General features: G+C 36.1%; 3 protein-coding genes across 5 annotated transcripts; all 3 read right to left on the bottom strand.

The window, feature by feature from the left end:
- Positions 1-5,805: 5,805 nt before the first annotated feature.
- LOC106137805 (agrin) lies at positions 5,806-15,741 on the bottom strand. The gene is made up of 16 exons (XM_060948793.1): positions 15,729-15,741; positions 15,165-15,401; positions 14,532-14,747; positions 13,959-14,294; positions 13,419-13,631; positions 11,363-11,463; positions 11,073-11,187; positions 10,549-10,788; positions 10,228-10,384; positions 9,885-10,056; positions 9,510-9,651; positions 8,934-9,194; positions 8,043-8,189; positions 7,664-7,927; positions 6,779-7,346; positions 5,806-6,583 (listed from the first exon to the last, which is right to left on the bottom strand). Exons 1-16 carry the CDS (start codon positions 15,739-15,741, stop codon positions 6,427-6,429), a joined length of 3,339 nt encoding a protein of 1,112 aa, XP_060804776.1. The 3' UTR covers positions 5,806-6,426.
- Positions 15,742-22,963: 7,222 nt separating this feature from the next.
- LOC106137819 (chromodomain-helicase-DNA-binding protein 1) lies at positions 22,964-37,580 on the bottom strand. 3 transcript variants are annotated; one of them, XM_013338733.2, is made up of 24 exons: positions 37,160-37,580; positions 36,194-36,282; positions 35,775-36,110; positions 35,313-35,489; positions 34,279-34,460; positions 33,796-34,125; positions 33,430-33,680; positions 32,340-32,453; positions 31,881-32,045; positions 31,491-31,771; positions 31,025-31,382; positions 30,566-30,940; positions 30,232-30,480; positions 29,854-30,021; positions 29,438-29,558; positions 28,480-28,658; positions 27,458-27,629; positions 26,971-27,133; positions 26,352-26,718; positions 26,026-26,241; positions 25,437-25,742; positions 25,107-25,330; positions 24,589-24,927; positions 22,964-23,933 (listed from the first exon to the last, which is right to left on the bottom strand). In XM_013338733.2, the coding sequence occupies exons 1-24, from the start codon at positions 37,166-37,168 to the stop codon at positions 23,726-23,728; spliced, it is 5,379 nt and encodes a 1,792-aa protein (XP_013194187.2). In that variant the 5' UTR covers positions 37,169-37,580; the 3' UTR covers positions 22,964-23,725. The 3 variants fall into 3 exon arrangements, with proteins under 3 accessions (XP_013194187.2, XP_060804786.1, XP_013194188.2); XM_060948803.1 differs by having other exon boundaries at positions 22,965-23,933; positions 24,589-24,858; XM_013338734.2 differs by lacking the exons at positions 35,313-35,489; positions 35,775-36,110; positions 36,194-36,282; positions 37,160-37,580 and having other exon boundaries at positions 22,965-23,933; positions 33,796-34,150; positions 34,279-34,415.
- Positions 37,581-40,023: 2,443 nt separating this feature from the next.
- On the bottom strand, positions 40,024-44,780 carry LOC106137795 (major facilitator superfamily domain-containing protein 12). The gene is made up of 10 exons (XM_013338704.2): positions 44,581-44,780; positions 43,812-43,969; positions 43,342-43,425; positions 42,696-42,915; positions 42,393-42,504; positions 42,071-42,291; positions 41,332-41,518; positions 40,790-40,901; positions 40,443-40,593; positions 40,024-40,153 (listed from the first exon to the last, which is right to left on the bottom strand). The coding sequence occupies exons 1-10, from the start codon at positions 44,661-44,663 to the stop codon at positions 40,024-40,026; spliced, it is 1,458 nt and encodes a 485-aa protein (XP_013194158.2). The 5' UTR covers positions 44,664-44,780.
- Positions 44,781-72,089: the final 27,309 nt, after the last annotated feature.

Raw genomic sequence — 72,089 nt, 5'->3', positions numbered from 1 at the left:
CTAGATAGCCTCACATATGACAAAATTACTGTTGACCACATAGCCATGTCCATCTATAATGTATTACAACCGTCATCAAATTGAAATCCATGATTGCGCGGCGGTAAATATGCGTGCTGCAGAAGCACAAAGAGATGATAAACTATCATTAAACTATCAGCTAACGGAGAACTTAATTCGCCAATCACGAATATATAGACCAAAATAATGAATAACTCAGTAAACGTTCCTTTTTCAGAGCGTTCAAAGTTTATCGATAAACAAAGTTTTTGTCACTCGACCAGACGTAGTGCTGGAATGATTATAGCAAAGCGAGACGTCATCAAAAATCAATTTGTTTCTTGCTCCTCGTGGCGAATATCTCCGGGAATATAATTTGTAAAAGTCAATTACGGGCGATTTGCGTAACTAGGCCGTCGGAATCTGCTATCAATCAGTTTCGAGATTTCAGAGCTCTTGCCGGGAAGCCCCGGATCAGACACATTAATGAGGGAACTAATTCTAAGCTACTTAGAGTTGGGCCGTTGTAATCGGTCTTTTTGTTTTGTTTTTGCTAGCGAGTAATTGCAAGAAATAAATGTTCTTGCTTGGATAAGCAATTATAAGTAGGTATTAGATAACTACTGCATGAATACTATGTGAAGAATTTTTTACAAACGGAATTAATGGAATTAGGTACCTACTACTAAGATATCTCTTACTGTTGTTGAACGAGTCAGAGTTACACACTTATATTGTTCATACTCAACGTTGTCAATATTGTGATAATTAACTTTACTTAAGGGCTATAGTGCAATTCAACCTAAGTGATAGTTTCACAAAAATGTGCCATAAAGTGTTACATAAATATTACTTACCTATAAGCAAACACATAAAAAAATTACACAAAATTAATTCGGTGCAAACTCAGGGGTCACAAAATTAAAATTCATGCCTACAAAGGCGCTCTAGTGGAGTTGCAATTAATATGAAAATCTCTGGACAATATTTATGACACTGACACAGGCGAAATTATTGCAGAGCTTAATATTTACTGACGGCCCGTATTTTACACGTCGAGGGGATTACGCGCAAAATATAAACGTAAGCTGCGTTATCCCAGTTTAATGGCCGCTATTTTGACACCTGATCGTTGCGGAATGGTCATATCGGAAATGCAGCAATAGTTACGATAATAATTCCGGGTCATATTTTACCCACGATATTACAGATATTTGCTGGGAAATAAATTAGAAGAGAATATGTCAGCGATAAAACCGCGTCATAATCATCGCTCGGGTCGGTTAATCCCGGTATAACGCATTCTGTCAGTGCATCGCAAACGAGGCCGTGCAGTGTGGAGTACGCCTAAGCGTGGATAATTTCCAGCTTGCACGCAGCATTACTTTCACAAACTGCCAACTGCGGCGGTTGCGTGAAATATGAGAGCACCTATGTACGTTTACGTTTTCAAATAATCCTCTCTGGCTGGGAATTATAACCCGTGAATAAACATAAAAGGCTGCGGCACCACACGCCGTAATTCGCAATGGGAATGTCGTAAATAATTGTCGTGGCTTTCGTACTAATTCCACGCTAAGAGTGAAATCTATGGAGACCGCGTTTCGTGTCGCTATGAAAAATTGCTCACGACCTCAAATGTACCTGTTGCGTTCTTTTAATGTTCTGAATTTTTAGGCAAGTTAGAAACTTTTTACATCTTTTTTGAGTTTCATATATAATCATAAACTTATATCATTCCCCGAAGTATTTAAAATACATAGGTGGATCTACTTTATACGCTAACATTTTTTGTTGTTCCTATTTACAGTCATATAAACAAAACAATACTTGTTTAATAATTTGAAAATTTTATTACATTCGTACTAAGGAGATTCACACACATTACGCAAAATACGTCATACGAGTAATATGTTCGTTTAGCTGTAGAGAGAACGTATGCGCCAACATTTCCTCGCAGGACGTCATAGCGGTAATATAATTAAACATTCCTTTCCTCAGCTCTTGACATTAACCTGTTTGAAAATTCTAACAATGTCGTACACTAGGCACTTCCTATGAAAATGTTAACGCGCATACCAGCCGGCCGGATATTTTAAACGCCTCGTTGAATACTTCAGCACTAAACGCCTACAGGTAGAAAGTTCAGATTTATCTCACTCCAGATTTTGAATAAAAATTAGAAATAGCGATGTTAACAAGATCCAACATCGATATGACCTCGATTAATCAACTTAAAATAATTATAACTTAACTGCAAGATGAATTATCTTGCAGTGCATTACAAAAAAGTGTAATGCAGTTCGAGAAAATGACTCAAATCTAGGCAACTTCTGCAACCAGCTACAACTACATCTTTTTATAACTACGTATGGTTGGAATTTCCTAAAATCACGAATAGCAGTGCCCACGGCGTCTTAGCAAACTGTTATTTATACGAATGCGAAATTCTTTATTTAAAATATCTAGGACATTACAAAATTCTTTTGACAGAAGAAAGATTTCGATAGAAAAAAAAGAGGTTCGATAGAAATCATATTTTACTGGACGTTTAGCGAGCCCTCACACCCTCGAGTGTAGGTATAAAGCGCGCTTCTATCATATAGCTGTAAGGACTTGTACTGATAAATCCAGTTACAGGATACCTATTCCGTAACTACCTCTTCCCGCAGGATTTGAGATGACATGACAATGGCAATGTAGGCAAACACAGGGAAAAAAGAAAGTTGATAATAAACATGTCATAAAAAGTCCAATATAATTATTGGTTATCAGAGAATGCCTCTGATAACCGAAAGTTAGGCAAAAAATAGATTAAATATAAAATTATTATAAGTTAGATACCTACTCAAACAGTTCAGCTTTTATCTAAATTAAATCGAGTTAATAATGTTTTATCTTGATTAGTCACGGAACACCATAAAACAAAATACCTGATGAAATGTTTTTTGCCTTCAACGTAGTAAGTGTTTCCTTCCCCTTTTGTTTTCGGCACGTAAATATATATAACATAATATAGTCTGAACTGTTTTTAATTACCGACATGATTTTGAATGTTTTATGTAGTACAGCTGTTTCCTACAGCTATCGATAATACTAACCATATTACCTATAAATAACTCAATGGTAGACTGTTAGATAATGCTATTAGCATAAAGTAGATAGATAAAATAAGAATAAATCAATAAAATAACAAATGTATATTTGTTGTTTATTTTTTTACTTATTTTTTTTTAATTCTCACGAATGTAAAAATATATATTATATTGATAAAAGCGAAAACCCTCATTCACTTACTGATCACGAAATCGAAGACTAAAGGAGGATTTTTGTAAATTCCCGCAAACGGAAGTTAACGGATTTTTTGTTTTATGGACGCTTTCTATTAAATTATTACAGTTAATAATCAATTTACTACTCTGCCTACCCCTCCGGGAAAGAGGCGTGATTTTATTATGTATGTACATATGTAATAATCAATTTGAGTTTACCACTCGGAAACTTTCATTACATTTTCCAAGTAGGTAGTCATGCAAATGCGACTATATTTGTAACTCTCAATGTATTTAAGTAACTCTAAAGCCCATAGCACACGGCGTATTTTAAACGCGCAGGCGACGCGCGTATTACGAACGCGCGTTTTCGGCACCGTATACCTACGCCGATTGTTGCGTTTGCATCGATGATACAAACGCGCATATGAAGCGCGTTTACGCGCGTTTGAAGCGTTTCAAACGAGGCGCGTATAAAGGAGCGGAGTGAGGCAGAGGGGGAAGGGGGTACGCGTATACGTGCAGTAGAGACGCGTTTCACGATCGCCCCGTGTGCTTAGGTTCTAAAGTTGCGTTCGAATCGCGTTTGAAGTGCTTATACGCGCGTCTCCTGCGCGTCTTCTGTGCGTTTAAAATACGCCGTGTGCTATGGGCCTAAGGGTCCCTTGGAGTCACATCAATACGACATAAGGGTAGAAGGGGCAATGAATAGAGGCTTTTAGCTATATTACTGCGAGCAGGCGGTTAGGAAAACAGCTGTTATGATGATATTAATGGCTCCCTCCTAAGTGAGTGCTCATGTGGTTCACCTCGATTACCGCGAAAAACAGACGCAAATTCACGCCTTAAAAATTTATCAACATTCCCCTCTTGAGACAGATGAATATGTATTTTTTAAATTCTTTTTCAGTTATGTTGTGGCCTACTGAAATGTTTCTTTTCTTTTTCTTTATACTTTAAATACCGTACTTAATAAAACTTCTAAGATACTTCGCTATTCTATGATTCTTAAATTTTTGCTTCTTACAACATTATACAAGATGAATAAAGTTCACTGCCATGGAAATAATTTTAATCCTAATTCTATTTCTTTGGTTCCTGTCATATTGAATGTCTTACTTACTTTATATTTTCATCTGCACATGACCTACGAATGTACTTGTACACAAGTTTGTGGAAGCTAATATTTTAACACGAAATAGTTAATTAATTGCCAAGCAAAACATAAACTAAAACCAACATTAATTGTGACCGATGATTTGAACGCGATCTGATACGCTGGTGCTACTCCATTATTGATAAGAACGACTTATAAAAAAACTTTTTACGACTTGCTTTCAGTTGTTCGTGGAATAATGGCTTAAAATTTTGAAGTCTCTGCTTTTATGAAGTCGACAGCGATAAGAGGGATTATAAAAGGAAAGAGGGGCCAAAAGATAAGAAAATAATGGAGCGGCGATGAAAACTGAGAGAAATGGCTAAAATTTATCCAGTCTATTGTAACGTATCAACACGGATTCTACGGCGAAATTCAAATTAGTTGAGGGCCGTAAGTAGTATAATTTAATGCTTTTGTCTGTTGTCAATCTCAGTACCTCCTGGAAAGGATCACTAAGCTTACTATTAACTGTTTTGGCGTAAGCACTAAACTTACTTTTCGTTAATTCCTGAAACCACACCGATTTCTTCCATTATTTCGTAAAACCTGTTAAATTTGTGTAAAACTCAAGGTCCTATTCCATAAGTAGGTACCTACCTTTACCGTACCTATTTTTTTATTATTTCGCTTATTTTTGTCAATATAATTTTTTACTTACTTTAATGTCATCTTATGTTTTTTCTAAATTTCATAATTATTGTTCTAAACACCATATTAAACTATTTAAATTATGACAACGGTTTAAACACGCGATGAGAAAATTCGCTGCATACACTACCTATTTTGCGCCTTTTTTGAAGACATCATTTTACCTATTATTGTATTGTTTTGTAGAGATGCTGCCCCCAAGAACTTCTAATACATACATACATATAGTCACGACTATATTGCGGAGTACACAGAGCCCGCAGTCTCGAACAGACTTAAAGATCACATTGAGCTTTATGGCTTTATAATGGAATTGAGATTCCATTAGAAACAGGTTGTAAGCCCATCATCTACAAAAGGAATACCAAGACTATCCCTTAGATGCTTTTTATGAAATCCAAGGGAAAGATATGGAATGGAGTGATTCTATACTAAAGTGCTGGAAACCATACGTTATAATTACTAATTCTTAGGTTTATTACCAAGTCCTCCTAAGCGCTAACAATGAACTACAAAACAAAAGGTACGGATTTCTTCTATAATGACAACTATAGGAATGACGTTTAAAGGTATTTGTTGCGCTGATAGATTGTCTAAGGTTTTTTCATAAAAAGCCAGAATCTGTCGATAATATTAATATATTATTTTTTTTCGTTCTAATTTGGATACAAATACCAGAAATCGATATGTTAAAGTTAAATAGGATACAATAAGTAAGTCTCATGAAGTAATATCACAATGCAATAGCTCAGTACAGAATTTTGATACAGCTATAATATTATTGCTATTATGAATCATAGGGTAATAAAAAATAAATATCACACCATTAGAAAGTTTAACATTTTCAAGTATTACCTACATAGTTTATATTAGTAGAAACTACTTAGATAGTATTAAACAGGTAATATTTTAGTAAAAACAAGCATTAAGTACATGTAAATACATCGTACTAATATCTATCACTTCTCAACAATATTCAATTTCAAGAAACGATTGAAATATAAATTTTATAATTAAAAAACAAAATGCCTATAACTGATCATTTCAATTCCTCATTACATAAATTGGTCTCATATTCTGTCTCTCTATAGGTACTTATAGTTAATTTAAGGTATGGTGAAAAATATGATATGAATCTAATTTCGCGCGAAAAGCAAGTTTTGAATAAGAAATTTCATTTACTTTTCAAATGCTCTCTTTAAAATAACTAATAAAAAAGTCGATTTCTGTTACATGAACGATACATAAGGAAATGCTCAATTATATAAGTCTTAAATAATATTCTGGTTTTTCATCTTATAAGTAAGAATGTTGTCTGTTTCTTAACAAAAAGTTAAACATAGTTGTTCAAGGGCACTCAAGTTGGGCAAGGTTCTGTGGAGTGCATGGTCGGAGTCCCTGAGCAATGACATGGAGCCCCCGGGCCGGCGGGATGACGTCACGGCCGCTTACTCGGAGGCGGTGCACGCATCCCACGAACCCAGCAAGGGAGGAGTTTATCAACCTAGTAAACGATAACATGGCGATAAAAGATTATCAGTACTATAAAATTCTAAATGATATAATAATTACTACAGAAGTACTTATGAATGTCTATAATCTATTTCGACTTTACTTATATACTCAGTCTGAAATGGTTTCCATTTTTCTAAAGATTCCTACTAGATATGTACATCACCGAAAAAACTGTAATACTCACTTGGTCACATTTTCAGGGGGATTGCCGACGTAAATGAGCGAAGCGACGTCGAGCGAGGTCATATGCCCGTGCGCCGATCCTCGCGTTGTAGTCGACCCAACTCTCAGCATTGCATCCTTCTTGTACCTTCTTGCTGATATCTTCGATCGTCCATCTGTCTTAACTTTCCCGGAACGCAGTTCCACAGGCCCACTCCCCGCATTCCATCGTAAGATAGCCTTTTCTTCAACTAAACCCAGCCATAAATGATCCTTCGAACCTGATGCGCTCATTATTGTTCCTTTGCCACATACAGCGGATACTTCAGCCCAGATATCAAAGCGTTTAGCTGGCATCCTAACCCTTGCTGACATAGTTGCCTTACCGTCAAACAAAGGTGCTTTATAAATCTCATCAACTTCTTCATATTCTTCGTATTGTGAATAATTTTCGTCAACTTCATTTGATTCAATCGGTTTGATTTCTATATCCTCATGATCGTAATAGATTTCTTTCGTCGGTTTCACAACACAATTTGCTTGTTCGTCAATTTTGTCATCTAAACTATTACCATCTATGTAGACATATTCTGTGGATTAATTTTATTTTAGAACAAAAAATTAATTTACTGTCCAAGAATTTATATAAATAGAATTGTCTACTCTATAAATACAATATACGAAGTCTACAGGACTAGCTTACTAGCTTAAATTTAGCGGTAACCAACAGGAGGAAGAATATCAACACACGTTAGTTCAGGATCTGGGCTGTCTGGTTTGCCGCTATCGCTGGTGTCTACTGAAGCGTCAGTGTATTGAATGGAGTTTGTAGCAAATTTTACGTGATTCGATTCTAGCGTTTCGGAGTTACGCGTGTGCTGTTTCCGAGAATCTGTGGACCGGCTACCTCGCCTGACGTGGGGTGTTTCGTTGGCGCAAGGGCCAAAGGCTTGGGCTACGATATCGGATTGAGTTCTGCAAGCGTGGGCTCTCAGATGACAAGAAGAGAGGTAAGTGCGAGAATCACTGCCGCATACAGGCGGGCCTTCAGTGGCGGCGCACTCAGTAGCTGTGCACTCGCACGTCGCTAACCCACTACGCACTAAACAGTACGCTCCGAAATAACATGTCATGTGATCGCAGTTTGTTGCTGGGAGTTGCGTTGATTCGGCTGGGGACAAAGTTTCAATAACCTTACATTAAATTCTACTAACACATAGTACCTAAGTACTCATTGTTTACTGACATTGTGCAAATTTTTTTTCGATGAAAATTTTTGTACTTACGATCAAAACAACCCTTAGGTCCAAGAGTGTGTTCATGATTGGAGCAAACAGTACACTTCTGTCCCTGTATGCCTGGTTTGCACACACATCTTCCTGTCATTTGTTCGCAATCCTCGCGTACCGATCCAAAAGCTGAGCATCCACAAGCTGCAAAACATAAATTCAGTTACTTTAGTAGATACTAAAATAATATGACAACTGCAGTTAACTTGCTTTTCTAAGTTCATCATCGTCATCTATGCATTTGTCCCGCTTAAGAGCAAGCTTTTTGTTCCCTAAGAGGAACTTGAGAAACCTAACCTAGCTATTTTTTAGTTTATGTATGCTAATTATCGACATTTATGAGTAAGAGAGAAACCACATGGGTGGTCGAAATTACGCAGTACCTACTACTGTCCTTTCTTGTCGCACTGTGACTAAACCGCCCGCGATCACAACGAACTTAGTTTTTACGAAATAATTTCGTTCTCATCGTGCTGCTCCGGTACCCAGCGCAGCTCGCACCGAGTAGTAACTATGCCATTAGTCTTGACAAGCTTTAGCCTCCATCATATTTGTTTTTTTTTTTTTTTTTGTTAAACAAATATACTGGGTACCACTTGGAACATAGCTTATTTGCACTGTAAGAAACTCATCACTCGGGAATACATACAGCATGTCCAATTCCAATCCTCGGCAACTCCCAGTATCTGGGCTCGCAGTGGTCACACTAATTGCGGCCAACGCGGGGCCGGCACGCGCACTAGCCATTTTCGTCGCACTGCTCCGACACAGTCCCGAGGCGGTGTCAGCCGCATTATGACAAAACTTATCATCAAGATATGGTTCTCGGCAGCCCTTAGTCATGATTGAAATTACAATGCACTGTAACAAACACTTCCTCTCACTTACGTATACATCCAGCATGTCCAGTGCCTATCCTAGGTAGCCCCCAGTATCCGGGCTCGCAGCGGTCGCACTTGGTGCCGCCGACGCCGGGCCGGCACGCGCACTGGCCGTCCTCGGCGCACTGCTCCGACACGGAGCCGAGCCGGTGGCAGCCGCATTGTGACGGACAGCCGGCGCCGCCCGGACCGCGCGCCGCTGTGACGCCGTCCGCACAGCAACCGTGCCAGGACTCTTGGCAGCTTTTGGTCTCGATCATACCTTTCTCTGTTTAAAACAAATAGAATGTCACAAAAAAAATACTATCAGGTACATACTGGATTTCTTCTTCCTACCCCCAGTACTAGATTCGAGGATAATTTAATGACCGATTGAAATTATCAAGGTGTGAACTCACAAAAGATGTGACTTTTGATTTATAAATGATATCAATTAAATTATCATACTAACGTTTTACGTACCTATCACATCCTCTTTAGGAACACCCAGAGTTTACCTATCATACTGGCCAGAAATAAATAAGAAGTAAGTAAGAAGCTCAAGTCATTTAATTACACCATTTCAATTGTAAGTAAGAATTACCCTTCCTACAGCATCGAGCTGCTTTAGCGGTGTGATGACAGTAGCTGCCAGCGGGGCAGTCCTTGCGGTGAGGGCCTCCGCCGCAGTCCATTGGACGGCCCTCTGCGTCCGTTAGCGGTTCATCGTCCCCACACGGCCTGAACTGTAACATATGGAAACACTCATGTTCTTAGGTAGTTATTGAACTCATATTTAGTTCTTTCAATACAGTTCATAACTAAGTCTACTTAACCATTAGACCTCCTGCAAGCAAAATTTTATATAACATGTACATGATCGTTTACTGGTGAATACACTATTGTGTACATGTTTATATATTACGTTGTACCTACTTGACAATGTCTCTATGACCGATTACATCTAATCCGCTTTTACCTCTAATCCCCGGCATAATGCTAGAGGGCGGAGTCTTAAGTCCTCCTGTCTTCTACAAGCTTCCAGCTTCATGTGACAGAGGGTAGGATACAGTCTCAGGTCAGACGCACAGACTGGGGCAGCTGAGGTTGTCGCTGCTGCTGCTGCCGCGCAGTCGAATAGACAGGCACATCTGCAAGACAAATATGCTAGTTTTAAGCTCAATATAACCCGATTTATATATAGGTACTTCTGAGACCGCTCTGCACGATAAAGCGTAAATATTCATTGAATCCACGACAGAAATTCAAACTTCAGGTTTGTGTTGAGTATTGACCAATTATGATAATGCTTATAAATTTACCTAGGCTGTCCATGGCTATCGACAGCACACGTAGCTTCGTAAGCACATTGCACTCTTGCGCATACTGCTTTACTCGCACCGGGCTCGCTCGAACTCTCCGTCTCATCGGAAGAACGAATCTCATTGCTCAAATCAGTTTTCATAGTCTTATTCACGCCTGAAAATTTTGCATTATTTAATACGGTTTCATTAAATTATTTCATTAATTCAGTAAAAAGTTTGATGATGTAGATAATGGTCCTTCGAGCGGGACTATTATAATTATTTTAAAATATAGAAGTGTCAAAGAAGCAGTCTATCACCTTGACCCTAAATGCTTACCGGCCGTGTTATTATCATCCTGCGAATCAGTGCACTCGCCATAATACGCGACTCTCATTGACTGTTCCCCGCGCATGCGCGCTTCACAAGCCGCCTTTTGCAGTGCGCACTCGTGCGGAAAAGTCCGCCGTGTATCGGAGCACACGGGCTCGCGCGCCGAGTCTGCGCACGGAGTTGCGCACGCGCATGCCCCGCGAGCGCACCAAGTGCCGACTGGGCACTGGACGCCCAAACAGGATTCTACGGGAATATTTTTTTATAAATTAAATGATAGGTTATTTCAGTGGTACCTTTTCATATTATTTAGTATAGTTATACAAAATAACCATTCAAAATTATTTTATAGAATTAAAGGTACCTTTAGGTTGATTTTGTAATAACGGGACTAGACGATGGATTAACTTTGCCAAATCATTTCACAATATGAAGTAACACTATGCATCTAAAGAAGGCCGAGAAGTTAAAGACATTGACAAAATCAAAAGTTTATGGTAATAAATATACATACAATACTTTATACGAACCACAAGAGCCCATATGTTTAATATGAAGCCGGCGCTTCTCACGACAAGCTACGTCCCGCAATGCACAAATACTACTGTAAGTATTGTTATCGTTGCCGCACACTTCTTCAGTCTCCTGAAAAAATGATAGTTCGTTCGAACTCTTATATAATGGCAACCGTAAATGTTTCAAAGTAACGGGAAATAGCAGAGATAAGTTAGAAATGTGTGACCGATTTAAATAAATGCAAGATAATTTAATTTCTTTAAAAGTGAAGAAATGTCTTGCAATGTTGTATTTGATTACTCACGGTTCCTTCTTCGCAATGTTTAGGACAGACACAGCTGGCTTCCGAAATGCCGTCGCTTTCACAGACGGCGTAAAATTCACACTTCTTATTTTCACAGCCGTCTGAAATATGGGGGTAGGTACTGATGTTAATTTACGCCCTTAAATTATAACCATAAACCAGAGAGTACAGAAACAAATCTGAAAAAAGTAAATCAATTTGATTGTCCTAGCTACTGTTAAACTGCTTAGAAAAAATCTATAGTTGATTTAATCTTAAAGGATTTTTTCTACGTACGAGTCAGAGATAAATGGTTCTGTTCGATCTATGCGTGTTCTACTAATAACAGTTTCCTGAGGAAGACGACTAATTCTTCACTTTAATTCAGTTAATTACCTAATCCGTGTTCCTAACCCTATCCGTCCAATTTCTAGAAGAATTACACTAGGTACGATCGCGTTCATATCTGCAGTCATAGTTTTAAAATTCTTACGGGTTAAAATAGCGTGCACTGAGGTTCCACTAGATACACACACACATGCATATTTAAAAAGAATAAATATTCCTTCAAATGAATACGGTCTTTAATACCAATGACTACTAAGGAAAACAGTCTATTATTCTTTGACATATAACATAACAAAACAGAAAGAGACGATAATCAACGATGGCCGAACTGGGCCCGATAATTGTCGATCGAGATATCGTCGTCTCTCATTATTTGCATAAGATTTGCCTATAAAGGGAAGCCTGCGACTGCCAGACTTATGTCATTTCAATAAGGTTGAAAGTTAGTCTGCACACGACCCTAACATAGGTAGTGGTTCCTTTGAAAATTATTGGGTAGCAATTTTATTACTTCGTGTGAGCAAGTGAGATCTAAGATATATTAGATAATCTCGCTTGCTCACACTCGCTTGTTCTAGTTACTAGCGTTACTTGGATTCCGAAGTTATTCAAGGATTTTTTTTTTATTTTTTTACTGACAATTTTTAATGTTTCAAGGTGCCATTTGAACTAAGTAACTGACTGACTAACTAACTAACTGATATCTAAGAATTACAATACCTACCCGTGTCTTCAAACACGGAAATCAGCAAGATATATTAAAGAAGAGGGAGCAAAATAAAACATTCAATAATTAAAATTAGTAAATTTTATTAAAACAGTTTACCTATAGTTTTATTTACATATTGATGATTATATAAAGCTATACATATATAGTGTATTACACTAATTGTATTATCCACTTATCTCCTGTTATTAAGGTTACAGCTTAATTATTCGTTTTCATAAAGAAAAGATATTGAAGCTGTCCTTAAAATACTATCCAAGTAATTATTACTTTTAATATAAATTGGCAGAACCTTTCACGCACTATATGGACTCGATGCACAGGGCAGTTGTCTTGCACAAATGATATTGTTGGCATATCATCAATCGGATAAATACACCGCACAGTTGGTAACATGGTTTCTTGCAGCACTTGCACATAATGAGCAGCTGTAGCGCGTCCTGCTATCCACACCTGTTCCCCAGGTCCAGCAGCACTCATCCAGCCCCACATATTTACAGATATGTGTCCAGACTCCATATTTGGCACTATATTTTTTTCTTCATACAGAGTTGCATTTCTTCGCCATAAATGAAGCATACCGTGTTGTGATGACATAATTTTGCTTTTTTATTTCGGATAAATACGGCTTTCTTGCTGGCTGCCTGTTGTATAGTCCCTCACGATGAAAACTCGACGAACAGTAACCACTAATGTGTCGAACTGTTCCGCAAATATTCTGGTCGGTATGAAACCATTATTTTCGTACTGTTCCACCATGGATCTCCGCTGTGTGGCGAGTCGCTGTGTTGATTATTAGCGGACGACGGTCGCTGCGCGGTCGACTTTTTAGACTACCCTCTTCTTGATGGCGCGTTACCCAACGTTTCACCGCTTGTTGTTTATTGTGTTATTTGTGTGAATGTGTGAGTGATAGCAGTGGTGCAAGCTATAAAGTTTTGCGAACTATGACTGCAATTATGAACGCGACCGTACTTCCTGACAGTTAAATATTTAACTTACTACAAGGGCCGTCGTACAACACCTGCACGTCGCGCCGGTGCCTACAAGCCTCTAGTTGCAGCTTGCAGCGGTTGCCGTACGATATACCATCGGAGCCGCAGACGGGCGCGAACTCGTTGGAGCAGCGCGGACAACGACAGACACCACGCTCACCCGTCGCGACGCATTCCCCGCCGTGGGGGCAAACTCGGCCAGCGCATACGCCGTTTGAACCTAGTAAATTATTGTAGTTTACGCTTATATTTATTAAACTTGTAAGAATGTAATAGAGTGTGCTTTTGATTATACAACTATAGCTATATACCTATACTGGTGTGTAAAATTACTTGTGGCCTTATATACTTAAATAAGTAAAATTCGTTAACAAAACTCAATTTTAAATTAATTTTGTTAATAAGGACGTATATTATCATCCAAAAGCTTAAGAACAGTTTTAATAGCTGTTTATCATCATCATCAAAAGAATCTAAGGTACCCACTTAAGTATAAGTTACGCGAAATCGTAATTACTGATATTATACTTAGTTATTTTGTACTCACCACAAGCGCCAGCGTGCAACACCCTCAGTTCCCTGCCGAGCAAACAAGCCGCCCGTCGCAATTCACACTCGCTGTCATGCGTCCGGGAATCGGAGCCGCACACGGGACGCAACACCGGCTCGCACGGCGGCGGACACGCACACACCGCGCCGCCTCCCTCAACGCGGCATTCCGCGCCGTGGCGACACTCCACTTCAGCGCAAGGATTTACTCCTATAAACGTAAATTTGTAATTTGAAATTATGATCTTCGAACGTTTTACAACCAGTAGGTATAGGAGCGAAATTGGATGTCGTGTACGTTGTAATGCGGATTGCGTTACGCTTTGGAAATGATCTAAAATCGCGATTATTAATTTAATTTCGTTACTAAATTTTTTTTAACTGTCTCTCTTATCTATGCATGTACATAAGCAACGCATGTTTCTAAAAAAAATTGTAATAATTTAAAATAAATTTATCTGCAAATAATAAAAGTTCTAGGTGATTACACTGCATTGTTTCTCATTAACTTCAGTACCTATGCTTCCACTTGCATAAGTTATTTTTATCGTCAAGCTATTACAAAACTTACCCGTGCTGCACTGTCCTTTGAATATGATTTTCAACTGTTTCCTAGCACGACAAGACTCTCGATGCATCTGACATTCGTTGGAATACGTCTTCCCGTCCGAGGCGCATACGGGGGAGAACTCTAAAGGGCAGGGTTCTGCACAGCGACACGACGGAGAACGACGGTCATCCAACTGACAAACTTCGGGATCAGGGCACGTCACGCCGGCGCAAGGGTCTATAAAAAGACGAAGTACAATTTTCAACCAGAAAGGCAGGGCTCGTCATGCCTACCTATATGTAATTCATAAAATGAATATTTTTTGGGTCTATTAGGTAACCTTTATTTACCATTATTTACTTGAACCACTTCTTATAAGTTTTTGTGGAAATTTTACTCACGCTGTCCGTCTGTCTGGTCTAGATTCCACAAGAGTAAAATACCACTACATCTGTTTAGCTATAGGAGGAAACTGAAATACAAAAGCGCTTCTTTATTTAGTGCTTTAAAATTTTTAACGTTAGATTGATGTCAGCGACTAGCAACCTTAAAAATAATTACATCACGCCTTTAGAGAACCTTTAAATTTAGAGCCTACAGCTGATAAATACAATCGAAAAACGTTACAACGAAAATTAAATTTAAAATACTCACCACATTTTCCGTAATACTTGAACGTAATATTCGTATTGGTGTCACATGCAGCGCGTCGCATCTCACAATCGCCAGGGTAGTCTCTTGCGTCGCTGGCGCACAGAGCTCGAGAGCCCTCGTGATCCCCGTAACTGGGGCAGGAAGTGGGGCACTCGCAGTTATAGGAGCGGCCATCAGGCGTGGGCCGGCAAAGTGCTCCGGGACCACATGTGACCCCACGGCACGGGTCTGGCACGTCTGCGATTTAGAAATAAAATCGTTGGTAGTCTTTCCGACTTCGATATTCAACAAGTCGTCGATCCATGTGTCAGAATTCTAAAATAAATTAGCTAAAATGGCTACCCATCGGTAACCGTAGAAATATTCACATTTTATGTCAGCTCTATACCATTCTCAATAATCAGCTTGCCCCAGACTATCTTTAAAAAAGACTTCCAACTATTAAGTTCTACTCACGAAAGAATCCTACGTTCTTCAAATAAATTAACTCTTGCTATCCCTTTTCACCGTACAGGTATTGCATCCAATTCTTCGCCGTTATGGCTATTAGGCTCTGGAATTTACTTCCTGAGTCCATCAGGACATCCCCAAGCCGTTCTAGTTTCAAATCACGGATATACGGTTTTTTTTGAGTCACGAGGATATTTAATACGACGCGGCACCTTTAAGCCTTTTCACTCATTTCGGTAATCGCTGCACCTATATATTTATGTATATTGTATATCTATTGTAATTTTTATGTATATATTTTATAATTATTTTATTTTATATTTTGTTTGGGTATAAATATATGTTTGCGCCAATTAATTATCTGTGCGCAATTTCTATAAAAAAAAAGAAGAAAAATCTTCCCGCCTTTTTTTGAACGTTTTTCCGAATACACATCCTTTTTATCGAGTCCAAAGTTTTATTTCGTCAAGAATTATAAATCAGGACTAGTTGTCCTCATCATGGTCCAAAACCGAAGCCGGATGAATAATTAATGTGGATCAGCGTTAATATGAATAATTTCAGTAAATTTGACGATTATTAATATCACCGGACTCGAGGCGGCATTACTACCTAAAGGAAAATTCTGCAGATGACGGAGTACATTTTATAAGGTGTTAAGTCGTAATATTATATTTAAATAACTAACCCAACACTCGAACAGGTAATGTTAAGTGTGTTAATTAAGGATTTTATAAGGTTAGTACTATTTATTACACTTAATGTTTTTTAATACCTAGCATCTTTCTCCATTGTTTTTTTACGTAATATTTGCTTTAATTATATCCAAATTATACTTAATTAAATAGGTATAGGAAGCATTGTTGTTTCATTATTTGGATATATTATTTGTTATTTTAGCAAATTCTTTTATTATTCACGTAAAATAAAGGTGCATAGGTCAATTTATTGTTACTAAGTTATCATCGCAGGTGTATCATATGAACCTATGTAGGTAGGTCAAATATTGGTTGCCGTCGTGTATGATTGTAATTTGTTATTTCGGTTTAATGAGCCTATTTTATTTATGGTGATGTACTTATGTTCAATGCAAAGTAATTAATTAACTTGACAGTTTATTTTTGCAACAAAAATCACTAAGGCCCTTGTTATCATTTAATAGACAGTAAAGTTTGTTTTAGTTAAATTATCGACACATTCTTTTTCAATTGATGCATTTTGTTAATTTAATTGTCGACAAATTATTGTTAGATGATTAATGCATTAAATTGGTAGGCATAACTGTATCTTTACTTTAAACATCGGTTGTTTATATTTCCATTGTAAACATTTCAGGTTGACCACATCCGTTTCCAAATATGTCTGAAGAGAAGGAACTTGTTAAGAAACGAGGTAGTTTTAAGGGACGTTTGACGCTATTCATCAATTACCTGGATGGGTTGCCAGAATTTGATGAACAGTTGGACAGTTGTACGGTCAGGGAATTGCAATTACGGATGGGGAAGATCGAAAGTATGTATGAACTTTACAATGAGGTACAGTTACGTTTAGAATGTTTAGCTGACGATATCAATTTTCGATTAACCGAACGAGCTGAGTTCGAGTCTTTGTATTACAACTCACTGTCTAGGGCACAGGACTTACTATGTAAGTACAATAATGATAAAGAGTCGGTAAGTAGTGATAAAATTACCCGTATTGGTCAACGTAAGCCTGTTAGGTTGCCCACCATACAGCTCCCAAAGTTCAACGGGACCTATAGCAATTGGTTGGAGTTCCGTGACACTTTTATCAGCCTTATTCATTGTAATGACGAAATTGACCAAATTAATAAATTTCATTACTTGCGAGCGTCTTTGGAGGGATCTGCTGCTGTTGTAATTCATGCCGTTGAGTTTTCAGCCGGAAATTACGACATAGCTTGGAAATTGATATGTGATCGTTTTGACAATAAAAGATTATTGGTGCAGAATCATTTATCCTCCTTATTTAATTTAAACACTATAGTGAAAGAGTCATCTTTTGTGTTAAAAGTTTTAATTGATCAACTTAATAAAAATCTACGTGCATTGGAGTCACTAGGTGAGCCTGTGAAACACTGGGACACTTTATTAATATATATAGTGACTTGTAAATTACCTCAGCAAACATTGCGTGAGTGGGAGGATCATAAGGGTCGCATAGATAAAGATATAGTAATTACATTTAGTACATTCCTACAATTCATTCGCATGCGCTCTGACTTGTTGGAAACCTTAGAGTTAGCGCGAGCTCGCAATAATGCTTCTCCCTCTAAGCATAGTACAGGTAGAATACAATCTATGCTTGTTGTGAATCCCAATAATTATAATTTAAATAATAAGTTGTGTCCGCACTGTAAGTCAGATCACTTGTTAAGTAGTTGTTCACAATTCCTTGCGCTTAGTGTAGACGCCCGTTACAAGTTAATGCCTAACTATAAAGTTTGTTATAATTGTTTTCGTGTTGGTCATTTTGCCAATCGTTGTAAAAGGCCGGGTTGCAAATTGTGTAAACGCCGTCACAATATATTGTTGCATTTGACGGATAATAAGCATGTTTCAAATTCTTGCAATAATAATGCTAATGAAAATACATCACGAGATAGCTCATTTGTTTCCATACCTTCGTTACCGCCCGCTGACGCTGGGACAAGCACTGATGCGAGTGCAAATAATTTAACTTTGTCTGCGGATCTCAGTTCGTCTTGTGGTGGTAACGGTGAACACCGCGGTGGTGTTTTGTTGTCTACCGCTCTCATCAAGTTATGTGATCAGAACGATCGTGAGCACATAGTGCGCGCCCTGCTTGATAGTGGTAGTACTTCATCATTTATGACAGAACGCTTATGTACCTACTCGGCTCAATTTGAATACTAGTCATGTTAATGGTTCAGTCTATGGCATAAATAACGTGAGTTCTCACGTAGGCAAAATATGTCACGTAAAGATGACGTCTTTATACAACTCTTGTACTGCAAAGTTGAGTTGTTTTATTTTGCCATCATTAATGAGTGTTATGCCTTGTCGCGAAATCGACATTTTAGACTTGAATATTCCAGATAACATATTTTTAGCGGACCCCACATTTAATAAGCCGTCAGAAGTAGATATATTAATAGGTGCTGATCTCTTCTGGGACTTGGTCGGGTCACAGAGAATTAGACTAGGTGTAGGTAAGCCGGTACTGTGTGACACGTTACTAGGCTGGATAGTTTCCGGTCCTGTTACTTATAATCCAGGTAAGCGTAGGTCAAATGATATTTCTTGTAATTTTACTCAGACAGATTCCTCTTTTAATAATGATTTTAATAAAATTCACAATGATTTGGTAAAGTTTTGGAATCTGGAAGAGATAAACCCTCCATTCTCTCATTATTCACCTGAAGAAAGGTTATGTGAGGAACATTTTTTGAAAAATACGACACGTTTAGAAGATGGTCATTTTTGTGTTCGTATTCCTATGAAGCAAAGTCCTTCCATGTTAGGAGACTCATTCCAAAGGGCATCTAAATGTTTTTTATTCTCTAGAACGTAGACTGAAATCAAAAACTGACTATGGCACTATGTATCGAGATTTCATGTCTAAATATATACAGTTAGGTCATATGACTGAAAAAACTAATATTTATAAGAGATATTAGTGTTCTGAAATCTTTTGATTTATGGTGGAGCGGTCCCAGCTTTCTAAAGCAACATAGTTCACATTGGCCTTCTCCATGTAAATCATTAGAGTTAAACGATCTGCCTGAAACTCGACCTTCTGTTTCTTTCAGCGCTACTATTCGTAATGATAGTCTATGTTACACTCTTATAGATTTTAGTAGATTTTCAAATTATTTAAGGCTTATCCGCACTGTAGGTACTGTTTTAAAATTTATTAAATTGTGTAGAAAAAAGCCTACAGCTAGTAAATTTCTGTCACTATACAAAGTTATACTATGCACTAAATGTTGTCATTATACAAAGTCAAAAAGAATCATTTCCTGAGTATGAAATGCTTTCTGATAATCGTAAATTGCCAAATAAAAGCGCCCTTATTAAATTTAATGTATTTCTTGATGATAATAAAATAATGCGTGTTGGAGGACGCTTAGTTAATTCCTTGTTTTGTTTTGAGAAAAAGCACCCTATTATTTTACAGTCCACTCATAAATTTACAAAATTACTTTTTGAATTTGAACATATAAGGTTAATGCATGCAGGCCCACAATTGATGTTGGCTTCTATTAGAGATTCGTACTGGCCTATAGACGGACGAAATTTAGCGAGGAGTTGTTATCGTAAGTGTGTACGTTGCTGTCGCATATCAGGTAGAACAGTTAGTCCTATAATGGGCAATTTACCACAGAAGCGTCTCCTTCCAGGCGGTTACCCCTTTCAGTGCACTGGTGTGGACTATGCTGGTCCCATCATGGCTGCTAGTCGGCAAGGTCGCGGATGTAAGCTGATAAAAGTGTACATTGCAATTTTTGTGTGTTGCACTACTAAAGCTATCCATTTGGAGCTGGTGAGTGACTTAACGAGTAATAAGTATTTACTAGCATTATTTCGATTTATTTCGCGACGGGGAAAGCCCGATGATATTTATTGCGATAACGGTACCTCATTCGTAGGGGCCTGCAATGAACTTTCGAAGTTTCTTAAAACTAATTGTGATTCCTTGAGCGAACAATTAGCTAATGATGGTATCAAATTCCATTTTATCCCTGCGTATAGCCCTCATTACGGCGGTCTTTGGGAAGCGGGTGTTAAGTCAACAAAGTTCCACCTTAGGCGAGTGTTGGGAAATTGTAACCTTACGTTTGAAGAACTTTACACCACGTTAGTCCAGATTGAGGCGATATTAAATTCACGTCCACTGACGCCTCTGTCTTCCGATCCAGCAGATTGCACCCCATTGACTCCTGGACATTTTTTGATAGGCCGGCCTCTTACTTCACTTCCACGGCATGATATCAAGGACCATTCCACTGCTTCATTATCACGTTTCCAACGAATAGAGCAGCTACGCCAGCATTTTTGGGCTCGTTGGAGTAAGGAGTTCGTGTCTGAGTTGCAGCACAGAACCAAGTGGCAAAAGGGCAACGATACACTGAAGCTGGGTGCATTGGTCATCGTAAAGGAAGATCATCTACCTCCTCTCAAATGGCGATTGGGAAGAGTCATTGCCGTCCATCCTGGATCAGATGGAATTGTTCGGGTGGCAGACATCACCACATCTGTTGGAGTCATACGAAGAGCTTTCAATAGGATTTGCCCTCTACCCGTCGACGCAGAGTTTGGTTGAAAGAGAGGCTTTCAACGCCCGGGGGCATGTTTGCGCCAATTAATTATCTGTGCGCAATTTCTATAAAAAAAAAGAAGAAAAATCTTCCCGCCTTTTTTTGAACGTTTTTCCGAATACACATCCTTTTATCGAGTCCAGAGTTTTTTATTTCGTCAAAAATTATAAATCAGGACTAGTTGTCCTCATCATATATTTATTTAGTTTGACCCCATATAAAGTTCTCTGTCATACCCAATGGTTGACTGGTAGATAATGCTACTAGCATTAAATCCGCCAACTGTGCTATACATTTATATTTTGTGCAATGAAGTTTAAATAAATAAATAAATTCTACTTTTTTGACTCTGAAACAGGTGAACTTGTTCAAACTGTGGAATTGCTGTAGTGACCTTTGATCCACATTCATAATTCCCTTCATGTTAGCTTTCGGTATTAGGTACTTCGGTACTCATAAAAGAGACCAATTTATTTCCTATTGAAAGAACTGAAAACTAAATAGATTACAGAATGTATACCACTTGGAAATAGGTAGCAGCCGCCGGCAGCCGCCACCAGCACTGTAAGAAGCCCCACGCTCGTGGTCACCATCGTGCGGCCAGCTCGCCGCGCCCGCGCACTGCCACCATCACACATAGTACAGCCCCATTACGTTTTACTGCAATTTTATCAAATGGTGTGTTCCTTATACCGAGGTAAATGTAGTTCGATGAGGACAATTCATAATAGGTACTCTTGAGCTTCATATAACCATGGTTGCTATTAGTATAAAAAAGTTACTGTGAGTGAACATACCTACTTCTTATCATGTACCAACCCTGAAGCTGAGCGTACAAATCGAAACACACAAAGAGAAAGCGTGTGGAACCAAGGCGTCGCAAGGGAAAAATAACAGATGATACGTTTTTTAACAAAAATCGTCCCTTTGCTTACTGATTTAATTCAACATAATAGATAGGTGATTTATGTTATATTATTTATTCCGTTTTCTATGGTTCATATTTCACCCTCCATCCATAATTCAGGTCTCCTCCTCTTTCTTTAACACCTTTCATTTGTAAACTGTGATAACCAACAGGGACCTATGTATAATTTATAAAGTAGGTCGTAATAAGACCTATTAGGTAGAAAAAAATAAGTAGGTATGTACCATTCACAGCTATCACATTACTTTCATCCATAAAATTAACGAAGGGCTGAACGTAAAGTTTGTTTATCTTACTAAAAGTAGGACTGAAAACGTTAGGTAAATCAATAAAAACAAACACTGAAAAGTCTTATTATATTTCACAGTAATGTGATAGTAATAAAATGTTACAATTACCTTGGTACAAATTTATTATTTCGACCCACTAATAAACCGTTCAGATCAATAAGTAGGTACCTACCTGAAATTAGATTATCCGTTAGCAGAGATTAATCGACAACACAAAGAAACCGGATTTATTTGTATTTCGCGGACTTGGCAGCAACATGTCCACCCCGATGTTGGGGGGATACTGAATCGTTGCCGGGTGAATGAAGGCTCGACATGCGCAGTTTGAAGTCTTCCTTGGGATCAGTGAGTGATATTGATGAACATTAGTTACTACGAATCATATTTTTTTAGTTATACCATACCATTAGGAATACTTATCTGGGATGACACAAATATTTGCAATTGTAATTGTGTTTAGTTGTGCTTTTAGGATCAAATAACTGGGATGGTACAAGTAGTTGTCCATATTAGTTGGTCCAAAAGAAAAACGAGGATTTTACCAGTACCGGCGCTCGCCAGTACTGAATATGCATCGTCATCATAATCCCAAAGTACATATATATAGGTCATAAACACTCCGAACCTACAAAAACTTCGCCTCTCCTCTTCTTTCACTCTGAATCTCCGAAGAAATTTGTGAGGATTTGCTGGCAGATTTCAAATGAAACTGAAGAACAGAGTTATCAATGGAACTAGTGGAATCTTAAAAGTGGGATAGACCGAACAAGCTTAATAGCAGCAGGAGCTGCTAAATAAGAAAGAGGAAAAGGGATTTGTAAAAAAAAAAATATTTGTAACTTTAATATGTTTATTATCATGGTATATAACCATTTAAGACATTTCACTCTTATTACATTCGAATTGTATGTAACAGAGAATAAGACTTTACATAATGTATAAAAATAGGACTGTATGAGTCGGTCCGAGACTCAGAAATGCATGTAGAATGAGAAATGAATGCACAATCAACTCTTTCCTGTCCACTGCCAAAATGCAATGACAAATTCTATGTGTCCCTCTCTAAGCTATACACAATTTTATGAAATTGCACATGATTTTAAATTATATGCAAACCTACTAACAATAGCTAAATTTTGTACATTTTCTAAGACCTATGTTTATATCACCTGTGTTTCTGTCAAGTTAATTACATAAATTGTTTAGAGGGTTCAAATAAATAGAAAATCAGATTACAGATAAAAAAAAAATATTATTTAATACCGGTAAAATCGGCAACAAAATCGAAATAATATAAAAAAAATATTGGCATTTGGTCTAAAATCTGTACATCAACCATCGACAGATTCAGCAATAAATAAATTTGCTATACAGTCTCACTTATAAAAACACAGTCACAATAATATTAGTCAACATGTGTCTATTTGAATCGATGCGCTTTGCTTATCACATAGATAAAAACCACAGCACTATTTTGTCACTTACACTTTACAGTTCACGGTCAAACCAGCGTTCATGGAAAGAGATCTACTATCTATTTACAAAGAAATACAATATTTACAAGGAATCACTATATCTACTTTAGGTATTTTTAAGTGGGAGGCGCGCGGCGATCATAGTCCCTTCTATAAACCTCACGCTCATAATCCCGTTCTTCATATGAGTAATCAGCGGGGTAGCCCCGCCAATCATCCTGGTAAGGGCGCACGGGCGGGAAGCCCATAGCGCTAGGCATCGTGGCGCCGTCGTAGTATCCGCCGTAAGGTCCGGCTATGCCGCCAAAGCCGCTGCCGCCGTACCTGCAGACGGTGATGAAAATTTGTAGATAGTCAAATGTGTGTAATGCTTTTAATTATCTATAAATCTATACTTATATTATAAAGCTGAAGATTTTGTTTGTTTGAACGCGCTAAACTTAGGAACTACTATTTTGAATTGAAAAATTCTTTTTGCGTTGAATAGACCATTGATCAGGGAAGACTTTAGGCTGCATCACGCTGCAACTATAAGAATAAAGGAAATAATTGAAAATGTGAAAAAACGGGGAAATTTATTCATCGTTGAGGTCTTCCATGATGCCCAAAATAACTATTCCACGCGGACGAAGTCGCGGGCAAAGCTAGTACAGTAGAAAGCAAAATAAATAACGATTTATTTTTTGTTAGATAAGTATAATGTTTGTTTTAGCTAAGAAGAGCGGTGTCTCCTGGGACAGGATTACAAATTTCTTAAAAGGAGACTCCTCCAAAAAAAAAAACATTTCATTTTTTTCATTTTTAAACTTCTAAAATTGGTTCTGATCTCTCTCTCCTTTGGGTTGCTACGGTCATACGACACGTTACTCTTATTAAAATTCAAATAACCGCTTTGATCATGGGCCCAGAGTTCTGAAACAACACCGCTAAGGATGCAACCGTGAACACACTCTGACGATAAAAGTAAAGGTAAACTCACCGTCTCTTATCGTGCGGCCTAGGGTTGCGGTCGGCGCGGTACCGCGGGTCCTGGCGGGGCCCGGGGTAGGCGGGCGCGGTCCAGGCGGCGTGCGCGGCGTGCTCGGCGTGCGGCGCGTAGGGCGGGCGCGCGCGCGCGGGCCCGCCGCCGCCACTGTCGCGGCGCGTGCGCGAGCGGTCCCGCTCCCGCTCGCGGCCGCGCTCCCGCTCTCGCTCGCGGCCCCGCTCCCGCTCCCGCTCCCGGTCCCGCTCGCGCTCCGGCCGCCGCTCTCTGTACATCAAATCGTCCCGCTTCAGGCTCCTATCTCTATCCTTGCGATCCTTGTGCTTGTGTTTATGTCTGCAGGGATGGAAGAAGCGATATGGCGGTGAGCTAATAGGAGGTTAGCGTACATGATGTTAATTCTATATTTCCAACTAATAAAGCGGGTGAGTGATTACAATGAACGATGAAAACAATGTTAGTGATTACAGTGGAAGATCAATGATGATTGAGAAAAGTTAAGGTTAACTTATTACCTTTCATGTCGTTTGTTCTCATTGGATTCTGGGTCGCATTCTCCTTCTTCTAATTTTCTTTTAACTCCTGACGTGTGTGGTGTTTTATCATTGGATTTATCTAACTTCTCCCTTTTTTCAACTTTTAATCTCTTCTCTTTCTTGTCATTTGCATCATCATTTTTCAAATCCCTTTTATTTGATTTAACATGATTGTTTGAATTGTGATTATTCTTATTATTCGCCTGAAAAAAATATAATGAAAACGTGATTTATGCATATATAAAGAAAAATAATTTCCTTGACCTATTTATATGCACAGATTTCAAGATATCTAAATTAGAAACATACCTTTACATTTTCTTTATGTTTTCCGTCTTTCGGTTTACCCTCAGTTTTTTTAAGGCCATACTTATATAATTTGTACAATTGTTTTGCATCAAAATTTGTAAATTTTGATACAAAATACCAGAGATTACTTCTCCACTCAACTTTCTTCTCTGGATCTGGATAAGCCTCCAGGCATATATCTATTTGGTTTCCAATTTGTGCTAGGCATGTTCGTGTTCTGGTGACTTGTTCTGACTCAGACAATGTTTGATCTGGATTATCGAGAGCTCTTAGAGCTTTCTTCACAGGTCGCATCTTTTCTTTGCACTGAAATTTAATAGATTATTAAGTTTTCTACTAGTTAGTGTTAGTAGTGGGTCATTTTCTGATTTAAATAAATAATTAATTAGCTAATAAACGAATTGTTGATCCATCATTCATTATACTCTATAAAAATTTGAACAGAAACATGCAGTAAGTCAGCAATGAACTGAATTGAAAAATTGAAACTGAAAAATTGAAAATTAACTACACAACATAGACCAATTAGTTCCAGATAAAATATTTTAAAGGATCTACTTCATATCCATTTAAAATAAACGAAACTTACTTCTTCAAACACTGAAGGATGAAGGTCCCCGAGCACCTCCAAGGCCCTCGGCTCGTTATTGGCAGTGAAATGCATAGGCCCCGCAGGTTTCTTCCTCCCCTTCACTTTTTCTACTTTCGGACGATTACCGTCCTTTCTTAGGCGTTTCTTATCTCTGTCTTTCTTATCATTAGAAGTTTCATCATGCGTCGACACTTCTTCCATTTTTAATTTACCCTAAAAACATAATACGACGATGATAAGTTATGTTCACAATTCAGTTTCTGCAATTCACAAAAATACCTAATAAATATATAATCCCTAAAACTCCTTAAAAACAAATATACCTTATCAGATTTATCATTTTTGACAGTCTTTCCTTTTTTCTCGTCTGCTGAACTCCCATCATCTTCCACAATATCTTTTGTGACAGGCTCTTTGAGTCCTCTTTTCATTCGCGGCTTTTTCTGTTTTTGTTTACCATTTTTCTGGTCTAATAATTTCTTTATCACTTTTAATAAATACTCTGCGCGCGACTGTAGATGTTTAGCTTGAGGTTTCTTGTCTTCATTAGTTAATATTTTATCTCCTATTTCAAATGAGGAATCCATTTTTATCGCCTCCCACGAGCCCATCCCATACTGGTATATGCCTGCAAGTAGTTTGGAATCATCCGCAACTCCCCATTCACAATCAAAATTAGCAGGCCTCGTCCTGAAAAAAGTTTAAATTACAAATATATTCACATTACTCTTTAATAAGTACTTTATATTATAACTAAGTCTTATATTATATGTATATCTAAATATTGGTAAATATTGGTATAAAAACCTAGGGGAAAAATTCAAAAATTCTAGTAAGTTGTCTCAGAAGTGCAGAACTAATCTAAGCTAGGAATCCTCTGGCTGGCCTAAATTGCTTTTGCATTCGGCAAATAACTCTTTTAATTCAAGTTAATTTACTTACATAAATTCTAACTGCCATTTTAATCTTTCTTCTTTTGTATCTGGCAAAAATACATCTAAAGGTGCTAATTCTTCTAAACAAGCCGCCATAGTCTTAGCATTTACTGGTACACCACCAAGTTTAAATGTTTTCCTAGCATTTTTCTTGCCTTCTCCTGGTTCATCTGAAACAAAAGTTAATTTTAAGTATACTATAGGATACCTCTGTGATATTACAATCAAACAACAACAAAGTATAGATAGGTTGACAGATTCTCTCTCATCTTTGCATGTTCCAAGTTGCACCCTACGCCGCTATGCTACAGGGATCCGCGTTCCGAAATTTGCTCTTTCTACTTTGTCCAGTCTACATCATTTATTTTCAAGAACACTCACTAAATACTAATGTGTGATAAATAAGTACACAAAAATATTTTATTTTGCAAGAGTCATACATCAAGTACAAAATTTTATCTATAATAAAAATATATATTTTTTGTTGAACTTACTGGCTGGTTCTGACGTATCATTCAGCACCGCTTTACATCTTTCCTCCAGCATCTCCCCCAATTTCTTAAGTTCAGCCAGAGGTTTCTCCTGCAGCTCCGCATCGCAGGCTATGCTGTCCAGATGTTTCGACGGTGCGGAGAATTTCTTATAGCTTTTCACGAACCGCCTTATCTAAAATGACATGCGAAAATAAACATAATTTCATTTTCTTTCTCATATAAAAATTATTGACTTCATGCTTCCCCATGGCGATAGGGGACTACGCCAGCGTCAAAGCAGAATTTTGGAATGTCCTCTTAACGCTCCCCTACGCACTCAAAAATCATAAACATCAACCTCCTGGTGTCAGTCCCAGTTGCATACTAACTACTCTTAAGAGATCTCTACTCTTAGTTACTCTTAAGAGATCTCTACTCTTAGTTACTTTTAAGAGATCTCTACTCTTAGTGATCTGAGCCATGATAGCTGACGTGATCACGATCCTGGAGTGGATAAATCAGCTTGTTTCATATTGTGTCTGACACGAACAATCATCAAATTGCCAAAATGTGCAGGTTTCTAAAAATAATGCTTTTCCCTTAGTGTCAGGAAATGAGTCAGTGAAATCAAAATAAAAAAATAACTCAGGGGCATTGCATCGCCGCAGTAGGATTTAACCACCACATAATCATTTAACATAATCATATAAAAAATATGGTCACACAAAATATCCCACAGACGGCGTACAGAGAAGTTGACAACGCTCCCGCATACTTGTATAGTTAGGTTTTCAAATATGGCCCGCTATTATTGTAAACTGGTTCTGTCCAACCCTACTAAGAAAAAGACATCATAACCCTCGCGGCACGTGCGGCACGTTAGGGCTTATTCATGGAATGTACAATCTTAAGTCCATTTCCTTGTATGTCCATTCCATGTCCGTTTGCCCAAATGTCCCTTTCCAACTTTCCCGGAATGTCTACTTCTAAGAAAGCACATGTGTTTATTTTTTAATTGTAATGTGTTAATGTATATGCCATACCTCTTGATCAGTGAATCCTTTGATCTTCTCCCTGTGCGAGGCGGGCGGGCGGCCGCGCTTCCTGGGCCGCTCGTCGTCGGCGCTCACCTCGTACGAGGCGTCGCTGTCGGCGTCGCCGTCCTCGCCCGCGCCCTCCGCGCCGTCGCCCGAGCTGCGTCCGCGCCGCGATCTACCGCCTTCTGGAACGACATATAAATAAACATCAGATCTACGCAAAAAAAATGGGCTCGAGTTAAGTCTCGAATAAAATTGCCGACTTTGTCCCGTACATATTTATCACTACATATAGAGTCGCTTTCCGCGCCTATGCTTACGTTTAGAATACTACACAACGGATTTGATAGTTTTTTTTTTTATAGATAGTGATTAAATAGGAAGGTTTATATTATGTGTATATGTGTAAATGCTGCCCGTGCGACGCCAGGGCGGGTCGCTAGATCACTACATAGTATAAAACTAAAGTCGCTATTTTAGTCTGTTTGTCTGTATGCTTAAATCTTTAAAATTACGCAACGGATTTTGATGCGGTTTTTTGTAACAGGTAGAGTGATTCAAGAGGAAGGTTTTTATGTATAATAACATTTATAATTTTGCACCCGTGCGAAGCCGGGGCGGGTCGTTAGTTATATATATAGTAAAACATGATGAGACCGTAACGCGATTAGATTGATAACACCAGAGTTCCTGTTACCAGTTCGAGCTAACTGCTGTGCAGTAGGTATAGTATGCCCACTGTATATAAATATATACAGAAATATGTTTTCCAAGTGGTAAGGACTAACCCTACTGAACAATCTGATATTCTTAAAATGATATTCTTTAGCATTAACCAACATTAAGAGAGTTGCTCGTACAAGATTGATTGTTGTATAAAACAAATAGTTTATTGATATGCCAAAAACTAATTTTGCTTTTATGATTTATTGATGGATAAAAAATTCATGAAAAATAAACTTACTCTCATCAGCATTGTTCTGCTGTAAATTTTTTCTTCTCGGTGGTAAGTACAAATCTTCCATTTCTTTATTTTTCTCTTGCTCTGCAATGGTATTTCGGACGTTCTCGGGTATGATGTCATCCTAAAAATTGATAATTTCCCATTTAATAACACAATTATTGACACACCAAACATTTAATAACGAACCAAACAGTTGTACATATTTTTCATCTATCAAGTGTCTTGCCTACCTGAAGATGAGCATGGGGGACTCCAAGCTCCTTCATCATCAATCATTAAATTGATTAACTGTAATAAAGCCTAACCCAGTTCTTGTCTTGATTGTTACACAAGGTGAAAATTAATCCTTAAGTCGCCTCTAACAACATCTGCGAGATAACAAGAGTAGGAACCCGAATCTAACAACCTGACCTTACCCAATCTTTAGTCTCCTCTTCCGCAGAGTCTTTCTTAACTTCCATGACAGCTTTCTCTTCATCGAAAGCGAAACTGGCGACCTTGAACGCGGACAACAATTCGTCGCCAGCCATTGTCGGGGCTTCGTCTCGCGTTTCCGCCCGTTGTAGGATTTCATCAATATCACACTAAAAACAAACTAATATTAGTACATTACTTAAAACATACACAATCTAGAAAGACGCGTTTGAAATTATCTCTCTCTTACTTTCTTAGTTTCTATCGTTGTTGCGCCAACAAGCTTTTGGCACTAGGATTTGTGTATTGAAATTAGGCTTAGGCATTACATTTAAGTTTACACCATCAAGCAAAAGTAGTCCATAATGTATAGAACTTACGACAGGGTCCTCATCATTCTCATCATCATCTTTGAACAATTCCTCAGCACCAAACTTTAGAATAGCATTCAAATCCTCCTTGTTAAACGGATTATTGGCAGTAGTAGCGCCGTCCCTCTTGTTGAGAACAGTCCTGCCAGTTGTATCCATCCGTTGAATGACAAGATGGTCTAAAACCATCTTCCGTTTGGCTCTTTCTACAATGTCTTCTTCTACAGATCGAGCCGTTACTAATCTATAAATGTTGACCTGTGAAAAGTTAGTCCATTAGAAAAAAATAAAATTTATTTTTATACTGCAATTTAAAGGCATTTTATGTATGAAATAAACATACCTGATTTTTTTGCCCAATCCTATGCGCTCGAGCCTGAGCTTGCAAATCGTTTTGAGGGTTCCAATCAGAGTCGAAAATAATTACAGTATCGGCCGTCGCCAAATTGATACCCAATCCACCAGCGCGGGTCGACAGCAAGAAGCAGAAATCTTGAGAGCCTTCCGCATTGAAATGATCAAGGGCCTGCTTTCTTATTTCTCCTTTTATACTTCCATCAAGACGTTGGAAAGGAAAATGTCGCCGTTGTAAGTATTCAGCCAATATGTCCAACATCCTGACCATTTGCGAGAAGATAAGTACTCTGTGGCCGGTCTCTTTTAGCCTGCAGAGAAGTTTGTCTAATAATAGTAACTTTCCTGATCCTCTCAGAAGTTTCTGTAAAAAATATATTGTTTTAAATCTGAACTATCAATTTATGCAAAAATCCTTTAAATTACCAAAAGAGAGCAAAATTGTTACCTCGACAGCATCTGTTGTGGCAAGAGACGCTCTAGATTCGAAATCTTCAGGTTTAGTCAGAAGTGCATGATTACAACACTTTTTCAATTCAATGACAATGTTTATAAACGTATTTATTGATCCTTTGACTCCTTTCCGCAAGGCACTGTAATTCTTCGTGAGGATCCATTTATAGTATTGTTTTTGAATCGATGTCATTTCCACCCTCAATATTTGTTCTACTTTAGCCGGTAATGATTTTTCTACGTCTTTTTTCTGCCGCCGCAAAATAAAAGGTTCTAATTGTTTATGTAACTTTTCGTAACCTTTGGTTGCAGCATCTTCATGGTCTTTCTCAAACTCTTCCCATGATTCAAATCTGTTAATTGAATGATCCATTATGAAATTATACAACACTCATATTATTATGTAGACATGCTGTTTTTTTCTACTTGTAACAATTGCTTAATTAATTATTTATACTTACTTGTAAGGCATAATAAAGTGTAAAAGAGCCCATAACTCTTTGAGCGAATTTTGTAACGGAGTGCCAGTGACTAGTAGGCGGTGATTGGTGTCAAATTCCTTTAAAGCTTTATACAATAACGAATCATCGTTTTTTAACCTATGAGCTTCATCAACAAGTAGGCACGCCCAACTGAATGATCTCAAAAATTGTCTATCTTTGAGTAGAATTTCGTATGTCGTTAAAATTGCATTAAATTTTAGCCTTTTAGAACTTGAAAAGCTCCATTCAAATTGTCTAATCTGTAATTAAGAATAAACACATTTTACTTAACAATATTTGATTCTAAAATACTGTAAATTTAGCTCATTGATATAAATAGTACCTAATAACAAATTAAAATATACTTACAATGTCTCTGCTAATGACATCACCAATGTATGTGACTACGTTAATATCAGGCGCCCATTGTTGAAATTCTCGCTGCCACGCCGTCATCGTACTTAGTGGCACTACACATAGAAATGGGCCATACAACTGTTGAGTTTTGAAGAGGTAGTACAAGAAACATATGGTCTGGAAAAATAAAAAAATAATTTAAACACAAACCTTTGGGCATATATCATATATATTACAAGAAATTAAAATCTCAAGTTTTTGATGATCGTTAGACCAGTCAATTATCTCTTCTCCTAAATTGATTTTTTTTTTTCGTCCTTGCTTTTACAAAATTCAAATTATAACATTGGGTTGGCGGGGAGTCTTTTCATCTGTTTTTTAAATAAGATTGTAATAAGGTTTTATTCTTGATGATAACCTGCAAAACTAGTGGTTATATTAACATTCTGCAACTGCAATATTTTAACTGACCTGTATAGTTTTACCTAAACCCATTTCATCAGCAAGAATGACAGAGTTGTCCTTACACCAGGAATGTATCAACCAATTTAGCCCGTCCATTTGGTAATCTCTCAATGTGTATGTCTGTAAAAAGATATGATCACAATGTTGAGATAAATTACACACAGCTTTAAGTAAAAATTGCGATTTATTCCTTTATCAAAAGATAAAAATAGCCATCAAAACATAAGCGCCATCTCAACTCATCACAACAAAATGCCTACTATCATGGACATGAATGCAAGTGTTCATGTAGAAGCAATGTATAATTCTTAGTAAATCATTTCGCAGTTCAAATGTAGATGGCGTTGCAAACCATTACAATTTACTAGCTTCAGCAAATGGATTCCCTCACCGCCGTCGTCACCATCTGGCACTTATATGCTAAGAGTATTTCGATGTAGAACATGGAATACTAATTTAAGTTTTTGCCGTACAATCTAAACATCAAATTTGGAAATTAATAAAAAAAATAATCTTAATATATTGGGTATAACAGCTTTACCTAATTATTGATTCATTAATTTTTAATAAGACGTAAAAATAAATTATTTTAAAGCATATTCAATTCACACATCTCAAACAAAAAATCCTGTTAATACCATTTACAGTGTAAATTTCGGGAACTTCTCTCTCAGTGCTCTTCTATACTTTCACATGTATAAATACATGCCAAATTTAAACTTTCTAAACCTAGTAGTTTTGACACATTTTCATCAATCACCTCAGTCAGTCAAGCAATAATTGCAACTAATTGATAAGATTCTTTAAAAGAAAAATATATAAAAATATTGTATGACGTCGTGAAAAGGTCATCTAAAGGTTATATAACTTCTTTTGTAGAAACTCGAAAATTACAAATAACTACATATTAATATTGCTAAGATGATTTGCATCACCAAGATTTTGGTCAAAATCAAGACAAAGCTGTAAACCAAACAAATTCGTCTTTACCAAATAATAACCTTGTTAAGAGGTGCAGTCTACAATGAATTGTCATAAAAAAGTGTAAACAAAAACAGTTGACCTGAAGGTAAAAGGAAATGTAAGAACAAGTTACCTGATCTTTGCCCATATAGTCGGGCTGCTCTTTTACTTGATGAAACTTGGGGCGTCTTCTTAAGACAGGGCAATGCCTTGAAGGAGTAGTCTTGGCAGCCTCCCTGTATTTGAAATTCTCCACTTCCACAGGCCATCTCCTTTCTATGAGGCTAGAATCTTCCCAAGTTGCGTCTGCATATGGAAGAGACTCCCATTTGCAAAAGTACTCATGTGCAGTTCCACCAGATTCTAGTTCTCTTGTTTGTTCCGCTGTCAAATATAAATGAAAATTTTTAAAATATTGAAACAAATAAATGTAAATTGGTTAAATCATTAAATTGATGACAGTTGATAAGCTATAAAATTACTTAAATTTGATATTTACCTATTATTCTCTCTACATTGTTGTAAGTCTTCACTAATTCTTGTTGTAGTTCAGCTTGGCATTCAAAATAATCTATATCCTCTGGACCAGCTTGTTGTCTCCACCATGAAAGTTCAGCTTCTTTCTTAATATAATTTTCTAGTTTTTTAAGGCCTTTAACTTTTTGTTCATTAAGTGATGCTTCAGATTCCCATGTGTTGTGGATATGAGACCATCCTTTCCATTTGATCAGGTACTGTGGTTCAGTTGATTCTTCATCGTTAGGGTCACATCCTTCATTTGGGTCGCCATTTTCTTCTATATAATACACTGTTGTCACATTGCCAGTGACTGTACAATGATAAGAAGACATTAGCTAAAATTCAAATTTTATTTGCACCCAAATGCAAATTCACAACAAATCAAATCCACGAAATTACTTAAGAAATTTAGCTAAATTATGAAAATTAGCAAAAATATAATGATGATGTTTGAAGTAAATACCTCCTTTCTTTCCGCGTCTAAAGCCAAGAACTCTCTCTATAGTTTCACTGTGCTCTTCTGGTTCTGGCTCCCCTTCAGCTTCTCCTTCGCCTTCCACCTCCAGAAGATCCGAAGAATCAGTTTGTTCATCACTTGCTTCCTTATAACTAACTGCAGCACCAGTGCGTCTTGTAGCTGTTCGACTGAAACAATAATACCCTGTGTTTGATTTCTGTAACACAGCTCAGCTCGAGGTTGAGGTGCAAGATAGAAACCAAACTTGCAATTGCTCTCAGAACTCAATAGTACTTGAAGAAATATAGAATTACAAAAAATGAGAAGCCCATGTCTCTAAGATCTTCAGGAATAAAAATTTATAGCACTTGATAAAAAACTGACCTAGCATCCAGTGTATCTATGGCAATTTTTAGGGCCACTAACCCTCTGAGCACAGACTATTGATATGGTAATTATATATCTTTTTAGATAAGCTGAATTTTCATTTAAATTAATAAGATTTTAAACAGATAAATCAATATTTATAAGTAATCCGCAAAAAACAGGCGCGGAATTTCTCCGTCGGGTCTTGCGCGAACCTTGGGAACTTTGTAAGTATTTTGCAGTATGTGCCATGTACCTATTGAATTATTGCAATAAGAGTATTAACTGAATGCTTAAATGTTACGCGTTTAGAAACACCTAATTACCTATGTACATGCAAAGTCCAAAAAGCCAAAGCAAACCCCAAGCCGTTAGTATTAAGAAGAACATAAGAATTTTAAACCCTTCATTCAGGAAAATACTGTTAGGTAGAATTTGGTTTAAACAATATGTCTGTAGGCAACAGCTAGTATGGAAAAAAAAGGAAATAAAAAAGTCCCAGTAGAAAAAAAAAAATTATCAGATTGCCAAATTTATAGGTAACTGTACTGGTAATGCTATAATAGATATTGGGATGTTATTTAAGCCAGCAGGGTAGTCAGTAAGTCATCATTGATATTTATGTAATTTATCACATCTGTACCCTTATCTCTTGGTTAAAATTTATAAATAACCTTTTTGCCTCCTCATCAGAGCCTTCAGTACTTTCATCTTCTTCACTTGTAAATCTTCTTCGGGCTGGTTTCTTTTTTCTCAGAGGTACACTTCTTTGGCCAGGTCTCTTTGAAGGTGGGGGTGGTGACCCCTTTAGGTCACTATCACTATCTGATGAATCAGAATTCCAAGAATTGCTGAAATAGAAAGTTATTTTTTTATTAAAGTAGTTTCCAGCAGAGTAGAATAGAATCAGTATCAGTAAGGAGGCAATCCAAAAAATTAAGTAAAGCAATTCCTGAAGCAAGTGGCTTCCCGCAGAAGGCAGGTCAGGCAGGTTATTATTGGGCAGCAGCTGACGACAACAAAAACTCAAATCTTTCGAGTATTAAATCATATACTGTCAAGACTCCAAACCTAAAATTACCCAAGTACCTAACCAAAACCTAGACTTGGTCATGTTGTAAAGGTACAATACACACCTTCTTTTTCTGTTTTTTCTACTGTGACTTCTACCCCTCTCACTAGAATCACTGTCTGCTAGTTTGAGTCTATCAGGTTCTTTTCGTGACCGGGCAGATCTTCTGATACCATAAATGTCTGGATTGTCTTCCCAAAGATCTGATTTGACTCTTCCATGGCTATTTCTTGAGTGAGATTTTGATGGTGAATCATTACCAGAACTGTCTTTATCTGATTTAGAAGAATTAGGATTGCTGTGTTTCGGTGACAATTTGGTATCATCATCACTATGGTGCGACCTGTCACCAACTGAAGATTTTTCAGACCCTGATCCGGAGGAGCTAGATCCACTTTCGCTATAAGAAAAAGAAAACTATTTTGTTTACCACTATAAATAAAACAATGTTACATAATATTAAATTATTTCTTAAATTCCTACCTTTCACTGCCAGAACCGGAGCCACTGGAATCACTCTTTTCTCCTTTCTCACTTGTAGATTCACTGCCAGATTCATTTATGAATCCTTTCTAAAAATGAAAATATATTTAGACAATGAAGCTTAAAATTAAATTTAACTATGCATTCTAAAATAAATAATAAATAAATAAAAAATATGGCTTCCATTTATTTGTTTAAATATCCATATACAAAATTAATATTGTTAATGACTACATTGAAATGGCCTGTACTATACTAATTTAGTTAAGTTCAAGTAATAGAACGGGTAAGATGATATTCCGAGCCTAGACGAGTAATATTTTACTACATACTGGAGATAATCCCGATGAGGTGAAGCTCCATGTGTACTCCATTAAAACTTAAAGCTGACACAAAAAAAACCTTATACTTTATAATGAACGGATTGTAATCGTCTAGATAAACAAATAATACAAACATAACCTCAATAATAGTCTTATAAAATAAGAAAATATTTGAAAAAATACTGAAATTCACTCAAAAATAGAAAAATTAGATTTTTTATGATTTCATACAATAAGTTGTGATGGGACCAAGTAAATAGAATAGTAATTGGTCAGAAAGTTAAAACATAACCTCAAAAACAATCATCTTACTAGGTAAGACTCAATTTCAAACACAATTTGCAAAAATGGGTCCATTTCAAAAATTATTTTCTTTGTGCACCATAGAAAGATTACGTAACAAAGAAACTTTCTGAACGATTTTTATAGTGGGACAAGAATATTTTCATACATAAAAACACCACAATATATTGTAAACAATCACAGAAACCCTTAAAATCACTATTACGTCTTAAAAATTCATCCCTTTGCAGTGCCACACCCAAGGCTTCTGGAACATTCTTAAATTATTTAAAGCCACAAAAACGGATTTAAGTAAATAATTACACCAAAACATTTTCAAAAATACATGAAAAACACTTACCAAAAGCATTTTGCAGAATATGAAGGAAAAACCGTGTTACTTATATAATTAGCAATAATATGTAGGTAAAAACATGAAATTCGTAAAAGAAAAACTTAGGTAAACACTTTCCATTATTTTAAGCAACATAATTTCATTAAATTTCAAAGAAATATGAAAATCTATTTCGCTCGAAAATCTTGTCAAGCGACGCCATTTTGTCGTCGCATGAATCTGGTGACGACGGAAATGAAAAATCTAAATTTTCACGACACAATTTTGAGAAAAAATATATAAACAGAAACAATAAACACCAAAAATTCGAACGTGAAACTTTGAAGGCGTCGGAAATACTTCGTCCTACTAGGAAACGATGTGAGCACCGCACACTACCAGCGAATCTCGAAATCTACAGCCATATTGCCTGTGCAGTGCAACAACGGGCTGCTTGGCAAAAATAGGGTTGTGCTATTCATGCGATTAACTTCTTGAATCTGACACCTCCTTACCCCTTTAAATGTCTGATAACTTATAATATTTTATGCTCTTTATAATTTACGCGCTTAACAGAACTATCGAAGAGTCCAAAATAATAGATAGGTACTAAAAGACATGACGGTGAATTAATAAAATTAGCTACACCTTCTAAAATTTCAAAGTCATAAAATCTTTTTGACTTAGTAATCCTACTAAAATAATGTATTTTGTGTAAGTGGAAATGCATGTAAATATGCATGTTTGGGTGAAATCTTTGAACTCAATTTGAAGTAGATACCTTCAACAGATTCAACTGAAATTTTGTATACACTTTTAGTTTGGATGACTATACATGATTAAGGTTTATTTTTAATGCACTTCTACAATGTGGGTATCACATGAAATGGCTTATTAGAAGTAACTTAAAAATAATTAACCGCCATCCAAATTCCAATATGGCGCACTTTACAAAATGAAATGACTTGACGGCAATAATTTGTAATTTTAAAAACTTTAAAATGTAAATTTTATCATATAACATCACAATAAACATTTTATGTGATAATAAGAGCCTGTCGCGATTTAATTTAATATTGATAGGTAATTAAATCGCACGACAAGCTGCTAGTATCTTATAACTTGTGGATTCATAAGTCTATAGATAATAAAAATAACATATATTTCCTTTTATTAGAACGTTTTTAAAATGAATAAAAGCTTTTTACGTACGATATGATAAAAGGAAAATAAAACTGACACTGTAAAAAGATTTAATTAAATTTTTATGACAATGGTCTAAATATTCTGATTATTGTTTAGCTTTAAGTCTAACGAAAAGTTTTGATCACATTTATGTACCTACTCAGTAGATATTTATTAATACCAAAGTAACACCTAAGTATCGCTGAATTTTTTGACGTGACAAAGCCTAATAATTCGATTGAGCCGGCTGCACGCACGAAAAAAACATGACTCATGCGGCGTTACCTCACTCTGAGGCGTTCCATGTAAGGCTTATAGTGCAAGCGAGAGCACAAAACGAGCGACAAAGAGGCACAATCGGCCTTCGCGTTCGGCAGCATATACCTCCTTCTCTATATGCATACAAATCTATTAAACAAATTATATTTCAAATTTTATTTTCAAAAATGCTTCCATCAGTAGGTATTTTCTTAAGACGTTGTCACGTTCAATTATCGTCAGTAAACGAACTTTACAGACAACCGATTTTTTGTCTACAGATTAAGTATAGATATATATGGAGTCTCTGCCAACACCTCCAGGAAAAAAGGCGTGATTTTATGTATGTATGTATAGCTATGCGGGACAAATCATACAGTCAGATTGAATCAGCACCAAAGTTTAAGTAAAGTAAAATGTAATAATAATGTATCTATCGACACACTACCGATATTTATAACCCGAAAAAAAAACAACCTTTTCATTGGTATCGATTCAGGATTACGATGTGCAGCTTTCGCACATCTCTATGTCGAACTGATATTGACATGTGACAGTGACAAATATTAGTTGTGTTGTTGGAGTTGAATAGGACTTTAGTTGGACATTAACTGCTATGGGCTTACAGACATAGAAGGGAAAGGGACTTCCCTTTATAAATCTATGGTTGGGCTTTGGTTTGGCGTGGTGTACATAAGTATCACAGACCTTTTTAATGTGTGGATCTCGTGAAAAAAATGATCCTCTATTAATTTTTACCATTTTAGCGCCTTGTTAGCATCAGAACTCAGGACAGGCTGTACCATACAAATAACAACTAATTTGTGTGGCAAGTTGAAGCGCCACTGTGATCACTGCGATTGTCCCGAGGACTAAACTTCCAACGATAAAATAGCGACCGACACTAGTGGGCACAATAATATAATGACAGTGTGTAAATAAGTGGAGGTCAGTAGATCACAGTATCAACATAACATATCTCTTTTTGCATGTTACGAGCGTCGGTGGTCGAATCGTTAAGGTGCCGGTTAAAATGCGTGTGTCGATTAAAAGGCACAGGTTCTAAACCCACCCGGCCATGTACCGTACATTAATTTGAATACCAACCGATGTTATTACGGTGAGGGAAAACATCGTGAGGAAACCTGTAAACTTGCTTGCATGCGTTGCAATTACTTGAGCAGCCCTTTTTCATGGAACGTTGACAAGGCATGTAGGTACATTGTGCTTTCATCTCTTTCTGTCATTTCGAATAACCTTGGAATAACATAATGACATAGAAAGGTATTATTTATTACTAATGTGGCTAAATTGGGATGGTTGTTGCATAAAAGGAGGTACAGTGCCCAGAACAAAATTGAAGTCAAATTCTAAGGTCTACTTATTTGCCGGGTGATTTAAATAAACAAATAAAATATTTTTAAGTCATTTATTTACATTAAATGATTTTATTCCTTCCGTGATAAGGATATTTTTGCAATAATTAGAGAAAGAATACCTAGAAGCGCACTGCCTCCACATGCGTATGTTAGCACTCCCCTGTAATATTGCGGACAGTCTAGTGTGTTGTCACATTTACTGAAAAGAAAAAATAAATTTTCTAATGAGGATCTATAGGTTTACTTTTGAAGCGTTTGTTTTGCCGTTTCATAATAGAAACGAATCTAAAATGGCTGCCAAAATCATGATTGCACACTATTGCCGTCTTAACTAACACAAGGCGTTAACTACTGTATGAAAAAAAACACATCTTTTAAAAATCACTTATAAAGAACTACCTAGTCCAGTGGCGTCCTTTTGATAGAACGCATTGGTTCGCATGACTGCGATCTTGTGGAAAACTACTACTACTGTCTATTTTACTCACTAATTCTCTATGGCAACAACCGCGATTCCTGTGACGAGTTTGTCGGCAAACGTGACGATAGAGTAAATTGCTGCACTTTGGTGAGAATGAGGTCCTATCAGATCAGCCGTCACGCAGAGGCTGGAAACAAGGGTTATGGAACTGCCGGCACCTGAAATTGGATTAAGATTAATCCTTCTTTAAAGGGTGATAACTGAAAATCAGCCTTTTTGTACTCTTTCAGTGCAAAATGATCTCTGAAGTTATGATCCTTTCGACTTGCTACAGCACATCTGTGTTAGTTTAAACTTTCAATCTTTACTTTATAAGTAAGAAGTTAACTTTACCTATACTTTTGCAAAACATACCTATCAAAGTTGCAACTAAATAAATTTGCGCTATATTTGCTTCAGGGTCGATAGCTAACGCAATCCACAAACAACTGATCAAACTTAATGTACTCCCTATGAGATACACCACCTGAAATTTAACGATGTATATATTATATACTGAATACTGAATATATGAAATAGTAATAAAATAAATATACTAAGTACTGAATAAACCGTTCCCGAATATTTCTATGGTACCTAACGTACCTACCTACTCCTACTCATTAAATGTAATGCGAAAACATAAATTTATCTAACAACGTAAGTAGGTATAGTTTTTTTTTACTTTGTAACCCTTTTATAAGGAAAAATAAAAATAAACTTGTTGCATAACATATTGATATCCTAATAGTCAAAATATAATTCAGTTTCCTTCTTAAGATTCGGTTAATTCAAGTTCAGCATTTTCTCTTTAAAGGAATATTTTTCCTGCTAGTAGGTACCTACTTTTAACTTTAACAATTTACGTTCAAAAACAGTACGTTTTCGGAAAATCGTGATTAGGATCTGAAACGTACCTGATGGCCATATATATTTATCTTGCTCTTCAAAAGAAGAGAAAAGAAGAAAGAAGATATGTACAGAACGAGCGGAACACTAGCTACCAGTTCTGATCCAGCACTGGGATTGACGGATAGTCGCTCCTCAAGGAACAGCGGCACATAAACTAAACTTAGAGCCCAGTATAATCTAGAAAATACGTATCTGAAATAAAAAAAAAACTATATAAATAATATCAGGAAATTTTTAATATTATGACTACTAGTTACTAAATTCAGTGGAAATGAGAGCGTTAAGGAACAGCGTGATAAGGGAATATTGTGATGTGATGGAAGATGTAGTTACAGGAATAGAAAAGGGTATGTTAAGATGGTTTGATCATGTGGAGAGGATGTATAAAAGCAGTTTGACTAAGCAGATATGTAAGGAGTGTGTGGAGGGAAAGGTCGGAGTGGGAAGGCCTAGACGAACGTATCTTGATCAAATTAAGGACGTCCTGGTAAAGTGTCAGGTCAAGAGTTGAGCTTGCATGAAGAGAGTTATGAATGTGGATGAAGCGAAGGAAGTATGCAGAGATCGTGGCAGATGGAAAGATGTAGTCTCTGCCTACCCCTCCGGGAATGAGGCGTGATTTTATGTATGTATGTAGATCGTAGTCTCTGCCCACCCCTCTGGAAAATAGGCGTGATATCCATATTTTAATCGATAAATAGTATTAAACTTAGAAATATTTTTTTTTAATATGACGGTACTTACAACAGACTTGTTTGGTACAGTAAAGGCATTTTTAGAAAATGCATTATTTTTGACTGCGTGATGACTATAGGCTCAGCACCATCCTCAGGAAGAAGAGACGTGGTGGTACCATTGTTAACTGTTTGTCCGTTTGTTTTGGCGTTTTTTAACCTTATTTTGAAAATTATATGAAAAAGAGAATAGGAAGCTATTCCTATACTAGAGATTATCATTGACACGTCCTGAAATAAAAAATATATATGTTAATCCCATTATGCCTATGTCGAAAATAAAAGTTACTATTAGAAAATCATAAGGATAAGGTAAAGTAGTTATTTTTTACCCGAAATTTATAGTCGTCTGCTGGCGTAATGAATGTACTGTAGTTTGTTGTTCGTAGCACTATCCATGTTACAAGATATACCATCAAACTGGATGTCACTGAAGCCATATATCTATAACAATAAAATTACAAAGCTCTGTTAAAATTAATAAGTTTCTAGAACCTACGTTTGACAGACACACGTCCAAGTAATCTAAAAAGGCTATTACTTTTTTCTTTTAAGTTAGGGAATCCAAGCTAAGCCTTTGATACCTAGCCCAATAAAATTTTAAATAGAGTTTTATAAATCTGATTGGATCTAACCTTATAGAAGTCAATTCCGACCTAACGTGTAGGTTATCAGATATGGTCGGGATCATGGCCAGATGGGAAATCTGGACAATGGCCCATCCTATCTGGAAGACCACGATGAGGATAGCGTAGTATGTGGGCATCCACCACGCCAGGTAGCTAACCACTCCTGGCTGGCAACCCCAGCATCTTATGAAGAGTAGTGGGAAAGTGCAAGTCACTAAAATACATCCTGAAACAAGTAGGAAATATATAATTATACATAGATAATTTAAAATATTTAATGAAGCGAAATAATAAAGAAGTCTGGGATCGAAGCCGGTAGAAAGATGTAGTCTTAGTCTACCTCTCCGAGAAAGCGGCATTATTTTTATGTATGTGAAATTATTTAGCTATTTGTTATATTTTAACAGCGAACCCCAGGCCGCGAAACATTGTGGTAGGGGGTGCAACTGCATACGCAATGAGAGAGAGAATATTTTATCAGTCGAGTGTCGAACTGCTAAGGGATTTTATAAAATTTCGTAATGCACGACACGTGGACTTTATTCCATTTGGAATTCTGCGTCGGTTTGTTTAGACTATATTAAGTCTTAATACATAAAATATGTATGTACCTATATGTAAAATAGAACTATCTAAACATAAACCGTCTTACCAGTCAAATGCCATTTCTTCTTGGTGCCGTACCTGTCAGCCAGGATGCCTACCACTGGAGTTGCAAGAGCATCTATCACTTGCCCTGAAATTAATATAAGTATGGGTACGAGTAATTTACTATTTTCTTGGGGCAAAGCCAAGGACCACGATACTTAAGTGAGTTCATGTTCATGTTTTTACACGACGCAAAGTCACGTCTGACCTGCGTAATGTATCAATGAAGCCGGCAAACTTAATCCAAAGCCCTAAAAAAACTAACATCCAGTTGCCAAATACAAAAAATATGCTAGTATCCTCCAAATGTTTTCTCTCGCCGTAAGAGCATCGGTTACCATTCAAACTAATGAATGTGACTCGGTAGAGACAATATAATACTTGGTAAGGTGGTGGCAAGCTAGCGAGTATGGTTAATTGCTAAAAGCATTAATATATAAATTAAAACGTGTTATTAAATTTTTTATCATGTACCTAAAAGAAGCATGGCACCGGCGACAGCAGCCCTCATCTCCAGAACGGCTTGGAAAAACAGCATCATGTAGGAGAACCACATGGCGGCACACAGGTCGTTGTAAACGTGACCTAAGCCGTACACGATATTCTGGTTCAGCCGGCACCATCTTCTGGGCCTGAAATTACAGGAAATTCAACTTATTAAAGCTTACTTACTTACTTACTTAATGTATGTGTATCTTCTTCCTCCTGGATTAAATCCCGGTTATATCCTCACCTCTTTAGAGAGGAGAGTGCTATGCCTTTGTAATGTAATACATTGTGGATACACATGACAACAATGTGTACAATCCATGAAGCATAGTGGTGGAGGGTGCAACCCAAAACATGCAAAGATGAGAGGGAGAGCATAACAAAGTCAGTAGGGTTGACTTTTTGTTTAGCTGTTTGCAAGCTCTAAAACAAAATTCGAAAGTCAGTCAATTTTTATCATAGACAAAATACGAAAAATTTCGTTCCCATTGCGGTAAACCTATCAACAACAAATTTGAATTACCTATAAGTCAAGTAACTCACGCAAATCGTATAGTATTAAGGTAATACCTTTAAATTAATTTGGCAATAGAAACCCTTAAGGATCAATAGATTAAGCTGCTCTTTTATTCATGTTTCGAACATAATTATATCTTTGGTTGTATGTCTCTCTACTTTTATGGAAATTTCACAAAAAACTTTAACACAGTTTGTTAGGTACTCAGTAATTTTCAAAGCACTAAGACCACATCACCTTAACCACACTTCTGGATTGATGTCGTTTTCCACTGGCACTGCTTTCTCATTAGCATCCGTTGATCCGTATCTAGTAGTCATTATTTAAAAAAAAAAATTTTACCAAAATTGTAAAAAAAATTACGGACACATTTCCTAACTTAAGCAACTGTTATTTCACTGGTTCCATTATTCAGGAACCCTTATACGCGTCCGGCATGAAAGTGGAAGAGCCGACGTATGGCATCGGATTAAGAACTATCTGCGTGTCTGTGCTAGGAAATTGAAGCCTATTACATGCTGTTAGGCATAGTATTTCTGCTGCTTGACATGTAGCAAGATCAAGTAATCGACGTCCATATCAATTCATTGTCGACGTTCTTTGACCCGTATTCGTCAATAAAGTAGTCATGAAGATAATCGCATCTACGGATGAATGAATATTAAATACAATCAACTTTATGTTTATTTTTATTTCCTCTATATTATAAAATCCTACTTACTATTATAAAGGCGAAAGTTTGTATGGATGTTTGTTACTCTTTCACGCAAAAACTACTGAACCGATTACCATGAAATTTGGTATGTAGGTAGCCGAAGACCCAGAATAACACATAGGCTACTTTTTATCCCAGAGTTCCCGCGGGATTGATAGGGTTTCCATGCGGACGAAGTCGCGGGCGGCCTCTACTTATAAAATAAAAGTGTGTAAATTCTTGACGTACGGCCGTGACTATGGATACCAAGGTATTGCTAAAAAGTTATAGATATTTAATAACGAAGACAGCTAAAAAAAGATTTTAATGAAATCCTATTGAAGCGGTGTCGGCGAAAACTGGTATTTACAGAAAAATAAAAAATATGTTTTTTATTTATATCGAAACTTGAAACCGGAGCGAAATTTGTAAATAGTTCCATTTTTTAAATGAAATATAAGAACTGATTAAGGGTGAAAAGTCCTATTTATGGTTCATTTAATGCAACGTGTTTGACGGTCGATGCCCTACTATTGTTATACGAGTTGGTCGGCGCGGCGGCGGCTTCCGCACATATTGGGTTACCTACCTTCTACCCGCAAAGCGGTTCACGCTCCGCTGAACCAGGTGACAAGTAGTTCGACTATCAAGAATTTAGTATTACATTTATGCCGATTTAATATCTACAATATATAGAAATTGGAGAACCTTCGCATCACTTCATACAAATATAAACGGAAAATACTGTAGTTTTTTCTTGTTCATAATATCTTAAGCTATCACTCCAAACTAAATTGACATTTTGATATCACCGAAACAGTTTTACAGATTCTTTGATCTAAACTGAAGAGAAAATCATAACCGATGTAATAAAATTAACCTGAACAATCGAACTTCTTATTAGCAAGTTTAATTCGGAATAACCCTAGTAGTATTTTGTTAATAAACTTTCATTAGAATAACACAAAGGCTACCTAACTCACACACGAGTAAAACCACATTCGGGCGATATATTTTGTTGTTTATCTACGAGTTCGTTTGTAAGGTCAAAAAGGACACAATAAAAACATTGTACTTAGCTCTCTTATTTGCCAATAAAGATAGTCCATAAAGCTCACTTTGTTTGTAAAACATCTACAAACTAGTTTGTTTGCAGTTTGCAGAATCAAATATCAATGAAGTAAGTTATTGAACTTGTATAATGGGTCTTCATCTAGTCGCTATGGTTGATTTAGTTTTGTAATTTCAAATGTGCGTAGTCTAAAGACTATGTAGGGACCTTTTACTTTGATATAGAAGACAATTGAAAATACTTAAGTGTCAATAAAGAAGACAATTATTATGAGTTGAACCAATCAAAAGATTAAGTTGATCACTCGGATACAGAAAGAGGTGAAAAAAAGATGTTAGTTTTAATAAGATTTTTTTTTTACATTTCGTAATGCTACGAGCCTACGACAAAAATGTTTGCAGTGCTACGAGTTTGTCTATGAAGTGTAACTTGTAGCGCCATCTCTGTCCATTTTGTAGTACCACTTACGATCGTAGCCATAGCATGCAGAATTAAAACTCGTCGGTAACTCGTACCTTGTACAGATGTTGTAACTTGGGATGTTTCATTATACCGATAGAGGGATCTATTGGTAAGAAATCAATCAATCAATTTACATACATATAATCACGTCTTCATCCCTTATGGGGTAGACAAAGCCAACTGTCTCGAAGAGATTGAAATATTCAGCCATACGAGTATGGCTTAATAATAGGATTGAAATTCAAATATTGATAGGTTGCTAGCCTATCGCCTAAAAACACCACTTTATTTTAGTTTAAAATGTTTAGTAATTTTACCGTTACTGTATAAGATCTCTACAAATATCGGATCGGACATGTAGTGAAGAGTGTAAGTAATCTGTTTACTTCGGGATGTTATTGATATCAACACTTAAATGGTAAGTAATTGTAAATTTGCTATAAATCATTAGATGGAATGGTAACTCACCAACTCGTCAAATTGAATTGAACTCTATCTGTCTCTTGTTCGAAATACTCCTATTAAAAATAGGTGATCACAATCCGTCACAACCGATTGCGCAACGACGCGCGCCCAATGAACGAACTACCCTTTTGGTGTAAAATAATGATAGTGTAGAATCAACCTACAGGAAGTAGTATCTACTGGTATTATAAGTAAGTTATAAAATAAATATAATAACTTTTAACATGCGAAAGTTGAAAAGGATATGTCTCTTTTTACTCTCTTTCATGTAAAATCAATTAGACGGATTTTGCAGAAATTTAGTAATTCTACCTATGTATGTAGGTAGAATTGTGATCTGTTCTGTTCCATGTTTCCGTTCTGACGACGCGTTCATCGCGCGATATAAACATAGTGCGTGCCAGCTGCTCCGCTTTTCGTACAGATTGTGAAAGTCAATCAAAGGATAGGCAAATAAATTAGGAATTCTTCTTTTAGGGGATGCGCTAGTAACCTGTCACTATCTATTTGAATCTCAATTCTATTTTTATTGCGCGATAAGGAGCCGGGTGCCAAAAGGTAAACCATACAGCTAAACGTGGCCGTGGCCGTCGTCTTTTGCAGACTGTTGGCGTTGGTGTAAGTACCTCGGACTGCTCTCCAGAGTGGTGAGTATGTTATCGAGTCTAAGTCAGGAGGATGATGCTGCAATGACAGATAGTCGTACATAGGTTATAATATATATTTGCACATACTTTATTTTATGGCTTTGATTTATTTCACCAGCCGGTGCTAGCTCGTGGTCTACTGCAGTCACGATAATTAAATCCAACATTAATTGATATAGCGACACTAATGGTATTCGTAATTTATTATGCATTTACTTGCTTATTTTGGACACAGCTTACCTATGTGTTAAAAATACAAAGTTTATGAATAGAACTATTAACTTTTTTATATAAATCATCAAACATAGTATAAATCTTAAATAGACCTATATCAATGTCTTTCGTGTTAATATTTCAATGAACCCAATTTATAAATTAACCAATTAGTTAATAAAATTCGGTCCACAGGCAAATGCAGTCAAGGTTAAATTAAGAAACATATTATTAAAAAGTCGGTGAATTGGTGACTGTATGCTAAAGGTCAAAAAGAGAGCGGCATCAAACTGCATAACTGGTTTCTGAAAGGTTCGTGTAGTTGTCTCTTGGGTGTTATACGAGTACGTGGGCAGATATAGGAGCTCTTTAGGTAATGTTATAGATTTGACACTGTCTGACATGCTATTAGGCAGAAATCGTGAATCGCGACTCGTAAATGTAAACATATCACGCCCACGTAAATGAGTATCAGCGTCTGTTCTGTTCGATGTTGTATAAACGTTGAATAAGTAGATCTACTATCTCTCGTTGATACATATTCCTCTTAGCTTATTCCTAAAGGTATTCCCTTAAAGCTTAATATCCGCGAAAGAAAGGTAAGTGATAGTTTGCGTGCAGTTACTGAATTTAGCGAAGTTTTTACTGCCATAGGTATAGGCGTACATTTCTCGGGCTTTTTTGCGTACTTCGATTATACATATTTTAGAACCACATACTAGTAAACTATCATGTAATATAATGATGTAAAGCAAATATGTATACGGGTTCGGTGAATTTAAGGTAAATAAATGAATGGACCCACCCACCTTACCGGTTTCCGTGCACACACACCACCTACATACCTACTTATTTACGAGTATCGGTCTGGTATTGTCGAGACCAAGACTGACTGCTGGCAACTTGTTACCCTCGAACAGATAGCTCGATACACACGACATTTTGTTTGTACGATAAACAATAAATTAGGGATTTATTATTTTAATCTTTACGCTGAACGATATTATTTAATTTTGAATAAATAAAATTTAAAATTGTCCTGAATGAAAATCAGTTAATTTTTATTTAAATTGATCTATAAAATTTCTTATAAAAGGTATATCCATACTTATATTATAAATGCGGATGTGAGTTTGTTTTTGTAACGTCTTTACAGGTAAACCACTGAACCGATTTGCACGGAGAGTGACATACCTATCATCCCGGTAAAAGTACGGTTCTCGTCGGGTTAATGAAAAACCTATATTCTTTTGTAGATGGCACTAAATTCGCGCAGACGAAATTGTTTACTATTCTAATAAGGTAATTAAGTTAAAAACTTTACACGTTTTTAAACCAAGGTAGTCACTTATAATATTTCGTTTTGCCTAAAGCCTATACAGATGACATGAACAGCAAATTAACAATGTCTATAAACATAGTTTAATTGCTCTTGTGCCTTGACAAATCTTGTTTCATGTGTTTATTGTTTGTTTAAGTAAACGTAGGTGGACATACAAAATTATAATGTCTGACATTACTATGTATTTAGGTTCATTGTATGAATTATTTATGATATAATATAAATTATGTCCCAAGTTGGAAGTTAACAATTATAATAGGTAGGTGCCTCACATGAACTAATAGAAAATAAGGCACGTTTATCTGTAAGTTTCTAAGCGTTTACACGAAACTTTCTTTCTTTTAATAAAAGGTTTGATTGGAATCGCACTTTCTTACATATTATCGCTGCCCTGTATGATGGGTTCTTGTCTGTATACAAAATTTAGTTCTAAATATTCCAGTTCCAATCCTACATTTATATTTTTATTATATATTTGTTTAAAATTACAGGTCGATATAATTTTAGTATAATACACTTAATAAGTTTATTCTATCATAGTTCATTAAAGGAACTAGAACTATGATAGAATAACCTTTAGCAGATAAAGCAGTAGGCTCGTATAAAAACCAATAATTAACCTCATCAAATCATCTAGGTAATCTAGGTAACTCTACTCGTACCTTTAGAGTTTTACCGCTGAGGATGTCTCATAAAGAGTCCTATGTGTAAGGAAGACTGAGAATATATTCATCAGACGACATAAATATCTGTAATACAAAATAACGTACTTATTTACATTTCAGAAGCTATTTTCGGATTTTAACCATTTTAATTTAACCATTCTCGATGGCAGAAAATAAACTGAAAAGTAAAGTTCTCAAATGGTATGACAAAATAATCTTATTTACGAAGTTGCTCCCGAGTTTTAATAGGGGTTATTTCATTCGGTACTAGAAGCCGCGCCCAATACAACGTAGCGATCTAATTTTGCTACATGAGCTCGAGATTACCATGGATCACATCTTAGGTACCTATATGTTGGTATGGAACTGCACAATCACATGTTCAATTTGGAGAAGATTAGTATGCATCTAGTCTACTTTTTAATCAAGGCTACATGAACGTAAACCAACTAACAATAGTTCCTTATTTATCATCAATATCTTATTATCCATAAATAGTAACCGAAATGATTTCAATTATATTTTAAATCGTAAAGTTAATAAGATTTAGCTATTTATTTTATACGTATTCAACTGCATGACCTTATACCAATAATTCACTTTGGGAACTTTTGAAACATTATTCTACTTTTACTAGCCTATTAAATCTATCCTGAAACCCATACATCTCATTATCTTATATTAATAAAATTTTGGCAAATATGACTTACTATATACCTACCTACAGGACTAAACTAAATTCAACAACGCGAAATAAACACCGTTCTATTCTAATAAGCAGAGAGTTAATTGCGCCCATATCTGTAATTTTGAGACAGTTTTCTTGAAATATCTAGTGACTATACGGAGCTATATTTTTAGGACGAGGTAAGTGCTCTTGATAAATAAATAATAAACCTAGCCAGGTCTGGAGGCACGTGTCTGGGCATACAGAAGGCGTCATTACAGAGGCGCTGCTAGTCGGGGCTGATAACAATTTGATTAGGCATTATGCGCCCCCCAACATCCCCGTTTTAAGGTAATCTCACCTAATGATAACACCTTCCATTCACTAAAATTACCTCACTTAATCATATAGCAAATTAGTGTTGAGATATGGTAGTAATTCATTATGTAGGTACTATTATAATTAAATTTACAAGAATTTAAATATAAAACCGTAAACCGGTGTAGTTTATAATATTTTCTCAAATTTCCCTTGGAAATTTAAAACGGCATTTTGTGTGAACTAAGTTATAGTAAAGTTACTGTAAGATCTGTATCTGATCTGTAAGAAAAAAAAATAATAATCCGGGGAGGTAAGCCTCGAAGAAGTATGTATAATCATCGCTCCCGCTACAATTTAATACAAAAAGTAGTCCCTGGATCAAATGTATATTTTTAGTTTGGCCTAATTTAGATCTATAAACCCGTTTAAGAACACAATAATACAAACATTAAGGTATTTTAACTGTTAGGAGAGAAACATCTGTCGTATATAATTGGGTCATGATGTTTAAGTGGAGAGCGTTTCGTACTTGAGGATCGTAAGTATCTTCAGAATTACCTAGAAACATAGTAAAAAGATAGGAATTCATGCTAAGATCCGCCAATAGGAACTAGCTCTTAAGAAAATGAGATAATGAGTAAAAGTAATTATAATTTTTAGGTAAAAACGCTTATGAGATAATTGTATCTAATTTGGAACCACACCATGTTTTATACATAGCTTCATTAAAGTAGCTACCTAGTCTTTAGCGGATCTAGACTTAAGTACAATCGTTTTTCAGTAAAATGTAAAACTATCTATGTATCTGGCTTTTGAATAATACTTAGGATTCTAAACCCGACTCCTCTCCATCGGCCAGTAGGCTCACCTCACCCCGTGCATATCTAAACACCACAATTACCTATTGTGTTACCGCGAGTTACGAACAAAGGTTAACAGGATAACACTATTGTTTTGAGTTTGCAAACTAATAAATGTTTGGCTAAGTCCTAATTAGATTTTCTGGGGAGATCCGATTAGGAAACTAGGTATAGTGGCCGGTATGCTTTCGGATAGTTAAATTAAATGTGTTTCTAATAACGGCGAGTTAGTTATCAAATTCGATTTGATTAATAGGATTTAACATCATGTTCGCTTGTATCTTGATTATTATACCTACCTACTAGGTAACTTATGTAAGACTTTCATGATAAAATCATTTAAAATTAATAGTAACGTATGTGACGACATATCCCATAAATATGCTATTACGCAATTCACACAAACAGATACAATTTAATTGCTAATGTCATAGAACTCCCATCCATAACAACAAATTAGGGGGACGCGATGTCGTGTAACGTTATAATTTAAAGTTTCTCTCTCTCATGTTTCACTTGCGTCAGGAAATTTGAAAATTTAATCAACATCTGAAACTTGTAATGCGCGCGGTGGATCCCACGACGGGTCATGCACGCTATGTGCCAAGCCATTCCGGGAAACCTATACAAACTTCGACGAAGGTACCATTCGTCACGGACGGTGCGGAATTTCCCTCGTTTTTCATTCAGGACTGGTTACCGCAGAACTATTCCTGTTTCTAAGCATATCCTTGTAATTGAATAAGCTGTGTCTGTCACATCAGTCAAGTGCGAACTTACATCACTTAATTAAGTTATGCTATGCAAATAGATAGAAAAAGGGCTTCTGACTATGCGGTTATTAGTAAAGTCGCCCACGTATACCATTTTCATACCAGTGAAGTTATAAAAAAAAAGAGCTAGAATTAAAGATATTTCAACATTGTTGATGATTGCTATTTGTGTTAGCTAATTTGGATGCCAGTACCATCCTCCAAAGTTATACAAGTTTGAAGGTACTCGTCTTGTTCTCAGGTAAGTATTAAATTAAATAGAAGCGGGAACTGTTTAGAACGTGGGTGGGAAAATGATTAATTTAAATGGTGGGTTTACGATCATGTTTTGAAAGTACGAATATACTAACAGAACATTGTAAATATTTAATAAGCAGGTTCTTCAGATTGGTCAGCGAATTGCAGTTTTACGACTAGATATTATTGAACTGTATATCAGAATGATCATGCAAATTATTAACTAATCGCAGATATTAAATGTGGCACTTAGCATCACCACTAGTTTAATTATAAAACCTTTATATAATTAATTTTGACAAGCTAGTTAGCCTGGTATGTAAAGATTCGTCGATTCAGTAATGGAGGCTATCTCTCATATACATATGTACGAGTAATATATCGAAAGAGAAATATCTTGACAGCTCCATCACATTCAGTATTCAGGGCGCGTTGGACAATATCATGGTAATGCGTTATCTCTTAGACCCGAGTGATACAGACAGGTTTCAAATACAAAAGGTCCCAGTGACAAAAACATATACATATAAGTTAAATATTTTCTTTATTGTTTTTAAAGTAAGGGTGACATGTAGTACTGGTATGATATAAGACGTAAAATGCGCCCAATTTATGTTAAGTTGTTAAGTTTTCTTTAACTTGTTTCCCTGTAAATATTTAAACAAAATTTAGTCAAAATTCAACAAATTATTTCTATTTTTTCACTTTTCTTGACATCAAGCTATGTCCACGGCCTGTGTAGTTCGAGTCTGGTTGGTTTGAGGTTTTATTTATGATGTATTGATGTTACACGCGACGGCAATGGCTAACGAGTTTACAACTAAACTAGTTTCCTGCGAACTTTCAACAAAAATAAATTGCCGCTGTTGCTCTACGACTTCCAAGTACTTTTTTCAAACTGTTCAGCAAGAAATACAGTATATATGTACGTAAATAATACGTTTATTCGAAAATGTCGGTATCAAGAGAAAATTTATTTTTGAATATTATAAGGGCACAATGACGACGTAGGTAGATAAAGTAGAATCGAACAACTTCAACTCTGACAGAGTGGAGGTATAAGCGTGGTAAGCTAATACTGTAAAGAATATTACAATTACACTTTGTTAGAACCAATGCCTGAAACATACAATATGATATCGCCTGCGACTTGCAATAAATGAATCTAAATCATTGTCCGTTAAGTACAAGATTGAATGGCCACGCTTAGCTTTAAGTCTCAATGATGTAATTCAGACTCAAATAGTAAAATTCTTGAAAATGCAATCAAAAATGCACTGTGACAAGGGAGAGGTAATAATGTTGGCTAAGGAACGATAAAGCAAAGACAAGTTCAAATTAGTTTAATCTAAAACAGGAACGATAGCTCTCCAGAAAATTGAGATCATTGCCACATGCTGATTTAGATTCAAAATAAAAAGAAAACATCTTTTATATGCTATAACAGTTAACAATAACACAGGAACTGTTATTGTTAACAGTATTTGTTTATATTACCGGCTCAGCTTCCAACTGCTTAGCATTATTCCCGCGACGCGTTTCCCAGGTCGTTAACGTCGATTGTAAAATAAATTTCATATCAATATATCTAATCTCGACACTTTGCCTCAAGGAGCCCGCTTCAAATCCAGTTTTTCTAGCACTCGGGAATGCAGTTGAACACACCTGCCGCGCCAGTATCTACCTTGAAATAAATTCTAATTGGTAATTATAATAATAGAAACCAAGTTATAAACTTGATGTATATTACACTGAAAATATTGTTTTCTTAGGCGAGTGCATACAATTTGACCATCTAATGATTGCGGCCATAAAAATCAACTGTTTCTTGGAACCTATTCAATTTAATTAACTATGTTTTTTCGTTATCTTCTACATTTGAAACTATGTAAGATTTTTTTTAGGAAGGTATGTGGTTATAAAGTGATTCTTTAATCAATATTTTATTCTAACCAAAATGTATATGCTTCCTCTGCACGATATTTAAATCTTTATTAAATGAAACTCAGAAAATAACACTGAATAAATTGTTCCATTGAATTACAGATATCGTGCGTTAAAGCTACTATTTTAGTCTGATGTCTATGTTATTAAAGAGGTCCATCAGAATTACCTGGCCAGCCTGTTCTAAATGTAATATCATTATGTAAAACAGCATGTTTTGGACATTGCCGTGATTAGGCCTGGAGCCGCTAATTTGCCATGCCTATTAACATTGCCGCCACATTTACATTATAAGCCAGACCTGCCTCATTGCATTTGCATCGTTTTTGACTCATTAGTAAAATGTGCTGTAAAGGACTATACCTCTAGGTGAAACAAATTGGGACCTTGTTGCCTAGATTAACTATAAAATATTTTGAGTTAGAGTAATGTTCATATATAGCTTAGAACATTAAATTATTTAATTAATATTTTATGTTTCAAGGAATTTTACTCCTCGAACTTCAGTGCGTCGGTGGTTGGTTAGTTAAGGTTACAACACAGCTCACAAAAGCGTGCCAATTCCAGTAGACACAGATTTGACCAAACACAAGTTACGACCGACTGAAATATGATAAACATCAACTTTGAACTAGAAACTGAGTAAGTACAAATAAATGCACTCAAAGAATATATCTTTTAATAAAAATTTTAACTAATTAGAATTAGTTTTAATTTTTTCTAATGAATTATAATGAAATACAGAACCTACAACTGAACATGGCCTCCAGTCTTTTCGAGATTGTGGGCTCTGTCTACCTTCTAAGAGATGATATTACTATTATGTAAAATATAAATTAAAGCATTGCATTTATAAAGGTACCTACTTAACTATTGCTTCTAGTTTGACAGCTTTAAAAAATAAACCGGTATTAAATAATATCATCTAATATCAATATTTAATACCCTTGCGGTCTATAATGAACAGCTCGACTTTTGCGGCAGGTCATTGACCTGAAGATAACTCGCAAATTCAGTGAAAGTAGTTTTTACAGGTGTCGTGCGTCGGGGCTATAATTCATACGGCCCGGGGACATTGTCGCACTTCTGACGTCGTTGTGTCGTGCCTAAATCACTGTGCTAACCCCGTTCCGAACTAGAACACGACAGACCAAAATGTAAAGCGCAAGTTGAATTTTAACAGCTTGTATTGCAATACATACATTCATATAATCACGTCTATATTCCTTGCGCGGTAGACAGAGCCAACAGTCCTGATAAGACTGATAGGCCACGTTCAGTTGTTCAGTTCAGTTTGACTTAATGATAGAATTGAGATTCAATAGTGACTAGGTTGCTAGCCTATCGCCTACAAGAAGAATCCCAAGTTTTTTTCATCAAGTTTATTGTATTGTGATATGAGAAATAAATAAAATTTACATCTCTTTACCCATCATAGAATTCCGAAAACGAAACTAAATAGCCTTTAGAAAATTTTGTAAAATACGGCCATTACAATATTTCAGTTTTTATTCGGACATTACCGATTGAAATAGGATATGAGATATTCTTTACTCTAAATGTAATTATTCCATATCGGTGCTTTTATAGTTGCATTTTTATCCTCCCCAGGGAGAAGCCAAGGTATTAGGAGTAAGTAGGTATATTGAAAAGAAGAAATATTTATATCGGCTTTTTCATCATGTGAATTCTGATTGATAGTTCCCACAATGAAGACTTGTTACCAAATGTGTTCAGATTAGTTTGTAATAGTGCTGTAGTTAGAAGTGTTTGAACTTACTCGAAGTTAATGTTTGTCTAGGTAGCGATATTACCTTGAAGGATGAAACTCTGATGAAGACGTTATAGCCTCGACCTTTTGCTTGTTAAAACTATTACGAATTTCATTAAAGCTAAACTTAATTTCCAAGGTGACTCTTCGTTTAAAATATAACTGATGCTGTAGTTTAGTCTCACATTATTATAGTTGTCCACTAGTATACTACTCTGTCAAGAAAGTAGCAGGAAAAGATCAATAATACACAAACTGTTTGTTATTCATCCAAATTTATTTTATCACCTTCAAAATATGCTCCTTTAGAAACGATACACTTACGCCAACGAATAATCCAATCATCAAAACATTTTTTAAACGCTGTTTCCGGAATTGAGGTCAGTTCTCGCCGCGAATTCTCTTTTATGTCTTCTACCGATTGAAAACGGATGCCACGAAGTGGTAATTTGAGTTTAGGAAAAAAAAAAGTCGGCTGGAGCCATATCTGGTGAATATGGTGGTTGCTCGATGGTATTTGTTGAGTGTTTGGTTAAAAATTCGTTCACAATGATGGCCTTGTGCGAAGGTGCATTATCATGGTGCAAAATCCAAGAATTTTCTTTCCACAAATCTGGCCTTTTTCGTCGGATTTGCTCTCTTAAACGCCGCATAACACTCAAATAATATTCCTTATTTACCGTTTGACCTTCCGGCAAGAATTCCGAGTGCACAACACCGCGATAGTCAAAGAAAACAGTATGTTGACTGTTTTCTTTGACTTTTGAACGACTTTGGCGTGGTTTTTTCGGTTTCGGTTCAGTTGGAAGGCGCCACTCCGAAGCTTGTTGACTAGTTTGCATGTCAAACTCGTAAACCCACGTCTCGTCACCAGTAACAATGCGTTTCATGAATGTTGGGTCGGAATTGACTCGTTCTAGCATGTCCTCAGCGACTCTCATGCGATTGAGTTTTTGAAAAAAATTCAGGTCTTTTGGGACTAGCCGAGCGGCAACATGTTTCATACCCAAATTATTAGTTAAAATGGTACGGATCGACTCGTGAGATACAGAAAGTTCGGTGGCTATCGCTCTCAAAGTTGAATGAGGATTTTCAGTCACTATTTCCTTCACTTTTGCGATGTTAACTTCAGTTGCAGACGTTGATGGCCTACCAGAGCGAGGCAAATCTTCCATCACATCTCGACCGCTTTTGAACGCTTTGTACCACTCATAAGCACGAGTTTTTGATAAAGTCGATTCACCGTAAGCCTTCTGTAACATTTTCAGTGACTCCGAACACGATATTCCATTGGCAATGCAAAATTTAAGACAAACTCTTTGTTCGATGTTTTTATCCATTATGAAATTAGCAATACACACTAGATATGTGAAAGCAAAAGCAAATAAATAGACTTGAATGGTTTTTCTGTATTTAATATGTGTGTAAAAATAATAAAATTGGTATAAAAATAATTGCCATATTTCAAAAGTTGATTCGCAATATATATTTTTTTTGATATGGCAACTTATTGTTGAAAACAGGAAACAGTAATGTGTTGATTTAATAAAATAATTATTGAGAAATATAATTGTATAACAAAATGAATATGTTAATTACATTAGAATAAATAAATAAATACTTTTAATTGGTATATAATGTAACATTACAGCAAATAATACATAGACAGAATTGTATTGACTTTAGTACGATGTTTTGGAAAAAGCGCGGCCATGATTACTTTTGGTTTTGGGTACTGTGACTGTACTGTATATGATTCAGTTTAATAAATAGTTTTAACGATACTCCTGTATTATTTTTGGTATAGTTTTCAATCAGAAGTGACAAGAAACTCAACGCATGCAAAATAGAGCCAAAGGCAGGCGTTCCTGACGTTTGTGTGAGTCATTTTGCCATTTTCTTTCCCGCGGATTGCGGTTGATGGATTGAACTGCTTGAACTTTTTTTTTTTGTTATCACTATAATGTGTACAAAATTAAATACAACATAACTGCAGGAGAATAAGAACTTACTTGCTGCGTTCTGTAAATATTGTCGTCGGCAAAGCTAATTCCTACAAAAGCTAACTATAGTTTAGCTGGTGCGTGTGTGATAAATAATACCTATCAGTGAAATTTTCTTTATGTGGTTTCTTAAATGGTTTACACCTATGATTTGGTGATGAAGTCGTGTGAATTTGTGACTTATCCGATTTAGACATTGACTGATTTTCTCAACTGTACACAGTGATTTTGTTTTCTTTTTTTTTATTTTGTTACTTAGTTACTTACATTTTATTTTTAGTATTTATAACACTGTAGTTTTATATTCAGGCAAATTAATATTGCGAAATAGCGAAATAGGTACTGACAAATTAATAAGATAAAAGGAATTAGGTACGTAGGTATCTACTTCTAATAATATTTTGATATTTTTACAGCTGTAGTTTTTTTTTTTAGCATTTGATTTTGTTATAAAATTAATATATTTAAAAGACGTATAAAAAGATAAACAAAACTATTTTAAGTTGATTCGAATCTATAGTTATGGGGTCTGAAAGGCGTTCACGATCGCGTAAGCGTCATGTACCGAAACATCGACGGCACCGCCGTAATTCAACTAGCTCTGATCGTAGTCTAGGGTCTGAAAGGCGTTCTCGAATTAATAAGCGAAATACGTCGAAGCGTCGACGCAGTTATTATTCGGATAGCTCTGATCGTTCTATTTCATCGCCAGTCAGAAACAGACATTACAAACAAGGCAAACGGTCCAAAGAACGGTCTAAGCATTGTAAAAAAAGTCGTAAGCATGAAATTTATAGTAGAAACAAGATGTCAAAATCCAGCACATCTATTCGCAATAGTAGTAGATCGGAGATATGTACCCCCCCGTTAGCAGAAGCGGAGAAATCAAACGCCATAACTTTAGAAAATGGAACTGGAACTGGAACTTCTGTTAATAATATTAATAATTTCGCCATACCCGCTCAATTTTTTACGCACATCAATGTTATTCCCGAGTTTGATCCTAGTGACGGTTCTCAAAATATCGAATCCTGGATACACAAAGTAAACGAGTGCGCTACTATTTACTCGTGGAACGAAAAGCAAACCCGTCACTATGCTTTAGCTAAATTAACTGGGCTTGCCAAACGTTGGTACCAGGGACTGCCATCTCTTCTGTATAGCTGGGATGAATGGGTAGAAAAGTTAAAGTCTGCTTTTCCTTCTACTGAGAATTACGGTGACCTCTTGCAACGAATGTTGCAAATACGCTGTAAGTTAGGTCAGCCTTTAGATGTTTATTATTACGAAAAAATGTCATTAATAAATAAGTGTGATATTGCTGGAAGAAAAGCGGTTGGTTGTTTAGTGCATGGTATTGACGATAAATTCGTAAGAATGAGTGCTAACGCTTGCCGTTTTGAGGAACCCGAACAGCTATTTTCGTACTTAAAAACGTTAACTCAAAGTTATGGTCATCAAGTTTTGGTAAAACGTAAGATACCATGGATTAACTCAGAAACTAAATCAACTGCATCAATAATTAATGCTGAGTCCAGTAAACCTGGAATTACTTGTTATAACTGTGGAGAATTTGGTCACATTCGTACTAAATGTACAAAGCCTATGAATAGATGCGGTAACTGTAGAAGAGCAGGACATACTACAAAAGATTGTAGATTTAATCGGAATATTAATAAGGTCAATCTGTCTGATAATGGTAATGATTCTATTACTACCGTGCAAGGTTCTATTGTGCCCAATGAAAAGACAGTTTTACGCATAGATAATGACTTAATTACCACTAACAAATACTTTAAAGACATAAAAATTAATAGTTGGGAAAAACAAGCATTTATTGATTTAGGCAGTAACTGTACTTTGGTAAAAGAAAGTTTGGCCAAAGAAATATTTGGAAATTATTGTTTTAACGAAGAACTTCCAAATTTAAGAGGTTTTGGTAATACCTGTGTCAAACCTTTAGGAACTGTTGAAGGTACAATACTTATTGATAACGTTAGTGCAAAAATAAATTTAGTTGTTGTTTCTGATCATTATATGCCTTATGATATAATTATTGGACAAACTTTTACCGAATTGCCCAACATTGTAGCTTTAAAGACGGCTAATAGTCTTGTATTCTATGAATCTCCCGAACCTTATTGTATGGACATATGCTTGAAATTAAAACTTACATCTTTACATGAAGTTACTCTTGAACCTTGTTCAACTGTACCAGTAGAAGTAGAAACACCAGCAAAATTTTCAGGATCTCTTTTTGTTCCAACATCTTATTGTTGTAGTGAATTGAGGAAGTATATTGTTTTATCTGGATTATATTCATTTTTAAATAACAAAGGGTATGTTATGATATCTAATCTTAACAAAAAATCATTGACATTTTCTATTGGTGAAACATTGGCCAGAGGCGTAACATATAAAGAAATTGTGGAACCATATATTGGGATGACAGAATATACTTCACAAATAAAAGCAAAGGATCATTTACCGTTGCACGAAATAAAAATTGGTAGCCATCTATCTGATAAGGAAAAGAGTAGGTTTTACGAACTGTTGCAGAAGTATAGGGAATGTTTTGCTTTAAGTTTATCGGAATTGGGCGAAACTGATTTGGCTGAAATGTCCATTAAACTTAAAGATGATATACCCGTTGTTTATAACCCTTATCGTATGTCAATAAAAGAAAAAGAACAATTATCCGAAATATTAGGTGACTTGCTACAAAATAATATTATACGCGAAAGTTCTTCTTCTTATGCAAGTCCAGTCTTACTTGTTAACAAGAAAAATGGACAAAAACGTTTATGTATTGATTATCGAGCATTGAATCGAAAGACCTTGAAGGATAAGTATCCGTTGCCTCGAATCGAAGATAAATTAGATTGTTTAGGCGGTAACAGATTCTTTACAAGTTTAGATCTAGCTTCCGGCTACTATCAAGTACCTGTATCAGAGGATAGTAAATATCTCACCGCATTCATAACCCCCGATGGATTATACGAATACAATCGTATGCCTTTTGGGTTATCCAATGCACCAAGTGTTTTTCAAAGGGTAATAAATTCTATGTTGAATGGTGTAGAACAGAATCTAGTTTTAGCATACATGGATGACCTATTAATTCCCTCAAAAACGATACAAGATGGTTTAGATAAACTTGAGAAGGTATTTTTATTATTACGAAAAGCTAATCTGACCTTAAATCACAAAAAGTGTGTTTTCTTTCAACGTAATATAGAATATCTTGGGTATGAAATTTCTGAGAGTGGCATAAGGCCGGGTAAACTTAAAATTGAGGCAGTAAAATCATTTCCTACACCTAGGAATGTTCACGAAATTCGTCAGTTTGTAGGATTAGCCAGCTATTTTCGGAGGTTTGTGCGGAATTTTTCAGCCATAGCTCGACCACTTACGGTTCTTACTAAGAAAAATGAACCCTGGCGATTTGGCTCTGAACAAGTGCAAGCATTTGAGACTTTAAAGGAAAGATTAGTTAGTCGTCCTATACTTGCCTTATATGACCCAACTGCTACACTTGAAGTTCATACGGATGCTAGCAAGTTAGGAATTGGAGCGATTCTTTTACAAAACAATGCTCAGGGTCTCCAACCTATCGCATATTACAGTCGACAAACGTCACCTGAAGAACAAAAATTACACTCGTATGAGTTGGAGACCCTAGCTGTCGTTACTGCTTTAAATAGGTTCAGGGTGTATTTGCTTGGTACAAATTTTACGTTAGTGACAGATTGTAATGCTGTTAAGAGTACTATGACTAAGAGAGATTTAATTCCTCGTGTTGCGAGATGGTGGATTGCAATGCAAGAATTCGATTTTAAGATAGAATACAGAGCAGGGATAAAAATGTCGCATGTAGACGCTTTAAGCAGAAACCCGATCAATGCGGAAAATCCACCATCTCGTGATGACGATGATCACATTTTTAATATAAGGCTTGACGTAAATGTAATCGATGTGGTAGATGAAAGATGGCTTGAAACTGTGCAACAATCTGACAGTGAAATACAGCGAATGATTGAAATTCTAAAAGATCCCGAATCCAATAAAATACTAGAAGTTAAAAATAATTTCACATTAAAAAATAATAGATTATATAGAGTAGAGAAGATAGACGATGCAGTAACATTGTTGTGGGTGGTTCCAAAGTCAGTGAGATGGCAAATAGTTAAAAGCAACCACGATGACGTTGGACACTTTAGTTATGATAAAACGTATGCAAGAGTTAAAAAGGTTTATTGGTTTAAGAAAATGCGTCATTTTATTAAGAAATATTGCAAAGCATGCTTAAATTGTGCTCACAACAAGCTTCCAGGGGGACCAAAAGAAGGCATGCTTCACTCAATACCCAAACCTGATAAACCCTTTGAAATGATACATGCTGATCATTGCGGTCCCTTTCCTCAAAGTAAAAAACGCAATTCCTATATACTTGCAATTATAGACTCTTTTACAAAGTTTATATTCATCAAACCTGTGAAAGATTGTAAAAGCAAAACTACGATTGGTGTTTTCTCAGAATATTTTTCCCTTTTTGGTGTACCACGTAAACTAGTGACCGATAAAGGTACTAGTTTTACTAGTCGAGAATTTAATACTTTTGTCAAAGAGAAAGGTATAAATCATATAATAAATGCGGTTGCTACACCGCGCGCAAATGGACAGATTGAGCGTTACAACAGAACAATTGTTGATGCTCTTACTGCAATAAATCATGAGCGACCAGATAACGAATGGGATATCATGATACCTCAAGTTCAATGGGGCCTTAATAATACTATTAATAAGTCTACAGGTAAATGTCCGTCAGAAGTATTATTTGGATTTGCTCCTACTGGATCGTCGGATGGTGCAATGAATTCTGTTGTGTCTGAAGGTAACCATTCCGAAGATCGCAATGAGATAAGAGAGAAGGTTACAAAGCGTATTGAAAATGAGCAAGCTAAGCATAAAATGTATTTTGACAAGAGACGGAAACCAGCTCATATTTACCAAGTTGGTGATTTAGTTAGAGTAGAACGGGAAGTGGGTTCTGCGGCACCTGGCCAATCAAAAAAACTGATTCCTAAATGTAGTGGACCATATAAAATAGTTAGAGTTCTTGAAAATGATAGATACGAAATTGAGGATACACCTATTACCAAGAAGTCAGGAAAACCATTGTATAGGGCTGTATTTTCGGTAGATAAAATTTATCCGTGGCTTGTTTATTCTAATGACCCCATAGGTAGCGATTCGAATAATAGTTTTAGTGATTAATTGAAGTTACAATCTAATTTTTTTATAACTTGTTATGTGTGCAATTATTCGTTAAATATTTACCCCTTTGTGACGTTGTTAGCCATCATTGTGGTGTACCTAATACTCTATGATGGTAATAGCCCTGTGTGGCGTCAACAGGTACGCGAATCGAATAATAGGTACCTAACAGTGATTAATCGAAGTTTTAATCCCATTGTTTTATAACTTGAGTGTCTAATTATTTGTTAATTGTTTAGCCTTTTGTGGCGTCAATAGCCCTGTGTGGCGTTAATAGCTTTGTGTGGAGTCAATAGACCTGTGTGGCGTCATTAGCCCTGTGTGGCGTCAATAGCCCTGTGTGGCGTCAATAGCCCTGTGTGGCGTCAATAGCCCTGTGTGGCGTCAATAGCCCTGTGTGGCGTCAATAGCCCTGTGTGGCGTCAATAGCCCTGTGTGGCGTCAATAGCCCTGTGTGGCGTCAATAGCCCTGTGTGGCGTCAATAGCCCTGTGTGGCGTCAATAGCCCTGTGTGGCGTCAATAGCCCTGTGTGGCGTCAATAGCCCTGTGTGGCGTCCATAGCCCTGTGTGGCGTCCATAGCCCTGTGTGGCGTCAATAGCCCTGTGTGGCGTCAATAGCCCTGTGTGGCGTCAATAGCCCTTAGTGGCGTCAACAGCTCCATGTGGCGTCAATAGCTCCGTGTGGCGTCAATAACCCCGTGTGACGTCAATAACCATGTGTGGTGTCAACAGCCCTGTGTGCCATGAATAGCCCTACGGGGCGTCATTAGCCCGATGCGACGCTAGTAGCCTCGAGAGGCAGCATAAGTTTTTAGTTGTTTTATATACATGTATATAAATGTTGATAGGTATAATTAAACAATTTTGTTTGAATGGTTAAAGCCAAATGTGGCCTCAATAGCATTAAGAGTAACATTTTGTAGTTGTTAAAAGTCAATTATTTTCAATCTGTAACCTGTATAATTAATATTTTAATTAAATTTTGATTGTGATTATCTTTGCTATTATTATTTTAACACGCGGGGACGCGTGCAGGGTCAGAAATGGCCGAATGAAAGCAAAAGCAAATAAATAGACTTGAATGGTTTTTCTGTATTTAATATGTGTGTAAAAATAATAAAATTGGTATAAAAATAATTGCCATATTTCAAAAGTTGATTCGCAATATATATTTTTTTTGATATGGCAACTTATTGTTGAAAACAGGAAACAGTAATGTGTTGATTTAATAAAATAATTATTGAGAAATATAATTGTATAACAAAATGAATATGTTAATTACATTAGAATAAATAAATAAATACTTTTAATTGGTATATAATGTAACATTACAGCAAATAATACATAGACAGAATTGTATTGACTTTAGTACGATGTTTTGGAAAAAGCGCGGCCATGATTACTTTTGGTTTTGGGTACTGTGACTGTACTGTATATGATTCAGTTTAATAAATAGTTTTAACGATACTCCTGTATTATTTTTGGTATAGTTTTCATATGATATAACTAAAAATAGCACTGTATTTAATGTAAACAACAGATGCAACTCAAACTCCGCGCCAAAATGGAAAACAGTTGTGCCAATCTAACAACAACAAAAAAAAACAAAAATTTGAATTTGGAACCATAAATAAATAATCCATTCCCGATACTTTTCTGACTGAATGTATACGTGGCTATAGACTATGCACGAATATTTTAAAAAACTAGGTAGATACATTTTGCAACAATTTTAATTCAAGGACAAATTGTTTTCAGTATACTCGTAAATGTACCTAAGTCTCATTCAATATAATTTATTTTACGATGTATTTTAATGTAACTTAATTTACTTCTAACAAACATTTCAATACACAATATTATTTTCCCATGTATCATTCGTGTATAGCAAAATGATTTGCTAATTTGCACTAAATAAATACACCTTTAGCATAGGGTGGTACGGGGAAACATGAACCTTAATCTGCTTCATTAACTGGTTTTAATGTTAATTAACACGACCCCTGTACAATTTACTCAATGAAGAGTTGTAATAGCTGGTTTTAACTTGTCTTCCACAAAATCTTGTCAAGGCACTTGGGTACTTTTTATTTCTGACGATTTTGGTTTAAGTTTTCGCATAAATTAAAACTTAAGAAAAGGAGATGGGAATTGGTATGGACTTGGTAAGGTAAATTGTGATGGTAGTACTTTATCGAGAAACGTTGGCACTTCCAGCTTTTTGATTTGGTTATAATTTTACCACTTTTTTTTATGTATATTATGGAAATCACGAAGGTATATGATTTTTTATAAAAAACCTCTAAGATAGGTCGTGGTTAATTTTCAAGATTTTTAACTATGTGGAAAGCGTTAGTTGCTTATTACCTAAACGATGTAAATGTTGGAATGTATTGATTTTTATTATTTAAGATGCAATGATAATCGGTTTGTCTCGTTACGCGATGTATGGAGTTTCAACAGAACTGTTAACTGTTGAGTAAACGCATCAGCACTTTGTCGGCTTTGCTACAAAATAAAGAATAAGTATAAAGAAACTTTATTTTGTGTAAACTTATAAAATTTTATATTACTTTATGTAGGTATGTGTAAAATCTGTATGTTACATGAATGTTACTTGATATGTGAAAACGAAACTTCAAATAAAATATATAATTATAATGGAAAAAACAAAATAAGTATTTTTTGAAATTTTAATTTGATACTAAGACTCTAAGAATAGATAGGTATTAAGAATATGCTATATTCTTTTATTTTGCATGAAGGAAAGGCTCTTCTTTAAAAAATATACCTAATTATTATTACGTAAATTAAATATTTCTGGGCTCTCAATATTCTATACTCACGAACATTGAACAAAATGTGACCCCTCTATTGTAACAAAGCCCCGAGGGACCAATATCTCTTTAAAAAGGGGCATTTCTAACTGAAGTGAGCATTGAGTAGGTCGTACAGGACATTAGCTAACGCACAGATGAGCAGTTAACCACTGAAATAACAGTTGACTGAAACTTATTTCGCTCGAATGAAAAAACGTGACCGATTCACGGATAGCAAAGCATGGCGAAGGCTTTAGAGCTCAATTCGGTTTTCTCTCCATTTACAAATTATCGTGGGAGAAAACCCAAAAGGAAATTTAATTTGTTTGTAACAGTAGTTGAATTTATGGAATTGCTGATTTTGACTTAATTTATTTTAATAACATCGGACGCCATATTGCTTTAAAACGATAAAATACATACTTTCAAATCAATTCCGTTAATTGATTAATTGACCCATCTAGTTACACCATGTGGCACTTGTAATTGCACTTGTGTATGCCGTTAAAAGCGACAAAGGGAAAAGGAGCAGATTCATTGAATGCAAGCCTCTGGTCTGGTAGTAAAGAAAAAATATAATGTATACCAGCTGTTCCTTTCCTGTGCAGATTGTAAAAGTCAACTGTTACTTTTATTTTACAAACATACCTGTATAGAACATAGAATTCTGTAGAGACAAATTCTAACAACATGGAAATTGTGAAAGTTTGGATGCAACCTGATTATGCGCAACTCTCGAGAGACAACTGCAGGCTGTATTTCACTACAGTTGAGAACGAAGTCGCATTTGGAAGATGAAGTAAAGTTAACCTGTACATGTACGTATGTACATGCAGGGCGTGAGGGTGAGGACTCCAATTAAAATACATTTCATATAAGAACTCCCTGACCAAGATTTATTCCCGCATTGTAAATTTATTGTCTTTTTAAACCGTAAGATCTCTAACTAAGCAAATTTTATTGAGTTGAAACAAATGTGTTAATATACACATCCAGTGAAACCGCACAATTATTAATAGTAAGTATCAACATGAAACTAATAGTATGCTTATCTGCAACGTCGGTGAAATCAAGGTAGATGAGACCACTATTCAAATAGAATCAAGATATTAGTTTGAAGTGAACTCGATTTTCAATTCGATATCAGAAGGTACATAATTTATAACAGGGGCAGTACCCACGATCCGATCTCATCTTATAATCAGTTATATATCCATGATAGTGCTACTGAAGCGACTATTGAGAATATTAGATCGTAACGATGAGATGGAACAGGGGAAATTGAGCTTTCAAATTATGTTGTTAAAGATTGTTTCTGGCACATTAAAAGTAAATCAAAGACTGGTGGCTTGACTGCTGTGCGAGTCGTCTCGCAACAATCAATTTGCTCTGGCCTGCAATAGAAAGTTTAGTGATTGTTAGACTAATCAAATATTGAGGAATAATAAGCAATTGAAAGTGGTACTCGCGTGGAGAATAATTAGCAAATCTAACACTTTTCACTTCACTCTTTGGTTCAGTTCATGGCCATTTGGAAAGAAGTGTGAAAAATATAATACTGGATGGCAGTTAGTAAATGTGTTTTTTATATACTTATACCTTTTGCTTTTGAAATATCTCGTAACCGTTATTGTAAAAATATGATCATGTAAAAGAAATAACCGCATCTATATTTTATGATCTATTCCTATTTTATTCCATTCTTTCTTCAATTTAGATTAAATAAATCACACAAATCCAACTGGAATATATCAAATTACGCTTTGAATTTGCCATCGAAATTTTGTGATTCCCAAATACTTAATAGCATCTGGTACATCAAGTGGCACAGCTGTGTGTTTTCAATAAAGCTCGTACTCAGCAAATATCTAAAATAGAGCACTTTAGCCCCCACTCGACTTAGAGTAAGTACGAGTACATATAAATTAAGTAGGACTAGTCCGTTCCGAGTAATTGCTCTACGTTATATATTTATTTAAATGTTTATTGAACAAAATTGCAAACTGTATCGCACACCATGCGAGATTAATTTATCGTGTTTTAGAAAAGTTTATTTCTGTCTCATAATAATACTTATACATATAAAAATCTGTCTAATGAACTATATTAATAACTATGAATTTAGGTGAAAATCACACGGAAATCCTAAAAATAATGTGGTTAAATATATCTCTTGATATAAAAAAACATAACTAGTTACATTTGTCTAAGTTCTGATTCACAAAGCGTAGTCCTAGTCGTCAATTGTAAAAACAGTCTCAGTTATTACTTAAATGGTATGATGATTTGCATTTTAGAAATTGTACGTCTCACTCAGATTAATTCATCCAGTATATAATAACCAGGCGTGACTCATGTTCGCTTTCACAATTACTAAGTATCTTGACTTCGTTGAAGGTAGGTAGGTGGTTGGGTTAATATTTAATTGTTAAATTTTGCAAGTTGAGATGAGGCAGGCTGCACTAGGGCTGAAAACCCAGTTTTACCACGAAGCACGTCACGTACGAGCCCGACCAATGTCTTATTGTTAATGGCCCAAAATGATCCCCCATTTATGTTTATTACGCTCGCTATGATTCGGTTCACCTATTATTATATTAACATCCAATATTATGAGGGCTTGTGCAATTGCGGCTGACGCACGAACTCTGAGCACGATGATGGTAGAAATAGGCTAGTACGTTACCTGGTAATACTCCTCATTACGTTTCTCATTGCGCTTATAGTGGCAATGCTAGCCGAGATTATTATAGGTATGTTACTTCAATTTGTTAACATGAAAGAGAACGTCTTTTGTCAAAGTATAAGAACCGACGTCAGTTTGTGAAATAATTAAGAATTGGGCCATAATTTTTGAGCATGCATGCATTAAAGACATTAAACTTTGTATGTATAGAAGAATGAAATTGGAAATATGATTTGATAAGATATATAGATTTTCTGGTTATTATAATTTTCGTAATAAATTAGCAATAGGAAATGCCTGGACAATGATGTATATTTTTTGGGTTAGTCCTACTTACATTTTTATCGCCCTTTTGTCACATGATATGTCTTTGAAATTATCATTATTTTGCACTTTCATACTTTAAAAACCTTGTAGTATTAGTTTTTTTAGTACACCAAAAATTGCTCTAGTGTCTATGATCCACAAAAATATATTAGGAAAAGGGTGCCCTTGCGTATTGGCGTACTTGTATTGTATAGGTACAGTTACAAACGCAATCAACACAAGGGGGCTAAGTACAGGGGTTTGGTTCAATTAAACACAGGGATATTGGTTTTGCGAACGAAAACAAAGTTAACAAAGCTTAAGCGGGATTAATTTCATTTCCGTCATGACATAAATTCGCTTTTATTTCGACTGAACATGAATAGGTACATACATACAATCATGTCTTTACCTGTAGGGTAGACAGAGGCGAAAATCTCGAAAACGCTGAAAAGCCACATTAAACGAAACATAGTAATCTTAATTGTAAGTATCTAGAACGCATGAACTGGTCATATCGACTAACAACTATTCAACGTTCAAATGATCTGGATAAAAATAAATCAATCGAGCGTAGCCTGAAAGCGGAGCTGCAACAAATCCAAAGATGTAAAATCTCGCCATTACCATAGCAAAAAGCAAACGAACCCGTGCGTTCAAATGACACATTGTATGTGTGTGTGGGTAGATCCAGCCGCGATGCAGTCGCAATCAGTTGCATTGACACGCCTCCCCCCGCGCCCGCCCTGCTGTCGCGACTGCATTTTTCATCCCCTGACATCCGCTCTGTTAGTGAGCCTTGATATTTATGCCTCTGTAACTCCAGCGATGGATGGGAATCGCTAACTATCCATATATAGTCGGTTGGCGGCTGTGACGGATTACTTTTTGACGTACTTAATGTTCTTTAAGTAGTCGTTTATATCTCGACTCTACATTAAGACTTAAGTCAAATCAATAAATAGAAAGACGTCCACAGAAAAATTTAATAAGGGTAGGAAAATCTACAGTTGAAGATTACTTCTTCAATCAGTTAATCTTATCATATAATGTAATGAAAAGTAACGAACTATATCTCTCTTCAATTACAATTTCACGATCCTAATTATATGAGGTACTAGAAATAAACTACATGGCACTTTCTCATTTTAACTTTTTGTGGAAAAACGGTTAACACCACAGAGGTTTTGAATCAGATTCTGAACAGAAGTGAGTCTGAACTGAGAGATAGAAGACTTGCAGCAAAACGGTCCGTTCGACTCTCCAACAATTTCTTGACACCCAACACATCGTAAACTTGCTAGTATTCTTTATTATACTACACGCTAGTATGTATGTATATTTAACGAGTAAATGATTAAATAAACGAGGATGTTGTAAATTGCACACTGCCGCAATGAGGGAAACTGTGTTTATACGAGTAGAAGTGATACATTGGCATGATAACGCGTTCGGAAAGTGGCGTTCAATGAGTGTGCACGGGAGGAAATCGGTTCCCATTGAGCGTTCCCGTAATCACAGGCGAGCCGCACAAATGATCGGCCGGTGCGGTAATGAATTACCGGACTATTGCTCCTCGCTGGCAAAATGTACGGCGACGTAGCGCTTAGCTTCATACAGCTTAGAGGGCTCTGTGAGATGCACCCCTGAACAAATCACACTAAGTGCTTTCTTTTAAATCCAATTTATTTTTTACAAAAATAATGTATCATTTTTATTAAAACTAAAATAACTTGATTTGAGCTGCTCATGGCATAGCTAATAATTCCTCTGTCGCATAAAATAGTATCAAATACTGGGCCTATTAAGCATTTTTTTAATTAACCTAAATGTGCATTCGAACTTAATTTTTTTAAGAACTTTCTCGTAAAGTGTTTCCAAAAATCATAACAAATACCAAACGTAACTAATTGAGTAACTTATAAGCATACATGCACTCACGAGTAATGGATCAAAATGTATAAACCTTTGACTGATGCAATCTCGACAAATTAGAAAACGAACCCTGAAAGGAATCGGCTAAGAGTGGATGCGATAAAACGTTTTTATCGTGATTTTTACGAGTCTTTCGCACTATTCCGACTATAAACGACGAATCAGATGAAGTGAGGAGCCGCGGGTGGCATACCAAAAATAACTCTTTTTCTTGTGCCCTATATAAGTAGATAACAATGAATGTACATTCTATTCTAGGACTGGAACAACAATTTAGTTTTAACGATAGGTGCATGATTTAAAAATGATATGTCGCACAACAGTTTTTAAAAAGGTATTATATTGAAAATAGAAAACGTAAATAAATAACCTTTTTATTTTTAAATTGTCTACAAGTAAATACACCTGTAAAATAAAGTACCTGTCAAAGAATGCCTTGCATATATAAATATAACTACAAGGTAGAGGTTTGCCGGGAAATGAAAAACGGAAGATAATTGTGTATGAGTTGTTCGCATAGTTTTGAAAATATTAAAATAACGCCGAAGATACACGATATAGTAATATAAATTTTGGAACATTTTTA

The sequence above is a fragment of the Amyelois transitella genome, chromosome 3 (assembly GCF_032362555.1).
Source record: "Amyelois transitella isolate CPQ chromosome 3, ilAmyTran1.1, whole genome shotgun sequence".
NCBI lineage: Eukaryota > Metazoa > Arthropoda > Insecta > Lepidoptera > Pyralidae > Amyelois > Amyelois transitella.
This window is presented reverse-complemented; position numbering and strand designations above follow the sequence as displayed.

Excerpts from the sequence above, each read along its gene's own strand:
- LOC106137805 (XM_060948793.1), bottom strand. Across the intron at positions 14,295-14,531 it reads CAAAGGACAGTGCAGCACGG|ATCATTTCCAAAGCGTAACG; the intron begins GTAAGTTTTGTA and ends TCGCGATTTTAG. Across the intron at positions 10,385-10,548 it reads GGATGATAATAACACGGCCG|GCGTGAATAAGACTATGAAA; the intron begins GTAAGCATTTAG and ends CAAAATTTTCAG.
- LOC106137819 (XM_013338733.2), bottom strand. Across the intron at positions 31,772-31,880 it reads ATGTCATTAGCAGAGACATT|ATTAGACAATTTGAATGGAG; the intron begins GTAAGTATATTT and ends TCTTAATTACAG. Across the intron at positions 26,242-26,351 it reads AAAATGATAAATCTGATAAG|GGTAAATTAAAAATGGAAGA; the intron begins GTATATTTGTTT and ends TTATGTTTTTAG.
- LOC106137795 (XM_013338704.2), bottom strand. The coding sequence starts at position 44,663 with ATGACTACTAGATACGGATCAACGGATGCTAATGAGAAAGCAGTGCCA. Across the intron at positions 43,970-44,580 it reads AATCCAGAAGTGTGGTTAAG|GCCCAGAAGATGGTGCCGGC; the intron begins GTGATGTGGTCT and ends CTGTAATTTCAG. Across the intron at positions 42,505-42,695 it reads TCGGAATTGACTTCTATAAG|ATATATGGCTTCAGTGACAT; the intron begins GTTAGATCCAAT and ends TTATTGTTATAG.